We start from the raw sequence: 72,089 nt of genomic DNA, 5'->3' as shown, positions 1-72,089 counted from the left end.
CATCAGGACTCGTGGAATAGATGAATGGTACTTTGAAGTTAAGAGTTGCAAAGATGTGTGCGTCCACAAATTTGAAATGGCCTGACGCATTCCCTTTAGTGTTGATGTCAATGAGAAACACACCCGACAGGAAGTCAGGATTGTCGCTGCATGAAATACTTATGCGTACAGCCATGAGGTTGCCAGCGGTGCCTACAAATGCACTTGTCAACAATACAGATGATATGGTGTTGGACTACTGCAAAGGTCTAGCTGATGTGGTTCGCTCTTTCTCTCAGCAGGTAGAAGCCACCACACTGCCACCAATCCATGACCCAGGGCACAATCTGAGAGCTGGAGACTGGGTTGTAGTCCAGAAACACGAGAAGAGAACTTGTTTGGAGCTTCGTTGGAATGGACCGTTTCAGGTAGTTCTGACAACTACCACAGCTGTGAAGTGTGCTGGAATTCCGAACTGGATTCATGCGAGTCATACGAAGAAAGTGGCATGTCCACTGGATCTTGAGGAAGAAGAGTTGTTGAGAGTACCAACAACAGCAAAACAAGTCTTAGGGCCGGAAAGAGAACAAAGGGGAACTGGGACTGGATCTGAGCCCATTAAGGTTGGTTGAGTCACTCCTGCGAGAGACGAAGGACAAGACCTCCAGGAGGGTGACGGAGAGCCTATCTCAATTGAGGCAAGCAGGAGAGCCTAGTCAGAGGAGGGCTTTCCCAGAAGCAAACGATCTTGAGAGACAAACAGATCAATTGCCAGACCCAGAGGGGAAAGGAGTTGAGGTGAATCAAAGTCATTGTGATCTGACTCCTCCTAAACCAATTTCAGGTCCGTCAAGAGAAAACACTGCATAACAAGGAGAAGGTTAAAATTCAACTCTGAAGAGAGCACTGACAAAAGGTCCACTGAAAGGAGATAAGTGGCCAGAGTCGCAATTAGAAAGGGAAAATGAAGTGGTTGTTGAGATAAAAATCGAGGAAGAACTAGATACAACAAGGAGAGAAGATCTGAGTGAAGGAGAATTGAATGGTGATCGAAAGTTGAAAAGAAAGAGAATAGCAAGTCGGAGATACGCAGGCCCTGAATGGGCATATGCAACTACAAGTGAGTGGCAGCAAGAAGTTTTGTCTTTTTGTTTTGATAGAAAGATTCCAGGTCAGTATTTTGGCACTTGATGGAAGATGATGAATTGAACTGTCGAAACTTTCTGGGAGAAAAAGTTTTGAGAAAAAAACACTGTTGAAAGTAACCGGAGGAGACAATAATAACCTGATTTGACTTTTGAAACCTGATTTTGACAAGCTGCTTACCGATTTTGACAAGGGATCCTGGAAGTGAGATTGAAAGCTGTAAATACCTACTGTAAGAAAAGTTGTCTATTTTTGATTTTTGCTGCAGTTTTCTACATTTTCTTCTGCATTCTGATTCTTTACAGATCATGAGTAACATTTGCCAAGAGGCTATAAATACTAGGCGCTGTAAATATATGAGTATTGGTTTGGTGATTATGTGTGGGATATTGCTTGTGGTGTTGATTGTGGGTATGTCTGTTCTTGATAAGAGTGAAGCCGTGAAGAGTGATACTTCTGCTTTTGAGATGACTACTGCACTAACGACAATAGAAAGGCTTAGGTTAGATGAGAAATATTTGTGTGGGGATACTAATATGCAAGGAGAACTTTCTTCTAATGTCTTTTTATGCTTACTGAGTGTGTATGATGAGACGATGGATGCGAGGAATTATGTGTGTACGCAGATTCCTTCATCAGTTGAGGAAGGAGTTCAATCAATTAATCAATAATTTATAAAGCGCGCTATGTACCCGTGAGTTACCTATCACAGCTTGTTATTAACTCATTGAATAAGTTGTAGTCTGTTACTAACAAGATTTTTTAACTAGGAGTGCATTCAGTACTTTTACTCAAACTATTATATGGTGTTTTCGTTTGTCCCTATAATCGGGTATTGGAGTAGAGTAGCTAGAGATAATGACCTAGTAATAGTTAGAGGTTTCTTTGAACCTACATTGACGTTTGGCACAGCTTTTGCACACAGGACTAATCTGACATGCTTGCTTACATCTTTAGAGAAAAGCTTCTTAGATTACACAGATGACAGGAGAAAGGCATCGAAGGAGAAGTTAGAAAAAGGCTTAGAGGAAAGGACTTACAGGAATGATTATGCTTATAGTGCAATTAAAACGCAAGGTAATTCAGCTTTAGATGCCCAACACGTAGGGAAACTTTGTATGTACAGGCCTAAATCACACACTGACACTTTGTTTGTGGGAACGAGTGAATGTAAGCATGTGTTTTTGTTTCAGTAAATGGACATTCATGTTGAATGGACCGGACCCGGTGATACCCGTAATTTATTATATCTGTGGTCTTAATGCTTATTACCATCTTTCAAGAGCATGGTATGGGACATGTTATTTGGGGATAGTTTTCCCAAAGATTTATCAAATGGATGATTTGAAGAAGTTTCCGAAAGTGACTGAATTACATCATATGAGACAGAGGAGGGAACCCTCTTCTGGTGTAGTGGGAGATATATTTGGAGCATTGATTCCTTCAGTGGGAGACATTCTGAATTCAATAAAGTTTCGAAAGTTGTCTACTATTGTGGATAATATGTTGACACATTTTTCAGAAGCCATACTCCTGATAGATACTGAGTAAGCTGCTGATAGAGCTAGGACTCTTCAGAATCGCCTTGCTTTAGACATTCTTTTAGCGAAGAATGGTGGAGTCTGTAAAATGATTAACTCAAGGCATTGTTGTTCGTATATTCCTGATAACAGAAGAGAAATTAGAGGCTTAATTACTAATCTGACTAATGAAAGTGTTGATTTGAAAGAATTGAAAGAACCAGGTGTTTGGGAAAAGGTTGGCAAAGGTTTTGCTTCAGTGGGAAATTGGCTCAGCAAAATTTGGAATGGGATATTATTGAAAATCTGACAGGGGATATTAATTATTGTGGTTTGCCTAATTGGAATATCGGGATTGTGTACATTATGCGAAAGGATTAAACTGAAGAGGTCAAAGAATGATCAGAGGAGGGAAGAAAAGAAAAAGGAAAATTGTACAGGGAAAATTCAAAAAGGGAACAAAAATATGAGGGGATTAAATTGACAGAAGTTTAGCTGATGCAAAAATGTGTGGGTGGTAGTTAGTGTGATGACACACTTAAGCCCTGATTTATACTTTTTTTGCGCCGCATTACCGTCATTTTTTGACACAAAAGCGGCACAAAAGTACAAAATACAATTGTATTTTGTAAGTTTGTGCTGCTTTTGTGTCAAAAAATGACGGTAATGCATTGCAAAAAAAGTATAAATCAGGGCCTCAGTCATCAGAGGAGGAATTGCTATTCCAGGTGTATTAATAAAATGATTAATAGGTGTTCATGTCTTCTGTATAATGGGTTTGTGTAGAAAAAATAATAACGTAGAAAAATAATGCACACATTTGAAAATGTGATTATGAAGAGTGGCTGCCAATGTTCACAAAGTGTACTTATTAGTAGTTTAATATTGTGAAATGTTGAATATATGTTTGACTAATGTAGTAATATGTCATATTAAAGGTTATGCATTATGTTCTAGTTTTATTAATTGTAGGCCTTAACTTAGCAAAGGTCTTGGCCTACTTGCCAGGCCACATGTCAAAGCTGTATTTCTGAATGTTTAATAAAGGGCTGTCCTAGAGAGTTAAACTGTGATTTTCCATTTTGCATAGTTTAAAGGTGCTCGTAGATGAGAGTCCTTTCTCATGAGAACCGACTGCTGGAAGATGCTGTTCTTGCTAATGTAACATTTTGTGTGTAATGTGTGTGAGTCTGGCTTTCTCAGGAGGAGAACAATGGAGGTACTGACTAGAGTGGAAGCTACAACAATATTGTTACTTGATAAGCCGGATGATGAGGACATTGCAGAACAACTGATCAACAGCATGTGAACGTATTAATAGTAGAATTCATAGATTTGGACTTTTAGTTTTATTGACAAAGTATGAACATGCGATTAACTGACCAATAGGGATTTGGGAAATAGTTCTACTAGTTGTAATTAACAGAACTGCAGTGAGAAGAAAGCAGCACTTAGCCAAGCATTCTACATTTGCCACAGCTCATTCTTTCCTATTTTGCGTCTTGACAAGAGACTTGCTTAACTTGCTTCTGAACTTTGTTGCTGAATCCTGATTGACTGATGTCCTGAGGATGAAGACTGACTCTGATTGCTGATCCACACTGAGGATGGGTATTATGAATTAGTCTGTTGATTATTATGCATAATTGCTTTTTCTTTCTAGGTTCCAACTGCACTGTTTTGATAGAGCCATAGTTAGATGTTTTTCCAAATTTGTGTTACTAAATTGTTTTGCATGAAGCTCAACATGCTGATGCTAATCTGATGTTAGATAAGGATCCTCACTAATGAAATGAGGCTACCAGGGAATAATGCTTGATGAATTTTTCTGCTGAATTTGAATGTATGTAATCACTTTGTCGCAGTTGACTTTACTATTAATTTGCACAATAACCTTAGAATGTGTTGTGGTTCAAGCTTTGATTAGATTACATTTACTCCACTGCTTTGGACTGCCAGTATTGTTTCTGTATGTGTTTCATTTGATTTTGAGATTAATCTACATGACCTTAGCATTGTTAATATAGGGAAATACATATTCTAACTAATACTAAAAGGTGTGGTTATTCATGACTGAAAGGTCATGGTGCATGACAATTACTGACTCTATTGACTATTATTGTTATTGATTGTTGTTGATTATTGATAATGTGTATAGGTTATTGATCATTGGTTTGCATGTTCCAGAATATCTTTATTGCAAGTCAAAAGGTTCATCGACCTATTCACATCCCCTTGTAAGTTTACTTATTGTGGTCAGACACGCTAACACCTGATGCCAATGTCACACAAAGGTTTGAATCTACAAGCCGAACTATATTTAATTGTGAAATTAAAATCTTGAGTTGTGTTTTGATTGGACAGTTGGAAAATAAGATTCCAAAAATACTGAAAGCCTCATACGTAAGTTTCATTAAAGTTTAATTTTGTGTCCTACAACTGGCTTTGTTATTTTTAATCTTCTATTCAGTTTTCTTTAGACTAGCACAGAAGGAACTCTTTCAGTTATCCAGACATGGAAGATGTTGCAGCACGGCTAACTTCCAAAGCCCTCATCAGTTCTTTCTTTAGTTACTATTTTTATTACTCTTTTCTCATACTAAACATAATCTTGGTTTGGAAGCTCAGTTTCTTAACTATATTGTTGTTTGTTTGGCTTGTCATACACATCTACCTCTGGGGACTGTCTTCATGCCATCAAAGATGAGCACGAATACACTTTCTGGCTAGGCACTATAGGAGCTCAGTTGGACCATGCATTAATATTGTAAGCTCGCTTCCTCAAAGCATAACATTTCGATTCCCTACACTTGTTCTGAACATTTGGATTTCCCTTTTAGCAGTTTAACAGATTTGATTTCTGTGTGTGCGTGTGTTTATCCCACTGCGCAATCCACTAATCTTTGTTCTCCACTTTTTCAGTATTAATATTTGTTTGATAATCCGTAGCTCGCAGTAATAATGATAATGGCATTCCATATAGCACACACTATAAACTGAATTGTTATTAATCAACACAGTTTTTTCATTATATTCAGATTGGAAGAAAGAAAGTCCACGTCAGCACAACGAGGACATAAACCTGTGATCTGAGGCCTTTGGCCAGGTAAATGAACATTTAGATAGCTTACAAACATTCAGGTACAAACTTACCAATGTTTCACTCAATGCAGGGCATCAAGCACAGTTGCTGTGCTGCGTAAAATGGAGAAAGCAGAAATACACCATATTTACTAAAGTATAGCCCACTTTTGCTCCCTCTTAGCGCAAGTGCACTGAAAGATCCCTGTTGCCAATGAGGGTACTCTTGCACTATTCTTCAAGGGTGTCTTTGTTATGGACAGAACTGTTTCTGTGCAGGAAGGGATCCAATCCTGCACAAAAAACAAAAATGAAATAACAAGGGGAAAAAAGTTTAATTAATGGTTTGTTGCAGGAGTAACACATTTGAAAAAAGAATTGACAAAGTAGTAGAAGTAGTGTGTAAATAAATGATCTTGCAGATCTGTGACAAAAACTCAAGTAACCCTCAGCTCTAGGTAAACATCAATGTGCCAAGGTCCAGTTAATGTTTGACTCATGGCGGTTGGAGTCACGACATGGACCAAGATGAATGCTTCTCAATACAGCTCCGACAAACCGTGGAGAAAGCACAGCCCTCACTGCTCAATCAAGTAGCATCACTAAGTGGTAAATGGTAGGTGAATGTTCCTTAAGGCGTGAGTATCAGAGGAAACACAACCCAGGCCTAGATTCTGCCTACCCCTTCTTCCTCCATAAAGAAACCAAAACAGAGTGAAGATAAAGCCCAACTGATGGAGATGCTCAGAGGCTAGTTTGGAGTGATCCCTGCTGCCCTCATTCAATACTCAAGCCCACATTCCTCAGCAGGTCTCCCAGTTGTCCCACCAGCTGGACCCAACTGGCATAGTTCTTATTGCGATTTCCTACTACAAAATCCGCTGGCTTGGTACTTCACCCAGAAAGCTCATAGTGTGCCCGGGAAGTGTGAGCAGTGCGATGTAGCCATTACTCAGGAATGGTACTTGGGCAGAGACAGACACCATCAAGTGCAGTGAAAGATTGACTCGAATGAAACACTGCCACTGACCCCAATTGACCTGGAGGACATTTTGGACTTGTATGTAAGCACTTCTCTTTGAATAACAGGGTTAGGGCCCAGGGTACTTGCAGCCTAGAGAGTGGATTTACTCACAACTCCCCTTATGCCTATGGAGGACAAACTAAGCAAGCTTTGTCTACCCACTGACTACTGATGGCCCTACTGAAAGAGACTGCAAGGGAATGCGCAGTGGGCCATTAGCGCTCCTCACATAGCCCTTGACGAATATTAAATCACAGTTTGTCATTGATGATAGTCCTAGCTACAGGACAGTGCAACAACATCATCAACATTTTCTACTATTCCTATTACCGATTTACTATTTATGGATAGCTGGGAAGCTACTACAGCTCTTTTCAGACAATATTCAGCACGAACACCCATGCCTGATAGCACAATAACACCTGTACCCACCCACCACATGTCATTGAGACATGGTCACCTGAGTTACCACAAAGGTCTGAGTTACCAGGGTCTGCAATACTCTCCTCTTTGTGCATCTGGACTAGTACTGAACAACTCAAACAAGAATGAGTAGGAAATGGTATTTCAGCTGATGGACTGCCCCGCATGAACTTTCCTCAGGCCAGGCCCCAATATGCTCCTCTAATCCCAAGAAATGCAGGGCTGCAAATCTCATACATAAGTCTCTCCAATGCATGGTGCTTCCGTCATGGTAAGATGACGAGGGACGGCATGTGGTTCCAAAGCTCACAATAAGTACTAAGGTAGTATGGATAGGATCCATCTATGTCCAAATGGGACTAAGACTGAATCCTTCCTGCACCTAAATAGGATCTTTACAGAACTAAATGCATCACACATAATCATTGGAGGTGACTGGAACCCAGACCCTGACACAGTCATGGACCGTACTGGACCGGTCAATACTCATAATAACAGTAGCAGGGTATGCTATTCTTGTTTGACCATGGTCTACTAGTTATATGGGGGCTCCTATCCCCATGAAAAAGGAGTACATATTTTCCTAAGCAGTATATGGTTCACAATCACTACTACCTCATATCTCAACAGCTTATTCCATTGGTTTTAGACAGCACTGTTCTTGAGGGCTTCATCACAGACCATGCTCCCAACTGCATTGAAGTAGTCCGGAACATTTGGAACCCCAAAAGAAAGCTCTGGTACCTTAACATTGCACAATACAAAATGCCTAAAGAAAAAGTGCAGCTAAAAGCCAACATAATTACTTACTTGATAGAAGGAAGGGTTTGTCCAAACAGTGCAAGTAGTATGGAGAGTGCTTAAAGCCACTTTATGGGGTCAGCTGATGAAATAGGCATCCCTGGCGAACACACAAATAGTGCACCCACTTCATTTACTAGACAAAGAAATTAAGACATAGATGCAAGCAAATACAAGATGGCCTCCAGCCGCACACTGTTTTCTTTTAGAAAAGCTCAAAAATTGACATTAATAGTTGTATACTTGCAAAGCTGAATATGTGTTCTACAAAGTCAAAGTTCACCACTATGAGCACGTAGAAAAGGCTGGAAGGCTCCTAGAACCTCAGCTTAGGCAGGGTGAGACACTGATGGCCACACCAGTGATTGAAGATGAAACCGGCCACTCGATTGATATCAAAGACAATGCAAACACATTTGTACACAACTCTTTGACTTAGAGCCAGGGACTGGTATGGGTGGATTATATGCTTTCTTGACATGTTACAATTAGTAAGATTTTCCTAGGGGGAGAGATCAAAAAACAAAACAGCATAGGCTATTTTCTACCTCCATCACAATGAGACACTTGAGGAAGATGGGTTCCAGGGATGTACAGTACAGTATACCAACCCCATGGGATTGTCCAAGAGGTGTATCAGAAGAGAACAATTACAACTCTCTATAACAGGGCAACAATAGTAGCCCTTCCAAAACCGTGTGGTGGTAGCTACTGACTTTGCAGCAGCTACTGACTGATCTCCCTTTTAAACACAGACATAAAAATCCTGGTGAGTATACTAGCTGCAGGACTGAAAAAAGAATCCTCAGTCTGATCCACTATTCCCATGTGGCCATTCTGCTGTGTGAGTGTTCCACCACCACCTGAGAGCTCGTCATGCTTATCTCTGGACACTGAGAAGATGTTTAACCGTAGGGGGAATATATGTTTCATACGCTACATAAAATGTGACTGGGAGATGATTTTATTTTAATTGTCTGATGGCTCTATGGCTATCCAACTGCAAAGGTAACCTGTGGTGTTTTTCTCTCAGATCCCTTCCTGATACACAGACAAACTCGTCAGGGATGTTCATTATTATTTGCTCCTTCTGCTGGTGATCCAACCACTAGATAATAGGTGTAGCCACGCTGATAGAAAAGTGAAAAATATAACTCTATGCAGATGACATATCTCTAAGGCTTACTCACCTCACTAAATCATTGCTCGTCTTTATTTCCCTCATAACATCTTTCCCAAAGATATTGGGATATAAAATGAACTGGGACAAAAGTGAAGCACTGCCCATGTCCCATGTTACCACTAAGACCCATGCCCTATGTTACCACTACGACCTTAATTGAAGGATACTGAGCGGGATGGAAAAATGAGCAATTCAAATATCTAGGGGTCTGTGTAAACTGTGGATTCAAAAGGATAGTTCCTGGCAACTTGGACTCACTAATTGTCAAGGCCAAGCTCTATCACACAAAATGAAACTAGCTCAAACTGTCATTGTGGGGAGGGTAAAAACTATCCAACTTGTAGTGGCCCCTCTCTTCACATATGTTCTAGGGATTCTTCCCTTGTTGTTAAGGGGCAAAAACCTACAAAGTATTGATAAGGGCATCAAAAACTTTATTTAGGGGCTAGGAAACCATGACTGAAAATTTCTAAGCTGATTGCCCATAGACATAGTAGAGGACTGAGTATAACCTGCATTGAACACTACTGCATTGCTCTATACCTCCCCCAGTTGGGCTACATGTAGCCCAGGCCAAGTGATCTTCCTCTCTGGGTACATTTAGAATGGTTTATCACTCACAGCTGTCGTATAACTCTTGTCATCAGAACCACACTGCTGGATTTGGGCGGCAGCACCACTACTTGTAGGTGACTGAGTTAATCCATGGCGTTTGGTAGCTGTTGGTCTAACCCTTTTGGCTAGCTAGCAGCACCTCACCCAAACTTAGAATGCAAAGGTGATTTGTGGAAACGTCAGACACATGACACTCTGTGACTCCTCAGGTAAGTCGGGATGCAGAACAGTTTTCAATGCATTTATTGAAAGACTGCCATCTATGATGACATACAAGGACTGCAAATATTAGAAAGGTGTGCCAGAGCACAATCAGGATTGTTACCACAAGTGAAAACAAATAATCAACCCCAGCATATAGGAATAAACACGCACATAGGAAACCTACCCAAACACCTAGTTTCTAAGCGAGAGCATAAGGGATTACAAAGAGGGGTTTTGTTGGACTTCTATAATCTGTTGGTACAACAATTACACACTAAGCTCTTCCTATATGGTCCTCCCATATGGTCCACCTTTCTTGATCCAAGTAAAGTCACCAATTAAATAGAAACTTTGCTCTCATTCACAGGGGTAAGAGGGATATCTGATACATATGGAACCTATGCTCTTCTTTGTTGCACCCCGATCATTACTACCTCCTTAACTTACACTCACTCACCACCATTCCCGCATCATATATACACTACCATTCTGTCAATGACTGTTGCAATACCCCTCCCCACTTACCAAGGAATTTAATGTTGCTCAATGTTCTTCATACCAGAATAATTACAAGGGTAGAAGTCTATTGACCATGGCATAAGTTACTTATCTTTTTCCCCAAGACACAGCATGGACTGATCTTCTCCATAGCCTCTCCCTCCTCTTCCCTTCCAAGTTGGTTGCACTCATACTACAAAGGGAGACATCCCCGGTGGACTACTGGGACTAACCCACATCTCAAAATCAGGGCTGAAGACTCCCAAGCACTAGTTCTCTGTCCCATCCCACTGTCTCATATTTTCTAATATTGTTTTCCTTATATGAAGCTCAAATCTACCTGTCTTTTTTATATACATCTGCTTACTGGTTACTACAATAGCTATAGTAAGACGTGTTACACGCAAGACTCTACAGCTGTAAGTACAGTTGCATAAAGAAGGGTTTTCTAAAGTGTTCTCATTTCTTCCTATTATTTGGTTCTACAGGAGGGTTGAGACTCATTATGCAATTTTATTCTTATATATTCTTTCTATATGCCTAAGGTGACTGTATATCCTTTTAGCTCTGATAATTGAGAGGAAACTAATTGTAAAGCATGTTCCTTCATTTCTCATGACAGTTAATGCTTATATGTGTGTTTGTTATTGTATCATCTGGTCTTCTTGTTAGTAATGAAGTCATCAGTATTTTTACTGCAGGTATGCCCATACTGTATTGTTGCTTAAAATTAATATAATAAAAAAAAATGTTTTGATCATGGTTGACCATCATTCTAGCAGAAACTCTATGGGGATCCATTCACTTAAATAAGATGGATAGCCTTCCTGGATGCTATCAAGGTTGTCCAATAAAATGATTGGGTACTTTCAGGGTGAGGTGGAATATAAAGGGAGATATGCTGAACATAGTTTATGTGTCAGCTAGAGGAGATAACATTTTGTGTTGGGCAGTCCAGAATGATTTCTGATATATACTAGGACCTGAATGCACAACTTCAAGTGCAGGTACAAAAGATCAATGAATGGTCTCAATATGTAAAACGAGTTTTATGATGTCTTCAAGGATGACTTAGGGTGTTAAATAATTATACTCAGAATACAACTCATAGGAGAAGTTTTATCTGTGGTTTCAGGTATAGGTAGCTTTTACTCAGTGTGCAGGATATTGTAGGTGAAGAGTTGTAGAAGTTGTGTAGGGCAGGAGTCATAGAACCTGTAAAGGCAACAAAGTGGCTAGCATCCATAAGCGGTAGCTCACAAGTGTTGTGGGAAGATAAGCTTGTGTGTAATCATAAGAACATTAAATAAGGTTGTTGTAGTTGACAGGTTTCCTCTCCTGAACATTACAAAATTATTGGCAGTATTGTTGGGCGCTAAGGTATTTTCAAATGTAGCCTTAGCATCCACCTACTACCATGTACTGTTGGACCCTGATTCCCAAGAGCTGACCTGGTTCATAATGTGATACAGGTTCATAAGTTTGAAAGGATGCCTTTGGATTAGCTTCAGCATCCTCTATTTTTCAGTCATGATGTCAGTGCTAGTTGGTAATACTGATGTTTTATAATATCAGGATGATGTGATGTTTTTAGTAAGAACAAAAAGGGAGCATGATGAGAGAGTAAGAACAGTATTGGGGATGTTTGCTGAGCATGGACTAACAGTAAGAGGAGATATGTGCAAATCTGTTTGTGAGGTAATTAATTACCTAGAGCGTATGGTCACCGATAAAGGGGTTGTACCCAAAAAAGAACTGGTAGACACTTTTATGAAGCTTACAGTACCTAAACATAAGAATGAGGTGCATTTGTTTCTAGGAATGTTGGAGTTCTATAGCAAATTCATAGACAACTTAGCTAACAGGACATTTAATATTAGAAGCCTTTTGAAGAGTAAAATTACTTGTGTGATGAAATGTGCGATGCAGAGTTTCAGGATGTCAAGGAGTACTTGGCTAAAGCTCCGAGTCTAAAGGCTCTTACCCCAGGTCACAAATTAGCTCTCTCTACCAATGATAATGTCAAAGGGTTAGGTGTGGTTTTAACTCAAGCAGGTGTAGAGGGAGATTAAAGTATTGCTTTTGTTTCCAATTCTTGAAATGGTCCAGAGTTGAACTACTCTATAATAGAAAAAGAAGCTCTGGCAATTCATTTGAATGTGAATAAGTTTAGACATTTTCTGTGGAGTAATTTATTTACGCCCTCATTATGAGTCTTGCGGTCCATGGATCGACAGACTCACAGATGGCGGCCGGACTTACGTGGTAATGGCGGTCCACCCTCCACATTATGACCCTCCCGCCACCGCCAGGCTGCGGCCACCAGGCAGCCTGGCTGTCTCGGCGTTTCAAATCTGACAGGACAGCACTGCAAGTAGCGCTGCCCTGGGGTTTATGAGTCCTATTCTGCCAGTCTTTTCTTGCCAGTTTACACCGCCAGGAAAAGGTTTGCGGAAAGGGTTACTCGGGCTCCCCTGGGGGCCCCTGCACTGCCCATGCACTTGGCAAGGGCAGTGCAAGGGACCACATGTACAGCCCCATCCTGCATTTAACTGCCTGAATTATCGGCAGTGAAATGTCTGACGGGTGCTGCTGCACCTGCCGCACCCCTACATTGGTGCCAGCTCCATTAGGAGCCAGAGTCAATGTAAAGCGCCAGTGGGAAAATCATAATAGGGCCTGCAGGGGCTTCACCGCACTGGCGGTAAAGTGGGGGAATGAGTTTGCCCACCAAACTCATAATGACCCCCTTAGTTTTGGGACTTATCATAATCCTCTCAGGGAGATTTTAACAAAAAATATATATTGAGGCATTTTCAAGCATAAACTGCACATGGTTAATAAACTCACAAGAGTACACCTTTAAAGTGGTTTACATACCTGGTGCTAAAAACAAGGCAGCTGACTGTGTATTCAAATTGGCGGGTGATCTATCCAAAGATGATGAGGAGTTAGAACACAGCAATCACTGTCCAGAAGATTGGGCTCAGGAGAGTATGTGTGTTAATAGAGAAGATCTAATGGGTGGAATAAAACAGAAGAACAAGGACAGCATTTCAGACCTTTTTGGATGATGAGGAAAGAACTGGCATATGTGGATGAATTGTTGTTTGGAAGGATCAGATTAATTCCACCAAGGTCTTTGCGAGAAAAACTCATTAATAAGGCTCCTGAGAGGCTTTTGTTATATGTAAAATAAGTGAGAGACTGAGTCAAGACATTTGGGGGCCTATCATGGATATACAGGTGCAAGGTTAATTAAAGACTGTATGGACTGTAAAAATAGTGTTACAGTGTCACACACCATTAATCCTCCCATGCATTGCTATAAGTTGCAGGAAGGACCATGGGAAGAGGTGGCCATGAACACAAAGCAGCAGTTTGTATCTGAAGATGGCTCCCGGGTGTTGGCTTCCTTCTTGCTGATGGCCCACAGGAACAGATTTGCTGCTCTGGAGAAGCTCGAAGTGGGATTACCATGTTTCTTCAACCTGGAGAGGTTGCATCTCTGACGGATCATCTCTGCAGGCTGGTCTGGGTCTGCAGGCAGCTGGAAGTCAGATGTTTTTCTGTGTTCCAAAAGCTTGCAGTAAGCAGCCCCATTTTCCTCAGCTCTTCAACTAAGGCTCCTAGACTTCAGGATGGCTATTAGTACTTCAGGGCCTGGTTCAGCAAAAGTCTTGTGCAGTGTCCAGTGCAAGTTCAGTTATGACTGTGCAAGTAGTCATCCTGGAAAAAAAGTTTTTTCAGCTTGTTTTGTCAGCAACTGACCTTTGGAATCCACTTTCTTGTCCTCTGTACAAGAGGGAGCAGATCCAGTCCTTCAGGACTCCTCTCAGGTTACACCAAGAAGGGGTCAGTCCTCTTCTGTTCTTCTGTAGGTCCCAAATGTGTTTGAAGGAGGGTTCCATTGGGTGCCACATTTATGGTTTACACTATCCTGTGAGTGGGGTGACTTGTGAGTCTTCCAAAAAGAATGGTGTAAAAACTCCCTACATACTTTTTCAGCAGTTCCTATTTGTCCCCCTGCAAACAATCCCACAGTATGCCTTATTCCTAAACTCCAAGAAAGGGGAACTCTTCTTGCCTTGTACATTTCCTCTGTGTCCACCAAGAGGTGTTCACGATTCTATTCAGCCTTCTCCCAGTACAGATTTTCATGCTTGAAAATCTCCAGAGACCAGTGACATGGACCCCTCTGTCTCAAAAGGGACTATCCCTATACACACAGATGAGGGCCACAAATTCTCAACCAGGAGGTTTACCAGTTCGGGGAGACTCACCAGACAGGAGTAGTTGGCAACGCATCAACCGGACAATATGATACTGTAGACCCTGACCATATGAACTGGGTACTTGAAGCATGTCTGTACTGGGGTAGAGGAAGGCCTTTGTACACTGGGAGGGTAAATCACTTGCAGATCAGGTGGGGGACTGGACGGGGTAGTATTTCTTGACGTGGACCAATATGACACCGCTCCTATCTGTTGTTGTATGTGTTAATGTACTACTTTATTCATTAACACTGTAATAAGATATGCTTTCTACTTTTGAACCAGCTGAATGTACACAAGGACTTGTTAGCCCGGACTGTTGGATCTGTCCTGTTATACTGGAAACCAATGAAGAAAGATTACAAAACAAAGAAAATCTCCAGAGGAGCAAAGTTGGAAGCTGTATTCTGGCAGGTAGCACCATAATCTGATACGTTAGCGGCAAGGATCTGCTGAACTCTTCTTCCAGGTAGCAAATTTTTAACTGGACTAACCTGATTCTCCTGCACACTATGGTAGTGCCTTGGCCAGATAGCCTTTAGTGGTTAGTCCTGGTCCTCTGGAGAGTGAAGATTTTTAAAGTCCCAAATGTTCTAACATTTTTGAGTGGCTCCTTCTGTTCACCTCTCAAGGTCAACGGACTTAAAGGATGAAACCTAAAGTCTAGGACCCACTCCAGTAGAGACAACCAGCATTTTCCAGTCAGGGTCCACTTGCCACTGGTCACTCCAGGAAAAGGCTACTTGCTCCTCTCTCTTCCCCTGTAGCTACACTAGAGGTCAGCCAAACGAACCTTGGAGTTGATGTTGAATGATATTTATTCGATTGGAGCAAATCCACCCCTTCAAGTTGTCCCATAGGTCACAGACAGCATGCTTCTTTCTCTTCCGTTAATCCACATGTCTAGAAGTGTTCTGAGAAGCTCAGTGGACCAGGCTACCTCTAGTCAATTTATTAGTCACTGTGAGGGTATAGGGAGGTATGTTGCACACCAAGATGTGTGTCTAGGGTAATGAGCTCTCCCCTCCCTCTCAACCACACCAAACTTCCACTCTACTGAAACTTGAACCAAAAGGTTTAAAGTGTATCTTGGGATCAAAAGTTCCCTCTTTCCGACTTCACTAACCTATAAAGGTGCACACAGTCCTTGGTCCCTTTCAAATTAGTGAAGTTCCTGGATCTTTTTCAGTTCTTGAGTTAAGCTGTGTCACTAATGCCACTCAGGCAATCCTGCCATTCCCCAGCTCTGGGAACAGTACTTCACACCTTATAAAATGGGAGTACTGATAGGGCCAGATGCAGAGACAATAATGCTAATCAGCCTTCTAGAACTTCAGGCAGAAAATATATAACTTTCTAAAAGTTAATGTTCCTGTATATTTATCAAAAATCCAACTTCACCGTTAAATTGGAACTTTAATAAATATTAAACAATAGTGGTTGAATTAACTTTATTGCTGGTTCTACGCCAAAGATAGAAACATAGTAATTTAATCGTACTTTAATGTTTTATGGGATAAGCCACAACCTTATACATAAAATAGCTTTTGATGGGTAGTGTTTCACTTTTAACCGCTTGGCACCCTGCCTTGCGGGTTGCATAGCATACTTAGGGACCTACTGACGGGTAACTTATTTAGGTATTCATTCCGACTTTGGTGGGGAAGACCGCCGACCGCTGTGCTGGCGGCCGCCAAAAGACCTCCATCACAGCGGTCCTCAGACCACCATATTACGACTGCTGGTGGCTTTTTGCTATTTTCCAGGTGAAAAACCTCCAGCAGTCATACTGGCAGTCGGTGGTGTAGTGGCTCTTGCACTGCCAACACCGCCACACCAACAAGATACCACCCGCTGTATTTCAATTTGAAAAACGGCGTGGTGGTGTTATGTTGGCGGGGTACTGGCGCGGTGCAAGTGCCAGGTCCTGTTCCCTCCCAGATGACCACCTCGATTACCAGGTAAGGTGACCATCAGAAAGGGTAGGGGGGTGTTGTGTGTGTCCGCAAGTGTACATGTGAGTGTGTGTATGGATTCGGGGGTGTTGTGTGCGTGTGTGTGTGTGTGAGTGTAAGGATGTTGTGAGTGTGAGTGAGTGTCAGGGTGTGATTGTGGGTTTGTGTGTGTCAGTGTTTGGAAGTGTGTGCGTTTGGGTGCGTCTGTGTATGCGTGGGTAAGTACGGGGTGCTTAACTACAGTGAGCGGGAGGGTAGGTGAGATGAGAATGTTTTCAGTGAGGTGGGGTTAGGGGGCTCTTGGATGTAGGGGTGGTGGGGGAGTCGTCTACCGATGACAGAAATGCAGATTCCTGTCGCCTGTAGCCTTTCCACCAGGGTTTTCATGGCATTACCACCGCCACGAAAACCCTGGCTGAAAGGGGACTCATAATATTGCCGGCGGTCTTAGGTGGACCGCTGAATCGGAGATCCTGATCTCCGGCCTGGCGGTCCAACCGCCTGGACGATAGGAAAAGGAAAGTGGCGGTTTGGCACAGGCCAAACCACCACACTCGTAATATGGAGGTCCACACCGCTGGCCCATCAGCGGTGGAACCAACACCGCGAGTCTGGTGGTCTGAAGACTGCCAGACTCGTAATGAGGGCCTTAATGTTTAATAGGTGAAAAGATGTATTTTGAGAGATCCATCTGCAGGTTTAAAATGTGCGGTGGTCAGGTTACATATGTAGGCCTGAAGCCATGGTTTCTTTTTCAGCTTAATGAATATAACAATATACGCTGCAGTCCACAGGGGGACATTTAAGTTCAAATCGTTGGTGTAGTTTCTGCATCATGTACAAGGGGTTACGGGAAAGTTACTATTGGGGGACTAGCTAATTGTATCATGTTTTATGGGGCAGAGTACATGCACTAGGGAATAGACAGCAATGTCCAAGTGTGCAGCATTGGTACGCAAAAAATTGATGTAACCACACAAAGAGAGGTATTTTTACGCAGTGCAGCCTGGTCCTGTATAATAAAGAAGCTGTTTTCCTGTTTTCAGTCCATACTGTCTGTTGTTCTCTTGCGGTCTTTCTAGCCTATGCTACAGTGCAAACAATTGTGGCACTAGTACATCCTTGCATGAGTTTTGCACTAACACAAAAAGGTGTGTTTGCAAAATGAACGCGAAGACAATATGTATTACAGTTGGGGGGCACAACTGCTCTTGGAAATGTGGCCTCAGCAGTTTAGGGAAAATGGTCATCCACATACACAGCATTGAAAAGTAGCTCCAGCTAAGAGTGAGAGTTCCTAAATCCAGAGAAAAGGGCGTACAAAGAAAACACAAAGGGGTATTGACTGGATCAGTGGAGTCTATCTGAGTCTGTATCATTACTGTAGCTCCTAGCACAGGGGTAGGTGGTATAAAAATAAAAAAAAAATATATATATATATTACCATTAAGTGCAAGTAAAAAAAACAAAAGGTTTTTACCATTAAGTGTCAATCGGCCAGCTGCTAACATTTAAACAAAATTAATAAGTAAAGACTTCCAAAGGGCTCATGAGACACAACGCTACAAGCACCATCATACACCCGGGCATTGCCTTATATGCCTTGATTGGAAGGTGCATCATAAAGACGTACCCTCAGCATGCTTTGGACTCACACTGAGGCACATGACTCATATTTAGAAATGTTTACTGAGGCAACAACATACTGATGGATGGAAATGCTTCAGACTATGGGCCAGATGTAGGAAAATCCAATTTTGCGACTTTCAAATTGCGAGTCTGATCGACTCTCAATTTGCAAGTCACAAAATTGGATGCAGAAAGGTGTCTCAGACACCTCCTGGGACTTGCTATGGGGTCGCAAAGACCCACCTCATCAACATTCATGAAGTGGGTCGCATTTTGCGACCCCATAACGAGTCCCTGCACTCACAGAGATGGTGGCCTGCTGTAGTCAGCAGACCTCCATGTCTGTGACTGCTTTATAAATAAAGCAGTTTTTTTTTCATTTTGCAGCCCGAAAAGTAAACCGAAACCATTTGTTTTTGTTTTTTTCAGACTATGGACCACTGCCTGCTCTGAAAAAATATTTTTTTCGACATTCACAAACGGGAAGGGGTCCCATGGGGACCCCTTACCTTTTGCGAATGAGTTACCACCAGTGTGACACTGGTGGTAACTGCGAGTTGGTTTGCGACCGCATTCGCAGTCACAAAGCAACTCTGAATTGCGATGCAGTCGTAAATAGAAAGGGAACATCCCTTCCTACTTGCGAGTCATATTCCCAAATTGAGAGTCGGTACCAACTCGCAATTTGGGAATGAGCATCGCGTTCGGCCATTTGCATGCCGCAAACTGCGATTTTTGCAGTTTGCGACATGTAAACGGCTTACTACATCTGGCCCTATGTTCCTTAAATGCTGGAATTTCATATTGGTAGCATTCCATTCCTTTCTTTCAAGCTTCTCTGTTATTGCATGGTGGACTCTTACTTGTGACAGGCATGATAAAACTTACACTGCTGTGGAAGACATCAATTAGGTGCCTCATTGCCCTGCATTGTTCCAACTCACTAAAATACATATAACAGACGCATGCCTGCCTATATTCGTTGTCGCAAAACAATCACAGCTTACTGCCTACTTCAGGTAGGTGGTAAACCAGTCACAAACAGGAAGGGCTACACAGGGAAGCCCTTGCCATTTGTGAATGGTAGTGACATTTTTTTTAAGAGCAGGCAGTGGTTCCACAGACCACTGACTACTCTGACAAAATGAAAAGAAAACATTTTGGGGGTCATTACAACCCTGGCGGACGGTGTTAAAGCTGCGGTAAGACCGCAAACAGGCCAGCCGAAAAAAAACGGGAATTATGACCGTGGCGGAAACCGCCAACAAAGACAGCCACTTTAACACTCCGACCGACACGGCGGTACAGACAAGCAGCGCGGCGGTCACCGCCAACAAACAGTCGGGAGACAAAGTACCGCCCACACATCACAAGCTACCAATCCGTCACCTTTTCCGAGGTGGATTCACCGTGGATAAAAACACGGCGGAAACAGCCATTTCAATGGGAAAATGCTCACCTCTACACTCCACGAGGAAGGAGGGCACAATGGAGCCGGAACTCCAAATACTCCCTGCTATAGCCTTCCTGCTACTCTACGATCATCAGCAACGCCGCCGCTGAAGACAACGGTGAGTACTGCACCTACGACATAGGGGAGGCAAAAGTCAGGGACACACAAACGCAACACCCCCACCCCGACCCTCACCCACTACAACACATACACCAATGCATATCCAAACATCACAGTAACAACCCCCCAGGAAGAATGCAAAGACAAAAGGAAATTAGTTCAACCATTGTAATGTATCAAAATACAGTAAGCTAATATTTACAGCTATAGATACACATTCAACAAAATATACATCACGATTAGTAGTGCAGGTATGCACCATTCAATGTCCGTGGACCACTGGGCCCAAAATGCATGGGCGAGGCCCACACACAATACCTGACCAGAAACGGAGAGAACACTGCTGGGGCATCAGATCGAAATACAACAGGCACCTCAGGGGGAAGGGAAGGGGGGGCACCTCAGCCGGATGACAGCACCACGCCAGATCCACAATGGGGCTCCATGCCCATTGATGTATCCTGGGGAGTGCAAAGCCACAGTCTCTCAAGTCTGTACAGTGGGTGGGTTGCCCACTGTACCATCCTGGGGAGTGTAAAGCAACAGTCTCTCAAGTCTCTACAGTGGGTGGGTTGCCCACTGTACCATCCTGGGGAGTGCAAAGCCACAGTCTCACAAGTCTCTACAGTGGGTGGGTTGCCCACTGTACCATCCTGGGGAGTGCAAAGCCACAGTCTCTCAAGACTCTGCAGTGGGTGGGTAGCCCACTGTACCATCCTGGGGAGAGCAAAGCCACAGTCTCACAAGTCTCTACAGTGGGTGGGTTGCCCACTGCTTTATCCTGGGGAGTGCAAAGCCACAGTCTCACAAGTCTCTACAGTGTGTGGGTTGCCCACTGTACCATCCTGGGGAGTGCAAAGCCACAGTCTCACAAGTCTCTACAGTGGGTGGGTTTCCCACTGTACTATCCTGGGGAGTGCAAAGCCACAGTCTCTCAAGTCTCTACAGTGGGAGGGTTGCCCACTGTACCATCCTGAGGAGTGCAAAGCCACAGTATCACAAGTCTTTTTAGTGGGTGGTTTGCCCACTGTACCATCCTGGGGAGTGCAAAGCCACAGTCTCTCAAGTGGATGACAGTCTCCACTGGTTCTGGAGGGGGACTGGTGCCCAGAGTGCTTCATCTTGTTAACGACTGAGGTAGTGGATGCTGTTCTCCACTGGTTCTGGAGGGGGACTGGTGCCCAGAGTGCTTCATCCTGTTAAGGACTGAGGTAGTGGATGCTGTTCTCCACTGGTTCTGGAGGGGGCTTTGTGCCCAGAGTGCTTCATCCTGTTAAGGACTGAGGTAGTGGATGCTGTTCTCCACTGGTTCTGGAGGGGGCTTTGTGCCCAGAGTGCTTCATCCTGTTAAGGACTGAGGTAGTGGATGCTGTTTGCCACTGGTTCTGGAGGGGGACTGGGGCCCAGAGTGCCTCACTCTCCCCGTGACGGTCCCAGTTACGTCACTGCCCCTGCTGCACATGGGCTACCGGTGCTTGACTTGGCGGTGCTTGCCCTGTTCAGCGGTGCTTGCCATGGCGGTCTTTGCCCTGTTCAGCGGTGCTTGCCCTGTTCAGCGGTGCTTGCCATGGCGGTCTTTGCCCTGTTCAGTGGTCTTTGCCCTGTTCAGCGGTGCTTGACTTTGCAGTTTCTGACATGTTCAGCGGTGCTTGCCATGGCGGTCTTTGCCCTGTTCAGTGGTGCTTGACTTTGCAGTTTCTGACCTGTTCAGCGGTGCTTGCCATGGCGGTATTTGCCCTGTTCAGCGGTGCTTGCCATGGCGGTCTTTGCCCTGTTCAGTGGTGCTTGACTTTGCTGTCTCTGACCTGTGCAGCGGTGCTTGCCCTGTTTAGCGGTGCTTGACTTTGCTGTCTCTGACCTGTGCAGCGGTGCTTGCCATGGCTGTCCCTCATTGCCCAGCGGGGCTGTGGCTGCCGGGGCCCTCCGATGGGGCTGCCCTCCTGGGCACTGACTCTGGCGGTGGTCTCCTGACCACTGACAATGGGACTGCCCTCCTGGGCACTGACTCTGGCGGTGGTCTCCTGACCAGTGATGATGGGACTTCCCTCCTGGGCACTGACTCTGGTGGTGGCCTCCTGGGCAGCGGGAATGATGGCGGCCTTCTCCGCCGTGCTGCTCTTCCCAGACTTTGGTGCTTTCTTCTGCCCCATCCCCACCTTGGGAGGAGTCACAGCTGAGTTGACACTCCCTCCGGGACCCTTGTGAGCGGCTTTGCCGGCTGGAGTCTTCCCCCTATCCCATCGGGCACTGTCCAACTTCTGGTGCTTCACTGGGGGGATTGGCTGTGCTTTGGCTCTGTGTCACACTGGCTGCCCTGGTGCCCGGTGCACTCCACATACCTCTAACAGGCACCACTGATACCGGAGATTTTTTGGCTGAGGTGCTAGTACGGGACCTATGAATTGGAGGGAGGGGGTGGTGGGAAAGAGGTCAACGTTGCTCAGGAAAAGTTTCTGACGAACACTGGGACGGGTAGCTGGAGGGGGTCTGGGAGTGGAGAAAGAGGAGGTGGTTGTAGGAGGTGTAACTTTTGATGATTTGGGTGCAGGTGCATGTTCTGGAGGCTGTCGTGAGGTGGATGAATGTTGGGTGTGTGTGTGCCTGCGTTTGTGTACTTTGGGAGGGGGCGTCACAGACACACTGGGAGAGGACACAGGGGACGTGTAAATGGTAGTGGGGGTGGTGAGTGCAGGTGAGCGGGGTGTGGTGGTGGGTGTGCTGGTGCGAGTCCTAGTGGCTGTAGTGGTAGTGCATGCAGGTGAGAGTGTAGACGACACTGGGAGGGAGGAGGGAGACGACGAGGACTGGGACACAGTGGAGGCAGTGGATGTTGCTGTGTCTGTATGTGGGTGATGCTTGTGTGAGTGCCTGTGGGATGTGTGGTCCCTATTTTTGCCTGATCTTCCCTTGGGTGTTGACGTGTGTGCAGGCTGGTCTGATGATGTGCTTAGGATAGGCAGAGGTACAGGGGATTGGGTCTGGGTGGAGGAAGTTGGAGGGGGGATGCTAGACACAGGGACAATGGCTCCCATCAGTGCTGAGGCCAGAGATTGCAGGGTTCGATGATGGGCAGCCTGACCAGAATGAATGCCCTCCAGGAATGCATTAGTGTGTTGCAACTCCCTTTCTACACCCTGAATGGCATTCACAATGGTAGACTGCCCAACAGTGAGTGACCTGAGGAGGTCAATGGCCTCCTCACTGAGGGCAGCAGAGGTGACAGGGGCAGGGGCTGAGGTGCCTGACGCGAAGGTGATGCCCACCCTCCTGGGTGAGCGGGCACGGGGCGAAGGCTGAGGCGCTGCTGGGAGGGCGGTGCTGGTAGGGGGGGTGGCGGCTGTACCTGTAGAAGTGGGGGGCACAGATGTTGCCGCCACCACAAGGGAGCTCCCATCGGAGGACGAGTCCGTGTCGCTGGTTGCTGATCCGGTGACCGCCGTGAAGCTCCCCTCGCCCTCCGTCCCAATGGTGTATTTAGAGTCCGTGGTGTGGCCCTCCATGGCCATGTGGGATGCAGCTCCCTCGTGCTCCGGTGCCACTGTACCTCCGCCTGATGATGCTGATGCACAGAAGAACAGGGAGAGCACAAAAAGGGGGGGGGGGACGACAGAAGAAAGACAGGTTGAGTGCAAGGCTTACCGCTACCGTTGGCGGACAATACAGACACAGCAGCCCCCTGCACTTCGCCGCGCTGTTGGGCTCTACTGATGCAGTTCCTGGGATATGGCCTACATGGCTATGGTGGACATCTGCACACATAGATGACACAGGGGCATGTATACCTGTACTTGGCACTCTACAGAGGTGGGGTGGAGTGGCACATGGCCTGCATTACGGAGGGGCCTAGCCTACGGAACTCGCCCTGGCCTAGGGAAACCCACAGCTCTCCTCCCCCACCCAGACCCCTCCACTGCGCGCAAAGTCAGCTGAATGAGAGTGTACTCACCCCCTTGTGTCTGCTCTGATGCCCTCAAGCGCACATCCAACTCAGGGTAGGCCACCGCCAGGATCCGGAACATCAGGAGGGTCATGGTGCGACGGGTACCCCTCCCACGTTGGGAGGCCATCCCCAGCTGAACCTCCGCCGTCTTTTTGCTCCAGCGGCGAATGTCCTCCAATCTTTTACGGCAGTGAGTGCTCTGTCTCTGGTGGACCCCCAGGGTCCGGACGCCCTTGGCGATGGCACGCCAAATATCCTTCTTCTGGTGGGCGCTGACCTACATGACATGTACAGGGGAAGAAGATAAGTCATTACCAACTGCACCGTCGAAGTGAGTGGCCCACATCCCTACCCTTGCCATGTGGCACATGCATTCACAGTCCTTCATGCTCGCAGAACTCTGCCCCCTTCCTTCTTACAACCAGCCATCTCCATCCAGGCATAGCCCATACAACTTGCACCCTATGTACTCACCTGTTGGTCTGGAGGACCGTAGAGTAGCGTGTACTGGTGAGGACCCCGTCCAGGAGCTTCTCCAACTCCTGTGCAGTGAAGGCATGGGCCCTTTCCCGAGACGCACGTGCCATTGTCTCTTCCAGACCGAGGTCACAGCCGCACTTGCAGTATAGGTTCTCTCCTGTCGGAGATCAGGTATCGAGTGATTCAACAAATAGAAAATGGCGGTCACGTCCGCGGAGGTGCGTATCATCACCGCCAGCGCACTTCGTCATTGGCTCCTGCGAACCATAAGGTCCAATGTTAACCAATGCAGCATTGCGCAGCTGACTTCGACCGCCTACCGCGATGGTGCAGCCGCCATTTCAGGGGCCCACATGGCTTCATTTTCAACTGCGTCACACATACCTAGGCCTGGACTCAACACACATACAGACAACTTTTTGGATTATGTTTCGTGTTCTGTGTAGCTGTGGGTACATACCTCTGAGTTGCTTGACTCTGTGGTCGCTTTTGTCCTTCCTAGGCACCGTCAGCTGGGACATGTGAGGAGATGGCGGAATCCTCCGGTGTACCGACCGCTGGTGGACCTGTTGACAATGGAGGAGCGACATTTAATCATCACCTACAGGTTTGACCGTGCCACAATCCAGGAACTGTGTACCCAGTTGGAGCCAGACCTGATGTCAGCAATCCGCCATCCCACAGGAATCCCCCTCAAGTGCAGGTGCTATCAGTGCTCCATTTCCTAGCAAGTGGGTCTTTTCAAACAACAGTGGACATGGCATCAGGGATGTCCCAGCCTATGTTTTCCAACGTGTTGTCCAGAGTGTTGTCTGCCCTGCTGAAACACATGAGGAGCTACATAGTTTTCCCTCAGGTGGAGGATTTGGCTACTGTTAAAGGTGACTTCTATGCCCTTGGACATATGCCCAACATCATAGGTGCCATTGATGGGACCCATGTAGCTCTGGTCCCCCCCACAGGAGTGAACAGGTGTACAGGAACCGGAAGAATTATCATTCGATGAATGTACAGATGGTATGTTTGGCAGACCAGTACATCTCCCAGGTAAATGCTATGTTCCCTGGCTCTGTGCATGACGCCTACATCCTGCGGAATAGCAGCATCCCTTATGTGATGGGTCAACTCCAGAGGCACCGGGTGTGGCTATTAGGGGACTCTGGTTACCCCAACCTTTCATGGCTACTGACCCCAGTGAGGAATCCGAGGACAAGGGCAGAGGAACGCTACAATGAGGCCCATGGGCGGACTAGGAGGGTGATTGAACGCACCTTTGGCCTCCTGAAGGCCAGGTTCATGTGCCTCCATATGACAGGTGGTTCCCTATTCTAATCACCAAGGAAGGTGTGCCAGATCATCATCGCCTGCTGTATGCTTCACAATCTTGCTTTGCGACGCCAGGTGCCGGATGGTCCAGATGACGGTGTTGTGGCAGCTGTGGAGCCTGTGGACAGTGATGAGGAGGAAGTAGAGGAAGAAGACATTGACAACAGGGACTCAGTCATACAGCAATATTTCCAGTGACACACAGGTGAGAACACATTCCTTCCTACTACAAGTACTTTCACACTTCTACCTTTATCCTGTCTGTCAATTTCAAGCAGTATTTGGTAACTGAGTTGTACATTTCCATTACGGTTTCACAGGTGTGGTTACCAACGTGTGTCATCTGCTTACATCCTTCGTGGACTTGTGATGTGTGACATAGGTATGTTGAAATTACATTTGAAAACGCATTTTGTCACTGTCATAGCTAATACACATTTTCAAAATCACAGACTGACTCCAGATTGTTTTGTGCTTCAAGGGTGTTTATTGAAGTGCTAATTATTGGAGGGGGTGGTAAAATGGTGATGGGTGATGATGGAGTAATGTCCATGGCAGAGGCCAGTCTATTAGTCTCACAGGTGCATTGCCCACATGGGCATAGGAAGTGGAGCTGGGGCAGTTCCAATATGGACAGGGTTACAAAGTGGGACAGTGGGATGACAATCAGGGTGGTCTCATTTCTTGGCGGGGTCTTGCCATTGTGCTCTGTCCTGTTCCTGGATCTCAGGGACTGCTTGCGGGGTGGTTCTCCATCTGCAGGGGGTGGGGTGCTGGTGTGGTGGTCCTGTGGCGACGCGTCCTGTCCACTTGCGCCGGCGGAGGTGGTGGGCAGTTCATCGTCCATGCTAGTGTCAGGGGCCCCTTGGAGTGCCACGGTGTCCCTCATGGTGTACTGTATGTCCTTCAGCACCCCTAAGATGGTGCCAAGGGCGGAGCTGATGGTTCTGAGTTCCTCCCTGAACCCCAAATACTGTTCCTCCTGCAGGCGTTGGGTCACCTGAAACTTGGCCAGGACCGTAGCCATCGTCTCCTGGGAGTGGTGGTATGCTCCCATGATGGAGGAGAGGGCCTCATGGAGAGTGGGTTCCCTTGGCCTGTCCGCCCCCTGTCACACAGCAGCCCTCCTAGTTCCCTTGTGTTCCTGGGCCTCTGTCCCCTGGACCGTGTGCCCACTACCACTGCTCCCAGGTCCCTGTTGTTGTTGGGGTGGTGGGTTATCCTGGGATCCCTGTAGTGGTGGACACACAGCTGATTGACGTGTCCTGGGGACGGTGGTATGGGCCCGCTGGGTGGGTGCTGTACTGGTGTTACCAGAGGGTGGAAGGTCAGTGTTGGGCTGTGCCTGTGCGAGGGGAACCGACTGTCTGGAGGCCCACGATGGTCCGGGCTGGTCATCTGGATCCAGTTGGCCAGAGCTGCTGTCATCACTGTGGGCCTCTTCTGTGGGTGGAGTAGAGATGTCTGGACTCTCCTGTCTGGTGACGTTAGGTAGTGGTCCTGCAGGGGTGTAAAAACATGATTATTGCATCTGTGTGTGTCATGTTGTGCAATGGGTGGGTGAGCGTGTACCCCAGTGCTAGCATTCCTGTGTGGGGGCTTGAGTGATGATGGTTAGGGGGTGTTATGGGTATGTGCAGTGGGCATGCTTTAGTGAGGGGTGACCATGCTTTGTTGTGTCATGCAGGGCTTGGGGTTGGGATGGGTGGTTTGTTTTAGTAGTACATATGTGAGGAGTTGGAGTGATAGGGGAGGGGGTGAGGGTGGGGGGTGTGATAGCATGCAGGTAGGGTGGGGGATATGATACTTAAGATTTGACTTACCAGTGTCCATTCCTCCACCGACTCCTCCGAGGACCTCAGGATGCATAATGGTCAAGACCTGCTCCTCCCATGTTGTTAGTTGTGGGGGAGGAGGTGGGGGTCCGCCGCCAGTCCACTGAACCGCGATGCTGTGCCTGGAGACCACGGAACGCACCTTCCTCCGTAGGTCGTTCCACCTCTTCCTGATGTCCCCCCAATTTCTTGGGTGCTTTCCCACTGCGTTGACCCTGTCGACTATTCTTCGCCATAGCTCCATCTTCCTAGCTATGGAGGTGTGCTGCACCTGGGATCCAAATAGCTGTGGCTCTACCCGTATGATTTCCTCCACCACGACCCTGAGCTCCTCCTCCGAAAACCTGGGGTGTCTTTGCCGTGCCATGGGGTGGTGTAGGTGATGTGTGGGGTGGTGTATGTGGTGATGAGTGTGGTGATGCGTAGTGGTGTGGGGTGTTTTGTGCGTGGATGTTGTGTGGGTGATGGTGTTGTGTGCCTCTGTGTGGTGCGGTTGTCTAGGCTGTGCACTCTCTCTCGCCTTCGTCTATAATTTTGGGTCGTAGGGGTTTGAGGGTGATGTGGGTGTGTGTTTTATATAGTATTGATTGTGTGGGAGTGGTGTTTGTATGTGTATCAGGTGTGTGTATTTGGAATTGTCCAATGTGGCGGTGTTTTGGAGATGTGTGTGTATTTTGAGCGCAGCGTTGTGTACCGCCAATGGAATACCGCGGTTGAAAGACCGCTGCATGGATTCGTGGGTCATGATAGCATGGGCGAGTTTCTGTTGGCGTGACGGTGGAGGATTTGTTTTCGCCAGTTTATCACTGACCTTTGGTGTGGCGGACCCGTGTGGGTGTCTGAATTTCGTTAGATTCCGAGATGTGGGTCATAATAGCTGTGGCGGAATTCCGCGGCCGCGGCGGTGTATTGGTGGTCTTCTGCACGGTGGTAAGCAGCTTTTACCGCCAATGTTGTAATGACCACCTTCATGTTGTATTTTGAAATGCATCATGTTTTCCTTTAAGAAAACTGGGCTGCTTTAAAAAAAAAAAAAGTTGCTTTATTTAATGCAAACAAAGACATGGTGGTCTGCTGTCCCCAGCAGGACACCATCCTTGTGTTATTGCCCATTCCCAGCGGGTTGCTAATTGTGAACTGTCTCATGGATATTGATGAGGCAGGTCAGTTGAGAACCCCACCATGACACATTAGTAAATTTCATTTTGTGACTCGCATTTTGCGAGTTGCTAACATTTGCAAATTGAGAGTTGCAAAAGGAAATGGTCATACATCTGACCCAAAGTTATTTCTCCTTGTTGTGCCTCCCCTGGAGATGTGCAGGCTTTTGACGCATTCCGAGTTTTACAAAATCTCGTAAATCTGGGGAATGTGTCAAATGACATGGGTGTTATGTGGGAACACCCTTTGTAACCCCCATGGCGTGCCTCCCTATCACAGTGTGAGGCACCGCAGAAACTTGCACTCCACTATCTCACTCCATAACTACAAGGACATGTAAAGTCACACAGGGTGGCTTTACATGGCCTGATAGGTATGGATCTGCAGTGCGTTCCACCAGACCATCATAAAAGCGCTGTTACTATAGTGCAGAGGAGCTTATAAATAAGCCCTTTCCTTCTAAGGGCTTCATTTACCACTTTTTGGGCTCAGGGCAGCACAGCACGTGCTGTGCTGCGCTGCCCTGCGTCAAAAAGAAAGGGAAGGAATGCACTGTATTCACAACATATGGCACATTCCTGTCCTTTCTGCCTGTGCCAGTGCACAAATTAATGCCTAGAGCCAACACAGGCACCCTTGCACCATGGTGCAACAGTCTCTGCATTGCTGGCATGATTGTTTTTGTTCTGGAAGGGATACCTTCCTGCACAAAAACAATAAATGGAGTCGTTTTTCTCTTGCTACGTGTGCAGCAGAATGCAGCATATATAGAAAGAGGAAAAAACAAGGAGAGATAATGTTATGCCTCCCCTTCGGAGGCGTAGGCTTTCGACACATTTTCTGTTTTACAGCATGTTGTAAATCTGTGAATGTTTCAAATGCCATGGGTGTTACATTGGGGCGCCCAGTGTAAAACCAATGACAGAACTCCCTATTGCAGCATAAGGAAACACAGCAACTAGCGCTCCGTTGCCTCACTCCATATCTATAACCCCATGAAAAGCCATGCAGGGCGGCTTTAGCTGGCCTTGGAGATATGGCTTTACAGTGTGTGGCACTTGACCATCATTAAAAGTGACGTTCCAGCACCACACAGGAGCCTGTAAATTAGCGCCATAGTGTTCAAGTAGAGTGCTTTGAAATGGCCACTTCGCTTCTAACAACTAAAGCTTAGTGAAGCAAACCCCGCTGTCAGTTTTGCAGTTTATGCTGATAGGTGGTAAAATGTTTATCTTTTGCAGTTGCTGAGTAACGTATGGCTCTCAGGGGGAAAGGGCCACATCGTGTCTATGATATTGAGCAGGGCATAATTGGAAAAGCTTTTCAAGCTTCAGCATTAGTGCAGTAAGTCAAGATAATGTGCAATAATTCAATCAGTCAGTCAAAATAGTATTTTTTGATCCAAGGCATAATAAAGACATAACATTGTATGCACAATATAACTTCAAACTTTTTCAAATTATCACAGACTGACGAAGAAGCAGTTTTTTCCATCAGTAAAATGACAGTACGAATTAATGACACAAATGTCACATCTAGCAGCCAAACAGCTCAAAAACATTACCTCACAGCAGCACATTTACATATATTCTCACAGTACTCATAAAATATCCAAGATCAATATTACAATTGAAAATGTATCATCCACCTAGCTTATCCCTTAGGAACTTGCTGACAGTGAACCTCCTGTCATTGGAGTTTAGCAGCAATAGATTTGCACATGCAAGTCTACAGCTGCTCTGCCTCAGTGAAATCATCAATAGATGGAGAAATGTACTTGTAGTGGAAGTATATTTTATAAAATAAGTAAAAGTAAAATATAAATCTGAATGGACACTAAGGGCCTTATTCCGAGTCTGTGTAATTTTCAATGGTTACGGTATTTACTACGTGCAGTATTACCACATCATTCCATGAGGCACAGCATGCAGATCCAAAAAGAAGGGCGTATTGCCTACTGTTGATACATTGCTCTGATGAAGGTTGCACACACAATTTTGATAGAATTGGATGGTGTAAGTCCACCGAAACGTGCGTCAGCTATGACAACAGCAACAGCTGTAACCACTAATTAAATCAGAGATGGTGCTTTGATTTCAATACCAGGAAGAGGCCGGATTTGATATATATGATTTACATCCACTATATTCTGAACATTTTGTATAACGATGTGGACATGCATTATGGACACCTATTCCTGAATGAAATGGAATTGAACCTTTAGAATAGTTTGGAGACTGTATGATGACATGGATTAAGGCTCAGTTTTGAACAACGAGAAATTTGGAATGTATTTGTGTTTGGCATATGAAATGTATATTAGTCATTATATGATATGTTATATGTGAAAGAAATATGTGTTTGTTTATATGTTTGTGATTAATTGTGTTTGTTTGTCTTGATGTTATATTGGTCTTATTCCTTGGTGTTTGATCTTGATCTATATGTATTTTTATATGTTGTCTTATAGTATTATATGTTGGAGATTTGCAATACAGTAGGGAATTGTGGAGCATCAGTTCTTCTAAAAATTGTTTTGTAATATCAGTATGTACATTTTGTAGAAATAAATTATTGATGTATGGACATTGGGTTGAGTTACAACATCAAATATGTATATGAAATAAATAGGAGAGATTTGTGTTTTCTACTTAATGGCTACAGAATGTCAATACAAGAGTGTAGAACGAATGTGGGCTCACATCGATGCACAAGGGGCTGGATTTTACAATTATCTGTGCTGCTTGTGGCTCATTTCTGAAGTTAAAGCACCACAATCAGTAAAATGCTGTGTAAAAATGTTATATGTTAGGCCCAAGGTATCTACAAGATGAAACTTGATGCTGGCCACATCCCCTACAAGACAATCATTGTGTATGTGACATATGACTCTAAACATACATTCCACAACCACAACATACAGCACGAATGGATGTGTAAGAGTGTTTGGACAACAACGTCACCTGGGAGTACAATGAACAAAAACTCATAGGCGTGAATTTTGTATACTGAACCTCACAAGATTATGACACCACTCATTTTATCAGGGGTCACATGAGCATCAGGCTGCAGGCAGATGTGCCACAGTGGCTAAAATTCCAACACAGGGCTCACACGATGAAAGCTTTAAAATCACACCTACCTGTCCAATACATGGGAACCATAGTCACCTTGTGTGGTGGGTACAATGGATGGGAGATGCATTGAGATGTAGCTTTGTTGTAGCTGCCAATGTGACAGCTCATTTGGAAGTGGGAATAAACATGTCAAGAAAGGGATGTGGATGCAGGATGGAACACACAGGCAAACACAAATTTGCCACTGTACACTCATGCAAAGGCCCAGATCCCCAAGCATATGGCACATACCGTTAAGGAGTACCTAAAACTTTATTAAATATGTATGAAAGAAAACTTAAATTATGTCACACACCTATACTAACCTAACCTATCCTAACTATACATTACCCACAACTGCCCCTAACTACCCTATGCTAAACTTACTTACCACATGTAACTAAACAATCTAAACATCAACCTCCCACCCCCCTTATATGACGGGACACGTGTAGGACAACATATACTAACCTAAACAGATACTAACTAATACTAAACAAATATATATTTTTTGGTATTTTTTATTTGTTATTTTTTTTTCAAGAATACACATAAACACCAACATCAACCACCACCAACCGGCCCACAAACTAACATGTAATAATATAACTTCCCCCACCCCACCTACTTATCCTATCTAAACTAATAGCCTACTCTAACCTGTCACTAATCTCCCTAAACCCACTAAAAAACAGTATTAGAAAAAAGGAGGGAGGGGATGGAATTAGGGGTGAGGCAAAACTGTACTCAGATGTTTGCCCTCCTCAGAGTTTTTTTAATTGATTTAAGTCTTCAGCTGTTGTGGGCCACCTCACACTGGAGACTGTCCGTTCTCCTTATGACCCTTAAGCAAGTCCTGATGTAGGTGTCGCAATGCGGCGATGTCCATACCAGCTGCTGTGGTGGTTTGTGTCACTGTGGTTGTAGCAACTGCAGGTGCTGGTGCCGTGGTTGGGGGTGGTGGCATAGATGGTGCAGCAGTTTTTGTGCCTTGTGCTCCAGATGTTGAGGGTACAGTAGGTGTGGCAGAGAAATCTTTGTCCACTGTGCCTGCAGTCAGGGTGGTGGCGGCACCTGTTGTGGCCAATGCCGAACCCCCTTGGCTAAAAGCCCGCCATGCTCCTGTGGCTCTTTCACAACAATAGTGTCTTTCCATCATTCGAGGATGTGCCTGTGTCGCACTGCCCTCCCCTGAAACGCTCAAATTTGTTCAACATTCATATTGGCAGCTGTAAAAAAAGGACAGGCAAACATTAGCGTCATCATTGTGTGATGCATGTACAGATGATAATCTGACACTTCCTCACAAATTGCACATGCAGTCCAAAACACAGTAAAGATGATAGATTGTCCCTGAGGAATGACATGCCAACGCAGCCTACCCATCAGCACAGCAATTCACAACAAGTTGTCTACCAAATTAACTGATGTGTGCATATATGTAGTGCAATGTGTCACATTGCAAATGCAGCAAGTACTCAGCATGTGCCAAGCCAACTAATCCCTATCATCTGGATCAACTTCAAGGCACACAAGACCTGTGATTTGTATATGGAATCGGCAGGATGGTATGCAGTTGTTAATCATAAGGGGTCAGTATAGTTTGGCACACATGCATGCTTGAATTACATATCTGTCATCTACACTGTGCCATTCACACCTAGCTACATATATTTTCTCCCCCAAACCCTGTGCCTCAGGGGGATGGGCATGCAATACATATTTTCAACCGTCAAGGACAACCACTAAGCTTTGACCATCTGTACATGGATTTAGTGAGTGGAACACATGTAAGGAGGCCTGCCAACTAGGAGTGAGTCAACCATTGGTCATTCACATTTACATTCATGTTTCCATTTGTGGACAACCATCAATATCAGTTCACACTGACACATTTCATATATCACCCACATTGATGCAAGCACACATCTGGCCTTGACCTGCATGCACGCCTATAACATAACACTTAAGTTGTACGTAAATGGAGTACAACATGTGGGGCCAGATGCTGGGGGACAGTCACCCATACAGTCCTACATGTAAATTACATTGCAGGGATGCAAAATTTTGTGTGTTAAAATGATGCATGACTGTTTTGTGTGAAATACGGCATGAATTGCTGACTAAATTGACACTGGACCACCTCCAAATCAAAATTGGGCCTATATGTGGCTCTAGATCACCTTGTTCACCTGCCCATGCCTATTGCACAGCACTAGACTCCCAAGATATGACACTCTGCCAGTGAATGTCTAACTCTTCCATGGAACACTATGTCAAGTGCCAGCTCATCATATCTTGCAATGAGTCCAACACACAAGAGTCAATCACACAACAGCTGCAATCACAACACAGGAAAAACATTTTCACACTTACTGAAATCGTCTGGGTCCTCCAATCAAGCCACTTCACCAATGGTATAGGGGGCTGGTCTACCTGTAAAACATGGAAGGGAGATATACATTCAATGTCTGATCACTGTACATATGTAGGAGCAACATATCACAGTGTGTGACATTTTATATGATAGAGCTGCTCATCAGGCATGTAGACACTCCAACAGACATACCACCTCAAACTTGCATTGACACTGTCACTCCAGTGAATGATTGACACACATATGCACACATGCACTGGCCCTAACAATCATGTGGTGCTAAACCCGACTACACACTTTTGTGGCTAATACATTTCAAATGGTACTTCATTTCATCATTTGTTATTGGTTGACAATTGCAATGCCACGTTCCTGGTGCACTGCAATACCAGTGAATCAGGTATTGGGGCTTGTGCATCAAGGGGCAAAGAGTAACTGTGTGATGGACATGTGGGTTGATTTGCATTCAGGAATGATCGTGCTTTCAATGGTCCATAATAGGTGTGTCAGTGTTCTATGTAGGTTACATATGCCCCATTGGCAGTGTCCCCTAAGCCGTATGTGTCCCCTGTGACAACATGATGGCAGGGATCCTGTGTGTGAAATTATGACAATGTATCGCTAACCATGGATTGGCCACTTTACTGTTCCAAAACTGCAAAATAATGTATGCTGACAGTGTCTTAGTTGATCATCGTTGACAGAATGCATGGGCGCAGGTGGAGTCATTGCACCTGAAATGTGTCACTCAGGGCCATGTATACCTATTTCAGGTATTATGAATCACACATTGCGAGACTCAGCAACTAGCAAGTTGGATGATCAGAGGTAGAACACTCGAAATGGCACTGTTTGAAAATATAAAGGCCCATATTTATACTTTTTGACGCTAAACTGCGCTAACGCAGTTTAGCGTCAAAAAGTTTTGCGCCGTCTATCGCCATTCTGAAGCGCCATGCGGGCGCCGTATTTATGGAATGGCGTTAGACGGCGCAATCAGACCGGCGCTGCCTGGTTTGCGTGGGAAAAAACCACGTAGACCAGACAGCGCCGGCGTAGGGGGAAAATGGCGTATGGGCGTCTTAAAATGGGGCAAGTCAGGTTACGTCGAAAAAATCGTCTTAACCCGACTTGCGCCATTTTTTAACGACGCCCATCCCCCATCAACATGACTCCTATCATTGTAAAGATAGGAGTCATGCCCCCTTGCCCAATGGCCATGCCCAGGGGACTTCTGTCCCCTGGGCATGGTCATTGGGCATAGTGGCATGTAGGGGGGCACAAATCAGGCCCCCCTATGCCCAAAAAAATTATTAAAAAAAAAAAAAAAAATACTTACCTGAACTTACCTGAATGTCCCTGGGGTGGGTCCCTCCAGCCTTGGGTGTCCTCCTGGGGTGGGCAAGGGTGGCAGGGGGGGTCCCTGGGGGCAGGGGAGGGCACTGTGGGCTCATTTTGAGCCCACTTGTCCCTTAACGCCATGCCTGACCCAGGCGTTAAAAAGCGGCGCAAATGCGCCGTTTTTAGCCACGCCCACTCCCGGGCGTCTCTTTTGCCCGGGAGTATAAATACCACGTAAAGGCCTGGGAGTCATTTTTTAGACGGGAACGCCTCCCTTGCATATCATTAACGCAAGGAAGGGGTTCACGCTAAAAAATGACGCACATTCCGGGAACTTTGGCGCTATTCGCCTCTAACGCCATAGTATAAATATGGCGTTAGTTGGCGTTAGTTTAGCGTCGAATTTGCGTCGAAAAAAACGACGCAAATTCGGCGCAAACGGAGTATAAATACGGCCCAAAATGGGGTAGCAAATGACCTACCTCTTCAATCATGATGAGGTAGCTCTCATTTTGCAAACCACTTGGGAATGGCAGCACTCACAGGAAGGCTGGACTGCTGAGCTCAGCAGACCACCATGTCTGTGACTGCTTTCTTAATGAAATGTTAACATTTGTTGAAATGCAGAAATATTTCAGCAGGGGTGTACAGAAAGTATTTTAACAAACTATTTCATCAGTGGTCCCCTGCGCAACTTCATGCTCAGAAATAGTTTGTGGCCATGCATTCAAAAAGAGGAGGGATTCCATGCTGACCCTTTCCCTTTTTAAAATGGGTTGGCACCAATTTGGAACAGATGGTAACTGCAATAGCTCAGTCCTGGCAATTGTGACCAAGAAAAAAATGTAATAGGCGCCTGCGACTCAATAATAGGATTTGAACGCCTAATCCTAAGTGCCACTAGAAGACCCTGTTTTGAAATTGTGCAATTTGATAGCAGAATGGAACATTTGGGTTTGTCCATCTGAATGAATATTTGTCCTGACGTAAACACTAGAATTCAGTGAACTTAGATATTAGTGAAGGTTATAAAGAGCTTGGCACATATGGCCCTGAATACTGTTTGGACATGGCTCAATGAAACCGTGGACTGCATTGTCACCATGTATTACCACGTGTAATACATCACATTACTGGTACATTTACAGTTTGTTCAACGTGCATTCCACATGGCCACAAACATTGCATGCAGCATGTCACAACATCTGCTACTGTCACTCAGGAGCACTGAACTGTACACATTTGTCAATGTGATACTCACCAACAGGGCCACCAATCACCACACCCAGGTGGTCCAGCAGGTCCTGCTCTCGGGCCACCAGGTCAGCCCAGCGATGCTTGAGCTGGTACTCGTTCCAGGTGGTGTTGAATATCCTTTTCATGTGGAACAGCACCTTTGACCAGTGCAGCCGTCTTGCCTCCGTGTGATACCCCTGTATCACACAGCCCACAGCCTCCAACATCATGGGAAGGAAGAGGCACACCAGTCACACAAATTACCCAAGCTCCTCCTCACCCATGCGCCCCAGCCTTGCCCTTCCCGACATGATATAAAAACACAATGTTTGACAGTAAATAGGGAAACAAGGAAATGGATGTAGAAAAAAAATAAACTTACAAAACTCAATTAAAAACCCAATCTACCCCATCTAATCCTATCCACAAACAGACCCCCAACAGTACAAATACAATTCTAACAAGAATAAAAGACACAACAACACTTACACAGGTACAAAATACAGTTAGTGAACACCAAAAGACAAAAGATAGACCACACAGGAGACAAAATACAAAATCCACAGAAGAGTAAACCAACACACAGCCACACAGTCTAATCATAGACTGCAAAGTGAAAGTGAAAGTACACCCACTGCACCATTTCTGTAAACAGGATAGCCTATTACCTCACTTCCTGTCTCATTTGTGCCCCGTTCTCTGTCTTGCGTGTAATTTATTGACGCTTACATAGTTTGCGTCAAAATTTTTGACTCATAGGCGTCAAAATCCCATGCATTCATGGAACAATTCATTTTCAATGGATATCCGCATGCCTGAAGTGCGCTGGTGGAATTAACACTAGGATCCCATTGATGTAATTTGAGCGTTTGCGTCATTTTTTGATGCATTTGCGTAAACATTTCTAACTCAAACTGTGTTTGCGTCATTTTTCATATTTTAACATGCATGCAGCCTATACCTAGACAAAGATAGGATGGTATGACCTGCAGTGTGTGTTCTAGTGTTTGGCCACATGTGGTAGACCATGCTACTGCGGCCCACATTACTAATATCGTTGTGCAGAATTAGCTTTTTTAACTGACCAACAGCAGCGCAAACTTTGGAAATTAAAATGTAATTTTTCAGTATGCACAGATGTTGCATCAAGAGAGGACAGCAAGGCAACGCTACAAAAATATGAATCATGGCCTTTGTGTTTTGTGTGTGACTTGACTGTTAAAACTATTTGTGTGCTTCTGTTGGAACGGCATGCAATACATTATGTGTGATGTTTATGTATGAATGTGTTACAAATGGGTATCAACATCAGATGCCAATCAATGAGGTATAATAGTCATTATATGTGTCTGTAATATATGTTGACTCTTTTGCTTTATGTAGGTGTTTGACTTTGGGGACAACACATTTCCCACGACAAACAATACACAGGGGAGATCGAGGATGGCTGATGAGGGCTATGTCGGATATGTTACCCCTCACATGTCATTAATTGTTGGCTACCACTTCATGGTCACTTGTGTGTATACTACCCATGAGTCAGGCATTTGAACATGTTTGGTAGGTACAGTGTTTGCGACACAGAGCCTCAATTCCAATCATAAAATTGTTATGTACACCACAGTTTGACTAATGTAAATGACCTATGTTCCTCATGTGGCTGTGGTGGACCAGCAGCCCAGGGTGCATGTGTTCACATATTTTCAAAGGTTTATTGCACAAAAGTGTCCAGTTCAAGTGTTTGGCCATGTGCACCCTGTGTCAGTATTGGCCTACATGGTGTAACGGTTACGTGCAGGTCTAGGCAGGAGTCTGTGGAGGCAACACTTGAGTTCACAGAGTATCTTTCAAAGCAGATTTCAAAGAAGATTTGACCTAAAGTCAAAGATCAGCTAAAGGCATACAAGGGGATAGGGCAGCTATGGTACAGCAGAAAATACAAAAGAGTGAAGACAGAGCAACCTTGGTGGTGACATATATGTTACGGATCAGTAATGGACAAACACACAGGTCTCATCACTATGTTTGTACACAGGGTAGGGCTCTGAACTTCCCACAGCAACAGGGAACATCAGTGCCTCTTTCAGATTAATCTCACAACTATTCACCACGCAAGCCCCATCGAAAGGTGGCGGCTGAAGTGAATCTGTGTCTGGACCGTCAGGGCACAAACATGGATTGTCCTTACATACAAATTACCAGCCCTTGTTTGTTGAGCTGGAAGCACAGAACCAAATCCAGGAATACAGCTATAGCACACTGTCACTGTTTGGCACTAATGAATACATGCAAAACAACACAAAGGATGGGAGCTGGAGTAGCTCCCTGGAAAACATGTGCCAGTACAAATTTAAACTATTTTAAAGAGTTGAGGACTGATCGTACACTTACCAGACACAATACCCCAGGAGGAAACGGAGGGCATGGAAACCAACTATGAGGCAAATGCAGGCACAGGGAACAGGCTCTGGTTGATGCAAACACTGGAACCAGTCTGGCTAACAGGAAGCAGGCTCTGTTAGGAACAAACATGAACAAGGTAGAAAAACAGGGAGCAGAGCCTGACTGGAACAAGCAGGAACAACACTGTCCAACAAGGGCTCTGGTACACAAGTGAATTGTACTGAAATGCACAACAAGGAGCTTCCTGGAATGGCAGCTTCTAAGCAGTTCCAGGCAGCAGCAAGGCCAGGGCAGAGTCAAATGGCTGGGCTGCATGAGAACATTCACAGGTGTGCGCAGCTTCAGTCTCTCACAAGTCCTGGAGGAGAGAATCCAGTATAAGGGGCCAACCGGGCTTTTCCCATGGGAAGCAAAGGACAGAAGATTACAGATCTTACCGACTACCATGCAGTGCATTATGGGACATGAAGTCCATGCAGGCTGATGTAGTTGCACTATGGCATGCCATACTGAAAAGGGAAGCACACAGGAGTCAGAATGGGAGTCTGGGTGAGTGCAGATGATGATTCCTAGGGTACAGATAGTCAATTTAAAGCGCCCCCTAGAGAAGGGAGGGCAGAGCCTAACACATGACAGTGGCAGGACTTCTTACCTGGGATGGACTGCGCAGGGCATGTCTTGTGAGCATTGCTTGTCATACTTGGGACACTCGTGCTATGCATTTTCAGGATTGATCCACCACTTGTCAACCAAACTCCCTCACAGGTGTGCAGCTTCAGTTTCTCACAAGTCCTGGAGGTGAGAATGCAGTATAAGGGGCCAACCAGACTTTTTCCATGGGAAGCAATGGACAGACGATTACAGGTCTTACCGACTACCAGGCAATGCATTGTGGGACATGAAGTCCATTCAGGCTGATGTAGTTGAACTATGGCATGCCATACTGAAAAGGGAAGCACACAGAAGTCAGAATGGGAGTCTGGGTGAGTGAAGAGATTGATGATTGCCAGGGTACGGATAATCCATTTACAGTGCCCCCAAGAGAAGGGAGGGCAGAGACTTAACACATGGCAGTGGCAGGACTTCTTACCTGGGATGGACTGCGCAGGGCATGTCTTGTGAGCATTGCTTGTCATACTTGGGACAATCCTGCTATCCATTTTCAGGATTGATGCAGCAATTGTCACCAAAGCTCCCTCACAGGTGTGTGCAGCTTCAGTCTCTTTAACAAGTCCTGGAGGTGAGAATGCAGTATGAGGGGCCAACCAGACTTTTCCCTTGGGAAGCAATGGACAGAAGATTACAGGTCTTACTGACTACCAGGCAGTGCATTATGGGGCATGAAGTCCATGCAGGCTGATGTAGTTGAACTATGGCATGCCATACTGAAAAGGGAAGCACACAAGGGTCAGAATGGGAGTCTGGGTGAGTGTAGATGATGATTCCCAGGGTGCAGATAGTTAATTTACAGCACCCCCTAGAGAAGGGAGGGCAGAGACTTAACACATGGCAGTGGCAGGACTTCTTATCTGGGATGAAATGCGCAGGGCATGTGTTGTGACCATTGCTTGTCATACCTGGGACACTCGTGCTATCTATTTTTAGGATTGATGCACCTCTTGTCACACATGCTCCTTGCAGAGATAGCTGATGTCACACTTACTGATGTCAAGGGTCTGGTCATACATTCCTGTCACCAATGCTATTTCACATCCACTGCCTTATGTATGATGTGCTTATTTACCTTATGATTGATTATGTCATAGTTGTGTGTCATATGCTGCAATAGACCATGTTGGCAACATGGATGTCTCTCTTAGCTGTGGTCCTCTGAATTTGCCCTTCAAATGTGAAATAGAAAAATTGTTTTTCAACCAAACTGTGTGTGATGTTTACTGTACAATCATACCGATCAAATGAGATGTGGCATCAGAAGTAGTCCGATTTTTCTTTATGACATGCTCCCTGGGGTAATACTCTGATTCCTAAAGAACATGTGATGCATAAATAATTACCCAGAGCAGGATTGAGTGATAAAGTGAGGTTTTTAATTCCATATTGTAACAATGTGTTGATAGTGAATATTGTTGAAAAACGTTTTGAAATATCTGTTGTCAGTGACGCATTCCTGCAGCCATGTTTGGATGTTCCCCCTTATTTTCCCGGGCAGCATCCACCTCCTCCTCCTCTTCAGGCAGTTCTTATTCAGGTACAGGTTCATATAGGGGGATATTCCTCCTAACACAAATGTTGTGTCAGATGGCACAAGTCGAAATGATCTTGCAGACCATTTCTGGGGAATATAGGAGGCTGCCTCCGGTGATGTCCAGGCACCTGAATCTGGACTTCAGGATGCCAAAGGTCTGTTCAACAATGGTGCGTGTCCTCTGATGTGCTTCAATATAGGCACGCTCTGCTGCTGTAATTGGGTTGGTGAATGGGGTCATGATCCATGGCTGGATCCCTTAACCCATATCAGCTGAAAGAGAAAATAAGGGTAAGCATTTTGTTGTTGCTTGCATCAGGAATGTCATGTAGCATGGCAGTTGATATCTTGTCTCGTCTGTGACTCATATGTGTTTGTGGTATTATGTGAGATCCTGCGCTTCTCTGAGGTTTTTTATGCAGAGGGTTGTTTGACTTGACAACTTGTGTTTGGCTCATTGACCTGGGATCTATGATTTTGTTTCTAAACTGTTGGTCAGTATGTATGTACAATGCGTTGTGTAGTGTCCAACATGTTTAAGTGTGCTTTCACTGGAGGGGACATGATACTTCCACACACACAATAGATTCTGATGTGGTGGTAACATGGTTTCACTACATGGCCTGGACGTCCCATCCAATTAGACACATGTTATTGCAGATGAAATGCAACAGGGAGGCCCTTTGATTAGTCTGGGTGACAATGCACAACACATCTCCATAAGTTGGCAGCACTGAGGTGCTCAGTATTGACAATGCACAATTGTCCCATGTGTTACTATGTTCTATGCAAACCTTTGTAGTTCTCTCTGCTGGTGGCTCATGTGCAAGCGTACACCTACACTACTGAACTTGCTCCAGGTGAGCTGGCTAACTGGGTTGTGGAGGTGGATGTATGTGTGCAGGAAGGGCCATCTCCCTGTACATCTGTTATGTAGATGGATAATTGTCCCTTTCAGTATGTGCAGCAGTGTGCACTTTGCATTAGTGTCACATCAACATGTTTTCATAGCACAGTCCACTCCTTATTGCTAGAAGGCAACACGTCATACCAGGAGTGATGTGAAATGTTGGTACTGCCTCAGTATTTCCATGTCACCTACATGTGAGTCAGCATCATTGTGCTATGTGTCTCATGGTGTTTGACCTGCAGCAACACACATTGCACACCCCTTACACAGTACATATTGTTTGGGGGGGGGTGTTGGATTGACTATGTGGCCTTATGTGATATCAAATGGTTAATCTTCCAAGTTGTACTGCCAGTGCAGGCCATGTCATTGTCACTCCGTGGTTTTAAATTGGTCCCTTGTGGCTCTAGAGTGTCATCTATTGTTATTAGAACCCGTCATTTGTCCATAGGTGTGTATCCCTTTGGGTCAGGATATCAAACATAACTACCTGGGGCACACCTCAGTGTCTTCCTGGCCACGTGTCAATGTAGTGGAGTATGTCTTTTGTGTCCTACAGGGTTGCTGTGCTGTGTGTACATTACCAGGTTTCTTGACTTACCGACAAAAAGACCATTGCCATATCGTCCATCCTGGAAGTGCCAATTGATGGTGCTGTGGCAGAAGATGAAGGAATTATGTACACTCCCAGGATACTTTGCCAAGATGGTGGTGAACAATCCCTGGTGTTCAACAATGGCCTGCACATTTATGGAGTGGGTGTGCTTTCTGTTGCAGTTTAGGTGCTCGGTTGCAGCAGGTGGTACAATCCAGACATGTGTGCAGTCAATGGCATCAAGCACATGCGGGAAGCCATGTATTTGGCAAAACCCCTGTTTGGTCTCCTGCTGCTTCTGCTGTGTGTTGGGGAAGCTGATGGGGTGGGTGTGAGGGAGATGATGGCATCAAGAACCTTCGGAAGGAAGGCGGAGAATGAGGGCTGTGATACCCCAGCAACCAGGGCACCCGTAGTTTGGAATGAGCCTCTTGCCAACATATGCAGGACAGTTAGCAGCTTGGTCTCCGTAGAATAATGTGGGGTGTCTGCAGGCTGGCTGATAACAGTGGCTCAATTTGGCGCAACAGCTGCTGTATGGCTTGCCAGTGGAGTCTCTACCTCTGGATGATATCCTGTTCCCTGAGGCCCAGGAGGGTTGTCCTGGTCCTGAAGAGCCTCTCCTGCCTTCTGTTTTGCCTTTGGGGTACACGTTGGTGTGGTGGTAGCTGCTGCTGTTGGTCCTGTGCTCTGCATCATCTGGCATGCTGCATGAGTAGCGTCCTTCTTGAGCAATGATGTTGCTTGTATGAGTTTTCCTTAAGTAGTGGTGTGTTTGTCCCATTTTAATTCCTGCTCTGACCCAGGTGTTAAATGTTGACTCAAATCGGCTTTGCGTCATTTTTCAGGTCTGCTTCCCATCCGTGCGTCATTTTTTCCCAGTTGGATAAATATGGCGCACGGGTGTTTGAGTAATTTTTTGGACACCTACCTTGCATCTCATTGACCCAAGGCAGTTTCACGCATCCAGAAAATGACGTGAACTCTGAAATTTTGAGGCTAGATGGGTGTAGCGTCAAAATATAAATATGGTGTTAAGTTTGCGCCAGATTAGCGTAAAAAGAAAATTACACTAATCCGGCGCAAAGGGAGTATAAATGTGGGCCAAAATGATTAAAGAAAAAAGGCACAAGGCTGTGTCCTTCCTTAGGTAGAGTGGCCCAGCAACAAATGGGAGATGTCAGGCGCTCCGAATAAAGTTTACTATATTTGGAGGACATCAACTACACAAGGGGCAGGAGAGCAATGAAGGAGATGGTGGTAGGAATGGAGGTGCAGCAGTGGAGTATTGCAGGAGGAGGAGAAAAGCAGCTAACAAAGGGAGAAAGTAAAACAACGGGCTAGATGTATACAAGGGAGAGAGCAACATGGGACACATGGGTGAGGGGAGAAGCCAAGAGAGAAGCACACAGGAGAGAGAGCAATACAGAGTGTGGATATTTGGTGGATAAGGCACAAAAGGGAAAGAGCTGGAAAATACATGCACTTTCATGGTATGATGAAAGAAAAAAAAGAAAAGAAGTTGCTCCTTAAAAGTGAGCTTGGAAAGACTACAAGTCAGCCAATTAAAAAGATGATAAAGAGGATATACTGCATGGGAGGAACATGCATGAGAACAGGCAAACCATTTAATAGGGAACTAACTAATGGTTATGAGAATGAAGCCAATCAATGGTAATAAATGGAGTAGCTGTAAGCCCACTGTAAATTCTTGGTAAGCCCATAATTGTACTTGTAACTGGATTTATATGGCACATCCTACCCCTGAAGAGGCATTGAAGTGCTTTACAGCAAGTTGCACACTACTTTTGATCCCAAGGTTAGTGATTAGTACATTGGGTATTGTGCTTAGTAGTGTGCTTTCAAGGAAATGTGCATGCATTTGCTTTGTGATATATTACTAACAGGTAGATGTGGTTATTAATGGGGGCTATGTGGTTTCAGGTGAATAGTTGGTGAGAGAGATTGGCTGGTGAAGATTCTGTAATGTTAGATTGCAGGGATAGGGTTTCAAAGAGGACAAGTTGTGATCTATGAAATGAGGTATCAGACAATTGTACAGTTACAGTAACAAGCATTGAAGCCGACAGGCATAGGACTAACAAGAGGCTATACTCAGAAATAGAAGGCATGCAGATGTTGGAAGGTAATAATAGGGTCACTCTGAAATAAGATAAGAGAGGAATTAAGAGGAAGTAGGTCAAGGTAAATTTTTCATGCAGGGTGTATGAGTATAGTGAGAGAAGGCATTCCAAGTCAGCAAGCAGTAGGGGAATGTAGTCTGTAGAGTAAAAAAACATTATACATGGGGCATATTTACAAGCCGCTAGCAGCACCGGAGCATCACTTTTTGTGATGCTCCGGTGGGGCTGTGCCTTGCGCCATATTTACAAGGCAACTTTAAGTCACTTTTTGTGGCTTAATGCTGCCTTGTAAATATGGGCCTCCAACGCAGTTTTCTGTGGCAGAGGGGCGCGCAATGGGTGTTGCTGTGGGCAAACCCACACACACCCATTGCTTTTTATCACTGCCCCAGACTTACAAGGAAACGTAAATCTGAGGCAGCACCAAAACCTAACACCAACCAAGGGATGGTGTTAGCATGGCGCAACAAGGAGAAATACTTTTATTTTTCCTCACTTTCGAAAGAGCAAAAGGCCATTAATGATTGTTTATGTGCAAGAGGGTATTCCTTCCTGCTATTAAACAATCATTAAATAATGATGATCTGCTACTTGTAAGTGTGCTGCATTATCCAGCACAAATAGAAGTGCCAAATCACCATTATTGCTAAACAATCGTCCCCTGCAATGCAGTCACCTTTGCACTATGGTGAAAGGGTCCCTGTGTTTTTTTAAAGTATGCAGCGATGTGCTGCCAATTTTACCGCAACGTCGTTCTGCACCACTTCCTTGTAAATATGCACCATAGTGTTCCATGTCAGGGGCTGACACCCTCCCCATCCACGTACCCAGTTGCCCAATTATGTGTCCTATTGCCCATCCTTGTGTTCTGTTGCTCCTCTCACTGCCTCCTGCTGCTCCAGTACACGTGTCCTGCTTATAATCTCAATATGTCTTGTTACCCCCTCCATGTGACCAGGTGTCCCTCTCTCTAGTTTGGTCCTGTTACTGCTTTCGCTACCTAAGTTATCCCCCTCTCCTCTTCTCTTAGCCCCCAAGCACTGTTGCCCCTCTACCTGGGCCATATGACCCCACTCCTGGTGTCATGTCTCCATCTACCTGCACTGTGTGACCCCCTGTGTGACCCCACTCCTGGTTCCATGTCTCTCTTTGGTCATGCCATGTTGCCCAATCCTGGTATCGTGCTCTGATGCCCCTGCTTATCTGCTCTCCTGTTCTCTCTTCCAGGGATCCACATTTCCACACTTGGTCTGTCTCAGGTCACTCAATTAACAAATATTCAGCTCAGAACAATTTATTAAAGATACATATATGGGGGTAAAACCCTGGTCATGTCAAAAAATTCCTTTCAGGTCAAAGTACAGCTGGAACAAAACTACACACACACACACACACACACACACACACACACTTTTGAGGAAACTAAATAATTGTATTTCGATTTATTGGTTCCATCGTAAGATTTTGATTTAACAGAGCTATAATAATATGTAAGACCAGCAGTAAAATTCACAAATGACCAATATCTTTTTGAACAATGAAGGTAAATACTCGGTGATGCTACAGGTAAAACAACCCCAAAAAAGGACTTACCTACCTATCAAAGCACTTCTGATTTAAAAAAAACACAAAATAACTTTCTACAACAGGCGAGGGCCAGGATCTTCACATTAGAAGCATTAGCATTTATTCAGAGATATTTTAAGGTATGGGCAAAGTGGGCAATTGCCCAGGGCCCCCTCTTTCCAAGGGGTCCCCCTAGAAAGTGAACGTTCTCTCTATTTAACTATGTGTATTCAATTCTCTATGTAAACCACTCTAACTCTCCGCTTACCTCTTTCTCTGTCTTTGCCTCACTACCCCATGTCATCTTAAGGATTGGGGTCCCAAGCAAAATACATTTCAACTATTTTGTGTGACACTTTTAAGATTCAACACATAATTTGGTAGATCTTGGCTTCAAGAGGGCTTGAGTTGACAAAAATTGGGTTCTAAAATAAAAATCTGTCCCCTACAGGGGACCTAAAACTATTTTTTGCAAGCGGCTCAAAAATTCCCTGAGATGTCACAAAAGAAATCCAACCGCCAAGCTGACGTCATCAAACCACCGAACATCTATTTATTTGTAAAGATGCACAACTTTGTGAATGGAAACTTTTTTTCTCTACAGAGATGGCTCCTTTAAGGGCTTATTGGTTCCCAACTGTTGGTGATGTCCATTGTGGCAGCCTAGACTCATGCTGCCACAGATCTGTCTATGTGCATGTACACTCCTACGAAAGTTCCATATCCCTACATTTAGAAGTCCTTCTCTTTGGTTCTTTCACCCACAGATATGTTCTTGCATGAGGTAGCCATCATTAACAGTCACCTCAGTCAAAACCTTGACAAATAGCACAGTACCATATTCAGCCAAGCTTTGATCTCAGCTAATAAAGAGAAGGAAGAGTAAATCCAGACATTTTAGTCTGCCCATCGGGAGAGCCCGTATGTATGATCTTGAAACTAAAAAGTTACAAATGAACTTTAAAAGCACTTTTAAGAGCTTTTTTTGGCAAGGCTCATGCTATTTTTGCATTGATTGCTAGGAGACTAAAGAATGATTGAATTTCCACAAATATTTCAGCTTCATGGAATTTGCCCTATTCTAAGAGCAAAACTCACATACTTTAGATTTCCTTGCAGTTCATAGGTCTCTGGGGTCTGACTTGCTCCTATAATAGTCTTTGTTTTCATTATTTTCTGCTTTGTTGTGATGTTGTGGGTTCCTTTTAGCAACTAGGTTGGTCACCCCTATTTTAGCTCTAGGCCCATAGCTTGTGCCCTTTCACATACATACACATTTTATTCATTACATTATATTTTATTATATTTCTGCCCTACCAAGTGGTGCCACACCAATCCTGGACCCTTGCAAGTGAGGCCTAAGTTACTTCTTCAGTCAAACCCACACATCGTCTTTGGAACCGGGGATTGGAACTGGCTCATCCTTATTACTGCGTGGAGTGGGCCTGGTGCATCACCTATTGAAGCAGCTCAGTACCCTCAGAATCGACATACCCGCTGCTACAGGAGCAGAACTGATGTATCACATTCGGAACCAGTGCATCGCCCTCAAAATCAACACATCACTGACTTTGCATGGTAAAAACTATCACAGGATGGGAACCAAAGTATCACCTTGGCTGTTCCCTGCATCTTCCTCTTAGTCGATGCATCCCAAGGAACTTTTGTTCAGCAGGCCCGCAATTCATTGTGGTGTGCCTGGACTCTTGATTGCGTCCCAGTCCGGTGCAACCAGATGTCTCCCATTAGTACATCTTGCTTCTAAACGCTTTTCTACTATTCTGTAGAAATTCATAACTCAGGTTCTAATTATTGGATTTTTGTCTTTTTGGTCTTGTTTTATTTATTAAATTAAGGTCTATTTCTCCATCCAGGTGTGATATGTTTTTGGATGGAGTTTTCACTGTTTTACTGTTTGAAGTGTTGCACAAATACTTTTCACATTGTCTCATAAGTTAAGCCTTACCGCTCTGCGCCAAGCTACCAGAGGTGAGCATAGGTTAATCTAGGGTCTGTTTGTGACATACCCTGACTAGGATTGAGGTTTATGCTCGGACAGGGTGCATACCTATGCCAACCATAAGCCCAGTTTCCAACAGTCACCTTTTCCAAGGACAGAACATTTGTCTGCAAACAAATATATTGCATGGTTACTTTTTATCTACTATTGCCAGATATTTTCATTTCCTGTGTTACTACACTTAAATAGATTAATTATTTTCAAACAATCAACAATGTGTGGTACCAGAATAATATGGCCTAAATAGCCTGTAACACAAATATAGCGTAATTGAGACCATTTATAAAAATATTGCCCACTGGAGTTAAACATAGAAGGTCTACAACCAAGGGGCCAATATTATTTCAAATGATGTTTAGAACACAGTATTCATGCCAATTGTTTTTAGCAGTGGCATTTTGACAAATAACCACAACTAACTCTTCATATCTCTGTTAGGGTAGGAGGTTGATTTAATGCATGTAAAATGTTTAAGTCATTGTCATTTTCATACTGTTATTGTTTTTCGTTTTTGCATACACTAAAGCATAAACAATTCATGAACAAAGACATTTGCAGCCCAATGTGGCAGCTTATCCTCCACAAAGGTAGGGAATAATATGGTGGAAAAAGCTATGCCTCAGTTTTAAATATTTTGAGAACCATGATACACTGTAAACACAGAAGAGCACAAAAATGTAAGTATGGAATTCAGAAAATACAGACATTTGCAAAGTGAGCATCATGCATCGGGATACCCAGGGGATGGTACGCTGACTATACACCTGCTGAATCCCTTACCCAGTGCTCAGACAAAGAGCATCAAGACAGTGGTCAGCCTGTTGGCCCAAAGGAAGTGTCATATAAGAACATCCGTTCTACTCAAGTTGACCCTGAGCTTCCACTGACCTTCATGGATTAAGATTGGTTTTAAATTTTAGTTTCCAAGAGGATGCACAAATCCAGCAGCGTTGGACAACAAATCACCTCCTTAGTGCCTGAGACATTGATAACGTGGCAAGAATAAGTGTGCATGCATCTTTTGTTTGACTTAGGAGAGGGTTGGAAGGTGGAAGCCAAAGCTCCCTGATGGTGCATGGGGTGACCAATGCCACAATGTTATGTGAGTGGGGAAATTATATGGTGTTACATGGGTTGAAAGATGCCCTACTCTTATATAGTTCGAAAGATGCCCTGGTCTGAGGCAGAAAGAAGCACTGGTCTTAAGTTGATAGATGTCCAGGCCTAATATGGGCTGAAAGATCCCTTGATTTTAGAATGAGAGATGTTCTGTCTACAGCCATTTGAAAGATATTTTATGTTTCATCTTTTGGAAGATCCCTTGTCCTATGTGGTTGAAAGATGCCCTGGTAATCTGCGGGTTGAACTATGCCTATATAATCACTAAAGGTGTGGGGTAATAGGGAACCGAAAGTAAGACTGGGTCAGTCTTAAATCGGTGTTGGTTAGGTGGCTTTGGATCCTAACGCGGGGGAATCATTGTTGGAGAATATCCAGACAGGGGGGGTGCTGTGTAGTCCCACAGGGGAAGGGGGAGTCTACCTTACGGACTAGGTGGTCTCACACACATAATAGTGTCATGCTTCATCATATGACCACCTAGCCCCACCCAAGCAAGATGATACTGCTTGGGCGGACTCAACCTCTTGGTTAAAAGAACCGGAGGGAGTACTGAAATTAAACTTACTGGATAGTTACTTAGATCCAGCTGAGGTGAGTAATAAAATTACCAAGCATGTAACTGATAGTTGCTGCTAGTTTTAATATAGGTGCATGCTGGTAAGACTAAAAGCAAGGGGAAAAGGCTCATTAGAGAGTAATGTCTCCTGGAGTCTAAAATAAAAAATGGATGACCAACATGTTTCTGCCCTCACTAGGTGCTGGTAGGTCAGGGGCATTCGTCAGGGTCGGAGCACACGCAATAAGTGGGGTGCTCAAAGTGGATAATGAATGGCCTACCTGAACGGGTAGTTCAAGGTGGGGTAGGTCTGTGATAGAAGATAGATAAACCACAATTATTCAGAACATATTTAGAGTGAGAAAAACCGTGGCAAACCACTGCAAAGCACACAGCACAAGGTGAAAATATGTAAAAATAATGAAAAAGGCAATCACACACGCATGCAGATGTGACTTACCAAGGGGTAGGGGGCGATTTGCCTCTGGTCTGGCTAATGCCGGGGAGGGGTTTTCCCTTTTAGTCACACTCTGAGGAGATTAGGCGTTTAAGTAGGGAAGAATGGGGAGAAGATAAAAAATTTGTAGAGAAAGGGCAGAACATAAGGGCGCAAGGAAGACCTAGATAGGGAAGTAAGGAAAGACAGGGAAAGCAAAAACAGGGACATAGGGAAGGGAAAAGGGGAAAAAAAGAGGGGGGGGGCTAGGGTTGGCGGTTGGTGACAGAGAAAGGAAGAAAGAAAAAAGGAAAGAAGGAGAAAAGAAGAAAACGAGGGAAAAAGGAAACAGAGAGAAGAGAAGAAGGAGAAAAACTGGAAAAAAGGAAAAAAAGGGGGGGAAAGGAACAAGGTAGGAGCTAGGCAGAATGAGGGAAAGAAGGGTGAAAGAAAATATCCAAGGGGCCAGGGAGGCCAACACTTACCACTCCAAAGGGAATACCATGGGGGGCACCTACATGCCGGAGCCAGGCCGCTCTGGTACTGACTGAAGGGTTGATCTGCAATTTTATGTCGATCAACAACCAATAGGCGAGAGGCTGGGGGCCTGGGGGCGGGGTCCGGAGTAGGGATTGTCAGGTGTATCGGGCGTGTTGCCTAGAAGACTCCCGGTGCTCGAGGAGTAGTTCTGCCACGCCCATAGACCGGCCGCACCCCCGTGCGGGGTGCGCCGGTGCTTCAATGCGGAATCCACCCGCGGGACCTCTGACAAAACGAGGCCCGCGGGTGACGTGCTGGAAGATGCGATGAGGATGCGTCGCGGCTGGCAGGCGCGGCGAGCGTCCTGCCGAGATGCGTCGCGGGAGGCGCGGCGCGTCATCTACGCCCGCGGGACTCTGGGAACTGGAGTCCCGTGGAGCGTGCCTGGTAGTCCATGTAGGACGCCCAGGCCGAGTGAGGAGAAGAGAGGAGGGGCGGGCGGGGGGAGCCGGGGGAACAGAGAGGGAAAGGCGGAGGGGGGGGTTGGGGGGGAGGAAAAAAGGCGAAAGAAAAAAGGAGAAAACGGATACAAGAGGAAAGACTAAAAAGGGGGGGGGGGTTTGGGGTGTGGTTGTGGGAAGGGGAAAAAAGGTGAAGCCAGGGGATAAAGAGGGAAAGGAGGAGGGGGGGGGGAAAAAGGGGGAAAGAGAAAAGAAAGACAGGAAAAGGGATCAAAAGGGATGGAAAGGAAGGCTAAAAAAAGGGGGGGGGGAAGGGTAGGAAACAAAGCGGAGAGAAAAGAGGGTAAAAAAACATGAAAAGAGGGCGAGTGGGAAAGAGAGGAAAAGAAAGAAAAAAGACAAAGGAAAGTTGAGGAAGGAACGCAAGGGTCGGGGAGAGAAGACAGCCGGGATTTATGCGGAAAGGGGAGGGTATCAGAGAAGGAGAGCGACGAGAAGGGGAGAAAAAAGAAAAGGAAGAAGGAACGGGGAAAGAGGAGGGAAAAGAAGACGGTGGACGGGAGAATAGAGGGGTAAGTGCAGGAGAGAAAAGTAACAAGATGTGAGAGAGAGAGAGAAAATGAGCGACAATAGCTCTGATGGCAGGAGAGAGGGGGGACTAATCTGGTTAATAGGGGTACTCCCCTGGTCAAAAGTAAAAAATAAAAATAAAAATAAAAATAAATATAAAAATAAACACAAGCGAGAGGGTAGTGGAACCCATAGTAGGGCATTGTAAGGCCCCAGGGGGGGATCTCATGTGGCGAGGGAATCGTAAAGATATCTAGTCATCAACCTAAAGATGACCACTGGATATTGTCATTCATTCCTCTAGTGTCTGTTTGCAGCCTCCATATCCACCTCTGTTCATATAGTAGTAGTCTATGCTTGGCATTGATTGTTGTTGATTTCAATTGGTCCAACACCACCCATTGCATGTGGTCAGGATGGTGATTGTTGGAGATATAATGCTCAGTGAGTCTTGTGGCATCTCTTTTACAACGGATGGTACTCCTATGTTCGACGATGCGTGTGCCCACTTTTCTCGTTGTCATCCCAATGTATCTCTTGTCACAGGGGCATGTAATCATATATACCACGTTTTTGCTGTTGCAATTCGTTAATTGTCTCAGTTCCCAGGGCGTCCGTAGTCCTAAATCAAGTGTAAGGGTTTTCTTGGTGAGTGCGCACACGCTGCAGTTGCCGCATGGAAAGTGTCCTTTGGGAGGAGGAAGGTCCCAAAGAGTCCTTTGTCTACTGGTGGTAGGATTTACCCGTGGGCGTGTATGTATGATCATATCCCGAATACTTTTTGCTTTTTTGTAGGCATTCATTGGGATCTGAAAGGGGAGGCCCCCAGAAGTGAGGATTTTCCAGTTTTCATTTAGTATCTTTTTGATCATATTAGACGCTGGGTTAAATGTAGTCACACAGATCAATGGTTCTCCCTTACTGGCTCTGCTGCTAGGATGTAGTAGAGTGTCCCTGGGGCTCACACGAGCACGTTTGTCGGCTCTTCTCAATAGATGGTCCGGGTATCCTCTTACTTGGAGTTTCTTAGTGAGCTGCTGCGCATGTTTTTTATAATCCGTTAGTTCGGTACAGTTCCGCCGAAGACGGAGAAATTGGCCCACTGGCAGGTTTTCCTTGAGGGAGCGTGGATGGAAGCTCTGAAACTGAAGGAGAGTGTTTCGATCAGTAGGTTTGTAGAATACTTCTGTTGCCAGTGAGCCATTTCTTTCTGTGATTAATAAGTCAAGGAAGGAGACCGCTGGGTCGCCCAGTGTGGCCGTGAATCTCAGAAAGGGATTCAGGGTATTCAGCCAAGTGACAAAAATATTTGCTTCTTCCCTTGTGCCTCTCCAGATGACCAGGATGTCATCGATGTATCTCTTCCATAGCCTGATCTGATTGACATATGGGTTCTCTTCAGTGAGGACCATTTCTTTCTCGAAGTGATCCACATATAGGCATGCCAGGCTTGGAGCGAAGGTGCTACCCATAGAGGTGCCCTGGATCTGTAAGAAAAAGTTCTTATCGAACTCAAAGAAGTTTCTAGTAAGGGCCAGATGTGCTAAGACCGGGATGCGGGCGGTCTATGGGCGTGGCAGAACTACTCCTCGAGCACCGGGAGTCTTCTAGGCAACACGCCCGATACACCTGACAATCCCTACTCCGGACCCCGCCCCCAGGCCCCCAGCCTCTCGCCTATTGGTTGTTGATCGACATAAAATTGCAGATCAACCCTTCAGTCAGTACCAGAGCGGCCTGGCTCCGGCATGTAGGTACCCCCCATGGTATTCCCTTTGGAGTGGTAAGTGTTGGCCTCCCTGGCCCCTTGGATATTTTCTTTCACCCTTCTTTCCCTCATTCTGCCTAGCTCCTACCTTGTTCCTTTCCCCCCCTTTTTTTCCTTTTTTCCAGTTTTTCTCCTTCTTCTCTTCTCTCTGTGTCCTTTTTCCCTCGTTTTCTTCTTTTCTCCTTCTTTCCTTTTTTCTTTCTTCCTTTCTCTGTCACCAACCGCCAACCCTAGCCCCCCCCCCTCTTTTTTTCCCCTTTTCCCTTCCCTATGTCCCTGTTTTTGCTTTCCCTGTCTTTCCTTACTTCCCTATCTAGGTCTTCCTTGCGCCCTTATGTTCTGCCCTTTCTCTACACATTTTTTATCTTCTCCCCATTCTTCCCTACTTAAACGCCTAATCTCCTCAGAGTGTGACTAAAAGGGAAAACCCCTCCCCGGCATTAGCCAGACCAGAGGCAAATCGCCCCCTACCCCTTGGTAAGTCACATCTGCATGCGTGTGTGATTGCCTTTTTCATTATTTTTACATATTTTCACCTTGTGCTGTGTGCTTTGCAGTGGTTTGCCACGGTTTTTCTCACTCTAAATATGTTCTGAATAATTGTGGTTTATCTATCTTCTATCACAGACCTACCCCACCGTGAACTACCCGTTCAGGTAGGCCATTCATTATCCACTTTGAGCACCCCACTTATTGCGTGTGCTCCGACCCTGACGAATGCCCCTGACCTACCAGCACCTAGTGAGGGCAGAAACATGTTGATCATCCATTTTTTATTTTAGACTCCAGGAGACATTACTCTCCAACGAGCCTTTTCCCCTTGCTTTTAGTCTTACCAGCATGCACCTATATTAAAACTAGCAGCAACTATCAGTGACATGCTTGGTAATTTTATTACTCACCTCAGCTGGATCTAAGTAACTATCCAGTAAGTTTAATTTCAGTACTCCCTCCGGTTCTTTTAACCAAGAGGTTGAGTCCGCCCAAGCAGTATCATCTTGCTTGGGTGGGGCTAGGTGGTCATATGATGAAGCATGACACTATTATGTGTGTGAGACCACCTAGTCCGTAAGGGAGACTCCCCCTTCCCCTGTGGGACTACACAGCACCCCCCCTGTCTGGATATTCTCCAACAATGATTCCCCCGCGTTAGGATCCAAAGCCACCTAACCAACACCGATTTAAGACTGACCCAGTCTTACTTTCGGTTCCCTACTACCCCACACCTTTAGTGATTATATAGATTTCTTTAGGGAGGCGGTGTGGGCTAGCAACACTCCCAGTGCTCTCCTTTTGTGTATTTGTAGTGAGCACAGCAGCTAGCTGTGAGAGCCTTGTTACATATTTCTCCATACCTGTGACATACGCACAGGATTCTTGGATACCCTTACTTCCCTTCCCCTATCATGGCTGAAGGGCTTGCCTTCAGCGAGGAGGAGCTCCAAGCCATCCTCGCTGCACCCTCACTTTTAGGAGATGCTTCTCTTTCCAAGACAATAGCTCAATTAGGGGACTGGGACACTCTGATTGAACTTAAGAGGACACAAGTGAAAACAATATTACACGGGGCTGTCCTAACCGAATACTTAAGAAAAAACGCAGCACCAAATGGTTTGATTATCACCACCGAACCACGTATCTTCCTAGAGGACAAAGAATTTAGGAAGGACTGGTCACTGATAGCCTGGAAATGCACACGTGATTGGCTAATCCTAATCATCAAGACAGCCACCAGACTATCAGAGGCTCTAGTGCTTCAAATTAAAACGGCAGAAAGTAACCTAAAGACTGGACTTACAGTCACAGCATTCAAGAAGAAACTAGAAGAAACTAACAAGACAATCGGCGAGTTCAAAGACTACTTGACTCACCAGAAAATTACCAAATTCCAGAAAGATCTGGACAGGTTCTCCCTGGAGAAAGTACATCCCTACTCCAGGGAAGACTTTACAGCCCAATCCTCTTTGCCCTCCGACACATCGTCCGAAGGCTACTCGAGCTCAGACTCCGACGCCAGCCGCACACAACTTACACGGCCAAGGCGGGGCAGGAGGGGGAATACCCGGAACAACTGGCCCTCTCCATTCACAGGCCACCCACCCCCCCATCCCCACCCACCTCCGTTGATCAACATGCCCCCCTGGGTTTGGCCCTCCCCCTATGGGCCACCAAACCAATTCCAAGCCCCGTTGTATCCCCAGCCACAAACGACCTGGTCCTATCCCAACGTTCCTTTTTTTGGGAGAGGCCCCGGACGGGGAAGGGGCAGGAAAAAAGGAGTAAGTTGGAACCTAAAGGAGGGATTAACAGACGACGAATCCCCCAGTACAAGCAGAGTATAAGTAAGGGATCCACCACCGTTGTTAACCTGAGCCCAAAAGTATTAAATACCAACGAGCTCCAAGCCCTAGAGAAAGGTCTGGGTTTTGTCCCTACCCCAAAACTTGATATCTTCAAACTAAGGATAGAACTAGCAGAGTTCTTTCGCAAGATCAGACTGAGAACCTTTTTTCTTATGAACCCCGAATCAAATATAGAACAAGAAAGGAACACCGGGCTACGCCCCAAATCCAAGTTCACCCCCTCCCCTCACTTGATGCCACCAGAAGTCTTGGCATTTGAGAAATCAGTGAGTAGGAGGATCGACAACTTACAGAATACACAAAGGGAGATCTTCCACAATATCAGTACCGAAGAACTCTCAGCCCTCCAGAACCTTAGCAATGACTCCTCCATTACTATTAAACCAGCCGATAAGGGCGGGGCCATAGTGATAATGCCCACAGTGATGTACAATACTGAATGTCTACGCCTGCTGAACAACAATCATCACTATAAGAAACTATCGAGGGACCCGACAGAAGAGGTCAGGGAAGAAATCACTTTCCTGATTGACAAGGGTATGAACAACGGGTGGATCACTAAACATGAGGCCGCCTTCCTTAACCAATCTGACCCTAAAACTCCATACTTCTACATCTTGCCCAAAATTCACAAAAATAAACACCCACCCCCGGGAAGACCAATAGTCTCCGGGATTGGCTCCATATTAGAACCATTGTCCCAATTTTGCGACTGGTTCCTCCAACCACTCGTGAAACAAATTCCCACATACCTCAAAGACACAACAGATGTGCTCTCCCTTCTAGATACCCTGGAATTTGATAAAGACAAAGAACATCTCATAACACTAGATGTGGAATCATTATATACCAACATTCCACAGGAGGCAACTCTGGAAGTGATCAGTGACCTACTAAATAGGGGTATCTGGAACTACATTACCCCCCCCAGAATTTATCCTGGACTTAGCTCATCTGGCCCTTACTAGAAACTTCTTTGAGTTCGATAAGAACTTTTTCTTACAGATCCAGGGCACCTCTATGGGTAGCACCTTCGCTCCAAGCCTGGCATGCCTATATGTGGATCACTTCGAGAAAGAAATGGTCCTCACTGAAGAGAACCCATATGTCAATCAGATCAGGCTATGGAAGAGATACATCGATGACATCCTGGTCATCTGGAGAGGCACAAGGGAAGAAGCAAATATTTTTGTCACTTGTCTGAATACCCTGAATCCCTTTCTGAGATTCACAGCCACACTGGGTGACCCAGCGGTCTCCTTCCTTGACTTATTAATCACAGAAAGAAATGGCTCACTGGCAACAGAAGTATTCTACAAACCTACTGATCGAAACACTCTCCTTCAGTTTCAGAGCTTCCATCCACGCTCCCTCAAGGAAAACCTGCCAGTGGGCCAATTTCTCCGTCTTCGGCGGAACTGTACCGAACTAACGGATTATAAAAAACATGCGCAGCAGCTCACTAAGAAACTCCAAGCAAGAGGATACCCGGACCATCTATTGAGAAGAGCCGACAAACGTGCTCGTGTGAGCCCCAGGGACACTCTACTACATCCTAGCAGCAGAGCCAGTAAGGGAGAACCATTGATCTGTGTGACTACATTTAACCCAGCGTCTAATATGATCAAAAAGATACTAAATGAAAACTGGAAAATCCTCACTTCTGGGGGCCTCCCCTTTCAGATCCCAATGAATGCCTACAAAAAAGCAAAAAGTATTCGGGATATGATCATACATACACGCCCACGGGTAAATCCTACCACCAGTAGACAAAGGACTCTTTGGGACCTTCCTCCTCCCAAAGGACACTTTCCATGCGGCAACTGCAGCGTGTGCGCACTCACCAAGAAAACCCTTACACTTGATTTAGGACTACGGACGCCCTGGGAACTGAGACAATTAACGAATTGCAACAGCAAAAACGTGGTATATATGATTACATGCCCCTGTGACAAGAGATACATTGGGATGACAACGAGAAAAGTGGGCACACGCATCGTCGAACATAGGAGTACCATCCGTTGTAAAAGAGATGCCACAAGACTCACTGAGCATTATATCTCCAACAATCACCATCCGGACCACATGCAATGGGTGGTGTTGGACCAATTGAAATCAACAACAATCAATGCCAAGCATAGACTACTACTATATGAACAGAGGTGGATATGGAGGCTGTAAACAGACACTAGAGGATTGAATGACAATATCCAGTGGTCATCTTTAGGTTGATGACTAGATATCTTTACGATTCCCTCGCCATATGAGATCCCCCCCTGGGGCCTTACAATGCCCTACTATGGGTTCCACTACCCTCTCGCTTGTGTTTATTTTTATATTTATTTTTATTTTTATTTTTATTTTTTACTTTTGACCAGGGGAGTACCCCTATTAACCAGATTAGTCCCCCCTCTCTCCTGCCATCAGAGCTATTGTCGCTCATTTTCTCTCTCTCTCTCACATCTTGTTACTTTTCTCTCCTGCACTTACCCCTCTATTCTCCCGTCCACCGTCTTCTTTTCCCTCCTCTTTCCCCGTTCCTTCTTCCTTTTCTTTTTTCTCCCCTTCTCGTCGCTCTCCTTCTCTGATACCCTCCCCTTTCCGCATACATCCCGGCTGTCTTCTCTCCCCGACCCTTGCGTTCCTTCCTCAACTTTCCTTTGTCTTTTTTCTTTCTTTTCCTCTCTTTCCCACTCGCCCTCTTTTCATGTTTTTTTACCCTCTTTTCTCTCCGCTTTGTTTCCTCCCCTTCCCCCCCCTTTTTTTAGCCTTCCTTTCCATCCCTTTTGATCCCTTTTCCTGTCTTTCTTTTCTCTTTCCCCCTTTTTTCCCCCCCCTCCTCCTTTCCCTCTTTATCCCCTGGCTTCACCTTTTTTCCCCTTCCCACAACCACACCCCCAAACCCCCCCCCTTTTTAGTCTTTCCTCTTGTATCCGTTTTCTCCTTTTTTCTTTCGCCTTTTTTCCTCCCCCCCCAACCCCCCCCCTCCTCCTTTCCCTCTCTGTTCCCCCGGCTCCCCCCGCCTGCCCCCGCCCCTCCTCTCTTCTCCTCACTCGGCCTGGGCGTCCTACATGGACTACCAGGCGCGCTCCACGGGACTCCAGTTCCCAGAGTCCCGCGGGCGTAGATGACGCGCCGCGCCTCCCGCGACGCATCTCGGCAGGACGCTCGCCGCGTCTGCCAGCCGCGACGCATCCTCAGCGCATCTTCCAGCACGTCACCCGCGGGCCTCGTTTTCTCAGAGGTCCCGCGGGTGGATTCTGCATTGAAGCAACGGCGCACCCCGCACGGGGGTGCGGCCGGTCTATGGGCGTGGCAGAACTACTCCTCGAGCACCGGGAGTCTTCTAGGCAACACGCCCGATACACCTGACAATCCCTACTCCGGACCCCGCCCCCAGGCCCCCAGCCTCTCGCCTATTGGTTGTTGATCGACATAAAATTGCAGATCAACCCTTCAGTCAGTACCAGAGCGGCCTGGCTCCGGCATGTAGGTACCCCCCATGGTATTCCCTTTGGAGTGGTAAGTGTTGGCCTCCCTGGCCCCTTGGATATTTTCTTTCACCCTTCTTTCCCTCATTCTGCCTAGCTCCTACCTTGTTCCTTTCCCCCCCTTTTTTTTCCTTTTTTCCAGTTTTTCTCCTTCTTCTCTTCTCTCTGTGTCATTTTTCCCTCGTTTTCTTCTTTTCTCCTTCTTTCCTTTTTTCTTTCTTCCTTTCTCTGTCACCAACCGCCAACCCTAGCCCCCCCCCTCTTTTTTTCCCCTTTTCCCTTCCCTATGTCCCTGTTTTTGCTTTCCCTGTCTTTCCTTACTTCCCTATCTAGGTCTTCCTTGCGCCCTTATGTTCTGCCCTTTCTCTACACATTTTTTATCTTCTCCCCATTCTTCCCTACTTAAACGCCTAATCTCCTCAGAGTGTGACTAAAAGGGAAAACCCCTCCCCGGCATTAGCCAGACCAGAGGCAAATCGCCCCCTACCCCTTGGTAAGTCACATCTGCATGCGTGTGTGATTGCCTTTTTCATTATTTTTACATATTTTCACCTTGTGCTGTGTGCTTTGCAGTGGTTTGCCACGGTTTTTCTCACTCTAAATATGTTCTGAATAATTGTGGTTTATCTATCTTCTATCACAGACCTACCCCACCGTGAACTACCCGTTCAGGTAGGCCATTCATTATCCACTTTGAGCACCCCACTTATTGCGTGTGCTCCGACCCTGACGAATGCCCCTGACCTACCAGCACCTAGTGAGGGCAGAAACATGTTGGTCATCCATTTTTTATTTTAGACTCCAGGAGACATTACTCTCCAACGAGCCTTTTCCCCTTGCTTTTAGTCTTACCAGCATGCACCTATATTAAAACTAGCAGCAACTATCAGTGACATGCTTGGTAATTTTATTACTCACCTCAGCTGGATCTAAGTAACTATCCAGTAAGTTTAATTTCAGTACTCCCTCCGGTTCTGTTAACCAAGAGGTTGAGTCCGCCCAAGCAGTATCATCTTGCTTGGGTGGGGCTAGGTGGTCATATGATGAAGCATGACACTATTATGTGTGTGAGACCACCTAGTCTGTAAGGGAGACTCCCCCTTCCCCTGTGGGACTACACAGCACCCCCCCTGTCTGGATATTCTCCAACAATGATTCCCCCGCATTAGGATCCAAAGCCACCTAACCAACACCGATTTAAGACTGACCCAGTCTTACTTTCGGTTCCCTACTACCCCACACCTTTAGTGATTATATAGATTTCTTTAGGGAGGCGGTGTGGGCTAGCAACACTCCCAGTGCTCTCCTTTTGTGTATTTGGGTTGAACTATGCCTTCATTGTCTGTAGGTTGACAGATGTCCTGGTTGTTCTTGGGTTGAAAACGGCACTGGTCTTAGGTTAAAAGATGCCCTGCTTTGGGCTGAACAATGCTCTGGTCTTAGGCTGAAAGATACCCTGGTCTAAGTGAGGTAAAAAGACATTCGGGCCTTATGTGTGTTGAAAGATGCCCTGGTTATAGAATGAGAGGTCTTGTTTTTTGCCATATGAAGGATACCTTATGGTGCATCATTTGAAAAGTGCCCCTGTCCAAGGTGGTTTGAAAGATACTCGGGTAATCTGTTGGTTGAAAGATGTCCTGGTTGTCTGTAGGTTGAAAGATGCCCTTGTCTTATTTGGGTTGAATGATGCCAGGACTTAAGTTGAAAGATGCCCTGGTCTAAATGAGGTTAAAAGATATTCTCACTTTATGTGCCCTGATTGTTCATGGGTTGAAAGATGCTGTGGAATGAGAGGTCTTGTCTTCAGCCATATGAAGGGTACCTTATTTTGCGTCATTTGGAAGATTCCCCTGTCCAATGTGGTTTGAAAAATGTTCTGGTAATCTGTTGGATAAAAGATATCCTGGTTGTTTGTAGGCTGAAAGATGCCCTTAACTTACCTGGGTTGAATGATGCCTGGGTCTTAAGTTGAAAGATGGCCTGGCCTAAATCAGGTTGAAAGATATTCTGGATTTATGTGCCTTGATTGTTCATGGATTGACAGATGATCTGGTGTTAAGTTGAAAGATGTCTCGTCTTACTTAATTTGAAAGATGCTCTCAGCTTCCAACAGTTAAAACATGTGCTTGGCCTTTTTGGGTTGAAAGATGCCATGTTTTCCTTTGGGTTGAATGATTCCCTGGTGTTATTTGAACTGAAAAATACAATTGCTTCAGGTTGAAAGACAATCTGATTATTCATGGGTTGAAAGATGCCATGGTCTTAGGTTGAAAAATGCAATGTTCTTATGTTAAAAGATGCTCTGGTCTTTGATAGAGAGATACCCTGGTTTTAGGCTGAAAGAAGCTCTGGTCTTAGGTTAAAAGATGCCATGGCCCTGCGTTGAAAGATGCCATTATCTTAGGTTGAAAGATCCCAAGATCTTAGGTTGAAAGATCCTATGATCTTAGGTTGAAAGATGCACCGATCTTCTGTGAATTTAAAGATTCCCTGGTCTTAGGTTGGAAAATACTCTCTCCTTGGGTTGAAAGATATCCTGGTATTAGGTTGAATGATGTTTGGTCTTACTTACTTTGTAAGATGTTCGTACCTTCCATCAGTTTAAAGATATCTTTGGCCTATGTCGGTTGAAAAATGCCCGGGTGCTATACTGGTTAAAAGATGCCCTGGTCTTAGGTTGAAAGATACCCTGATTGTTCATAGGTTGAAAGATGTCCTGGTCTTGGGTTGAATGATGCCATGCTCTTAGGCTGAAAGAAGCTGTGATCTTAAGTTGAAAGATGCCCTGGTGGCATGTGGGTTGAAAGATGCCCTAGTCTTAGGTTGAAAGACATCCTGATTGTTTATGGCTTGAAAAATGTAATGATCTTAGGTTGAAAGAGGCCTTGATCTTAGGTTGAAAAATGCCCTGGTCTTAGGTTACAAGTTGCCAAGGACTTAGGTTGAAAGATGCTATTGTCTTAGGTGAAAGACACCATAGTCTTAGGTTGAAAGACACCATGGTCTTAAGTTGAAACATACCCTAGTCTTCTGTTGAAATATGCTTTGGTCTTACATGGGATGCAAGATGCCCACGACTTAAAGACATTCGGGCATATTTACAAGCCCCGTAGCGCCACCAGAGCACCAGTTTTTGTGATGCTCCTGTGGCGCTATGCATTACGCATATTTACTGGGTGGTGCTAAGCCACATTTTGTGGCTTAATGTCTCCTTATGAATATGCCCCTCTGACGCAGTTTTCTGAGGCAGAGGGGCTTGCAATGGGTGTTGCTGTGGGTGTTCTACCACAGCACCCATTGCTTGTGATAATTCCCCATATTTACAAGAATATGTAAATATGTGGAAGCGCCAAAAACTAATGCCACCCCAGGGGGTGGCATTCTGCAGCACACATAGAAAGAACAAAACCAACATAAATGATTGTTTATGTGCAGGAAGGGATACCTTCCTGCGTATAAACACTCAATCCCCTCAACTTAGACACCCTTGCACTATGGTGCACGGGTGCCTGCGTTGATGCTGGCAGCTAAATTTAGTGCCTGCGCAGGGAGAAACGCAAAGGTGCACCGTATTCTTGTAAATAAGGTACATCCCTGTGTTTCAAAACTGGCACAACGCAGCTCTGCTGATTTGGGCGCAGCACCGTGCTGTGCCAGTTTGTTGTAAATCTGGCCCTTCGTTCTAATACGTATTTAAAGATGCTCTGGTCTTGAGTGAATTGATGGCATGCTCTGGGCTTACACAGGTTAAAAGTTGTTGTTGTCTTTGATGGGTTGAAAGATGCTGAGATATATGGTTGAAAGATGTCTGATCTTATTTTAACATTTAAATTTGCCCTGGCTTTATGTTGGGTGCCTTGGTCTTTCTTGGGTTTAGAGATGCCCCTGTCTGTGACAGTTAAAACATGCCTGAGTTTTTCTTTAGTTCTTTGGGCTGGATGACATATTGCTACAGACTCACTGGGTTGTAACTTGGCCTGTATGTAAAAGTTAGGTTGTGTGAAATACTCACCAATGTGACTTGTGTTTTGTGAGTAACTGGCAATGTTTTGGATAATGTTGAGATAACCAATGATGTGTGCTGCATTGGCTATTTGTTCTTATATTTGTATGTGATGTATGGTGAAGACATAACTCCAATAATATTTTGGGATTTTTCTTTGATTTGTGGTTTTAGAAGTATGTGTCTTACGATTGTTCATTTCTTTTTGCTTTGATTATGAAGAGAGGTGAGTTACATCACATAATTGGAGTTGAACACTCACTGTGTGGTGCTGTATAAGAGTGTGATGGTGTTAGCGTGCCTGACCTTAATAAGTAAACTTACAAGGGTAAGCAAATAGGTCGATGAATCTTTTGACTCGCAATTAGGAAGTTCTTACCATAGCTCCAGTACATAATTAATAATCAATACATGATATCGACAATTATTAGTAATCAATAAAATCAATAATCTATGGAGTCAGTAATTGTCACACATCATGGCTTTCAGTCATGAATAACCACACCTTTAGTGAAAGTTTAGAATGTTTATTTCCCTATATTAACAAAGCTAAGGTCATGTAGATTAATCTCTAAATCAAGTGAAACACATATTGAAACAACAGTGGTTGTCCAAAGCAGCGGAAGAAAAGCAATCTAATCAAAGCTTGAACTACAACACATTCAAGAGTTACAGTGCAAATCAATAGCAAAGTCAGCTGCTTCAACGTAATGAAGTACATGAAATTCAGCAGAGAAGTTCATCAAGCATTAGTCCCTGTTATCATAACTCTATTAGTGAAAATCCTTAACTAACATCAGATTAGCATCAGCATGTTGGGCTTCATGCAAAACAATTTAGTAACACAAATTTGGAAAAACCTCTAACTGTGGCTCTATCGAAACAGTGCAGTTGGTACCTAGAAAGAAAAAGCAGATATGGATGGTAATCACTATTCGGAATACCTATCCTCAGGGTGGATCAGCAAGCAGAATCAGTCTTTGTCCCCAGGACATCCGCCCATAAGCAAGGCATTAGGCTCTCAGTCAGGAAAATGTGGGCAAAGTCATTAAGCATTAAAGATAAGAACGTCTCTAGTAAAGACGCACAAGAAGATAATAACCTTTCGGTCAGGAAGAATAAGGGCAATGGCTATTTTCTCTCAGATTGAGTGGCTCGCTTCTCTGTTTGCGGCGTTGTTATATTAAAGTCACCTAAACTATCCCCTAATTCTTTATTGGTCAGTTAATCGAATGTTCACGCTCTGTCCAATAAAACTATTATACCAAATCTATGAATTATAATATTTCTCCGTTCTCATACTGTTGTATGGTTCGTCTTCATTGTTCTTGTTCTGAGAAAGTCAGTCTCACATAAATTCCGAATAAATTGGTGCATTAGCAAGAACATCATCTTTTAGCAGTCGGCTCACACGAAAAGCTTCCGTTATGAGCACATTTAAACAATACAATAGACATCTCACAGTTTAATTCATTTGCTCAGCATTTTTTATTAAACGTTAAGAAATACAGCTTTTCATGAGGCCTGGCAAAATAGGCCAAGACACTTGCTAAGTTGAGGCCTACAATTAATAAGGATAAAGCATACTTCATAACCCTTAATATGACATATTACTGCATTAGTCTAACATTTATTCAATATTTCATAAGTATTAATCACTGTTTAGTACATTTGATTAACATTGGTGGCCATTCTTCGTGATCACATTTTCAAATGCATTTATTATCTTTCTACATTATTCGATTTTCTACATAAACTAAATATTCAAAATACATAAACTCATTAATAATTATTATTAAAACACCTGCGCTAGCAATGGTGTGGTGAGCTATCAAATCATTGCACATTGTGATCATGTGTGGTTTTTATGTCCCATGAGTTGGTGGCAGTTTGTAGAAAAGGGTGGTGTATAGAGTAGGGGTGGGCAAAATATTCCATTCCACTGGCAGAATTGGTGGACCCTCATTCTAGTCCAGGTAAGGGAGATACACAGCTCAGATAACCCTGCTCACTCCCTTTGTAGGTTGGTACAAGTAGTCAGGCTTATCTCAGGGGCCATGTGTAAAGTATTTGTACCAACACACACAGTAACATAGTGAAACACCACAAAAGGACTCCACACCAGTTTAGAAAATAGCCAATATTTATCTAAATCAAACAAGATTAAAACAACAAAAATAATCCAACATACACAAGCACAGTTATGAACTTTTAAAGTAAAAAAAGAGGCTTAATCCATAGAAATCAATGGATGCGTTGTATTAGCACAAAGTACCTGGCACAAATGAGCGTACATCGGAAAAGTAAGCGATGCGTTGATTCCTTACTCGCAAGTGAGGTTGTGTGTTGATTCTTTCTTTGCCAGGCAAGCGATGCGGAAGTTTCCGGACCAGCAGCCTCGGGTCCACGCGGTGATGTTAAAGATTTTGATGCTCATGGACGATGCATGGAAAATCCAGACGCACTGCAGCAATGCATCTGTGCTGAGCTGACGATGCGTCAATTTCACCAGCGATGCATTGACTTCTCTGCCACTCGGCTCTGGTGCGTGGATTTTCTCATTGGTTCTGCCAGCTGGTCCGTCTAGGGGCCCAGGGACTGGATGTGGCACCACTTGGCAAGTCAGGGAGGTCTCAGCAAGAGAGCCCAGGTGCTAGCAGATGAAGTCTTTGATGTCCCTGAGACTTCTTTATAGGAGGCAAGCTCAGTCCAAGCTCATGGAGAATCTTCACAAGCAGGATACACAGAAAACTCCAGTCTTTGTCCTCCCAGCAAATCACACACAAAGGGCAGTACTCCTCCTCCAGCTCTTCTCCTTGGCAGAGGTTTCTCTTGATTGAAAAGTGTTCTAAAAGTCTGGGATTTTGGGTCCACTACTTATACTCATTTCTGCCTTTGAAGTAGACAAACTTCAAAGCTAAGTCTCTGTTGTTCACAAGATACTGCCTTGCCCAGGCCTGGCCCCAAACATACACTAGGGGTTTGGAGAATGCATTGTGTGAGGACAAGCACACCCCTTCCTTGTGCAGGTGTCATCTCCTCCCTCCCCACTCTAGCCCAGGAGACTCATCAGGATATGTAGGATACACCTCAGCTCCCTTTGTGTCACTGCCTAGAGGAAATTCACAAACAGCCCAACTGTCAGTCTGACCCAGGCATGGATTCGACAGGCAGACAGAGGCACAGAATGATTAAGTGAGAAAATACCACTTTCTAAAAGTGGCATTTTCAAATAGACAGTTCAAAAGCCAACTCTACAGAAAGATGTATTTTTGAAATGTGAGTTACGAGACCCTAAATTCCATATCACTATCTGCTCCCAATGGAAACCTGCACTTCTGTTCCCGTGTTAACCTATGAGAGAGATAGGCCTTGCAAAACTGAAAAATGAATTTGGAAGTGTCTCACTATCAGGACATGTAAAACACACCAGTACATGCCCTTCCTTTTAAATACTCTGCACCCTGTTCCTGCGGCTACCTACTGCCTATCTTAGGGGTGGCTCACATGTATTAATAGGGAAGGTTTGGGCCTGGCAAATGGGTACACTTACCAGGTGGAATGGGCAGTGCAAAGCTGCACACACACAGACACTGCAATGGAAGGCCTGAGGCATGTCTACAGGGCTACTCATGTGGGTGGCACAATCAATGCTGCAGGCCCACCAGTAGCATTTGATTTACAGGCCCAGGACACCTCTATCGCAGTTTACCAGGGACTTACTAGTAAATCAAATATACCAATCAGGGAAAACAAATCATAATCACAATTTGTGGCACCACTTGGCAAGTCAGGGAGGTCTCAGCAAGAGAGCCCAGGTGCTCTCAAGGAGAACTTGCACTTTACCACTGGTCAGCAGTGGTAAAGGGCCCAAAGTACCTGAAACCAGCAAAAACAAAGTCCACCACTCAGTCAAAAATACAGATAACAGAGGCAAAGGCACAGGGGAAACCACACCAAGTATGCCAGGTCTAAACATACTTGTAATGTGGAGTTCCAGCCAAATCCCACCAATTGGCATGAGTTTTTTTTCCCATGTGCATACCAAAATGGTAAGTTGGTGTGCATGAGCAAGATTTGGCATCCCCTAGTGCAATTTCTCGCTGCTGGGATGCCATTTGGCTAGATTTTTCCAACACGGGCAGTCATGGGCGGCTGTGACCGTTCATGGTCAGAAGGCTGCCGCTCAAGTAGAAAACCTAATCGAGCAGCAGCAAAATCAACTCGAGAAACTGTGCCCTCTTTTTGTAACTCCGCAAAGTTCCACTGAGTCAAATTCAGCAAGCTCAGAGCAGTGTGAGGATTGTCTGGAGAGCTCAGCTAGGGCACTCCCACCCAGACTGGAAGCCTGTGCATGCTCTCTCCAGCCCGGCAAAACAGTGCTAGGCTGGAGAGAGCCCACTGCTCATGTGTGTTTGGCCGGGCGAAACAGCCAGCCAAACATACATACACTCTCCCCTCAGTGCATGTCACAGCCTGTGGCCCGCCCCTTTTACCAAAAAAAGATAATAAACTATGTTTATTATCATTTTTTGGTAAAAGGTTTGCAGCTACTGCTGCTGAAAGGCAGAGGTGGGTGACACTCCTCCGCCCTAGAGGAGGAAGCGCCTCTACCTCTCTTAGTATCAAACTAGTTAAGAGTGGCATCGGAATTGGAACAAATCAAGATCCAAAGAAACCAAAAGTCCTGGTGCACACTTGATCCTATGCTTGACGAAAGACATTGCATCCTCTTTTTGTGCGGCAATAGACCACGAACAATGAGGCATAATTTTAAAATGGTTAGCAGTAAAATGACAAAATTCGACACTGAAGGCTTTTCATTCTGCGAACGAAATACGTGTCAATCAAGTTTCTCCCCTGACATTGTCAGTAAAATACCGGAAACTAGAACTGATGGACAGGTTGATAAATGAGTATTCTTACTTCACTGACGAGTGATCTCGTTGTCCTGTTGACCACTCTGAGATACTTCTGAATCACACTTGATGAATCATCATCATGTTTGTTTCAGATATAATCCACAAACCAGTGATAAGATATTATATTCAATTCTACAAAATAAATTAGAAATAATAAAATATATTCATTTGAATCTACACGTTTTGCTCTCCACAATTGGAGCATGGCTGTCGTGCTAATAAACAACTAATGATTCTTGCATGTTTTAACAAAGTTAATGCAACTACAAAACTCGTAGTTCTGCCAAACTAAATCACAGTGCGATATTTGTTTGAGAATGTATTTGATTACCATACTGACACCAGCACTGCTTAACCGCTTTAAGTTAGACCTTACTTTCTTCCTACATTATTGCTTTTAATTAACGCTTCATGCAATGTGTTTATCTATTATCTAGGTATTGTTATGATTCGTTGATGTGACACACTCTGTTTCTATAGCGCCACGTTCACTGTCACCCACAGCACCTAGACGCTGTAAGGTAAAGATTATTATAAGTCACTCGTCTGCTACCAGCAAAACCATCTCAATATCAGATTTTTGTTTTTGTTTCACTGCTAAGGTCTGTGCCAAAATAAGCACATCTCTTCAATGATTCTGTGAGCATAGATATGTGCCATACACAACCAAAAGGCGCCCATATACTACTCCGGTAAACGTGGGTGTTTTTCCTCCTAGCTTCATTGTGTTCATTGGAAACAAATCACCAGCCGGCCTGCATTTTCTGCTCTCTCGTTCTGTGCGTCAGCAAGAAGAAGGATTGTGAATCCTACCGATTAGGATTCAATTTCCTGATAAGCAGCGTCATGATCAATCACGCAGCAGCCATCATCACCACTGTCAGCATTATTGCAAGCGAGCATCTCCTTCCCAGAGGTATCCAGACGATCTGTTCCAACTTTCATCTGTCAATGACAGATGCGTCAGCTTGAGCACTAACCTGTCAATATGGGATGCCAACAGGCACTTGAAACAGCCACACGCAGTGCCAGGGCCCCAGTGGGCAATTAAAGAATAGCACAGCCACGTTGTATAACAGGCCTTAAATTAGGAAACTTGAAATTTGGGAAAATACAAACTGCATTACACTGAAAAAATAAAAACTAAAGCTTCCTGTCAAATAAACGTTTTATTTAGCTTTTATGCATACAAATCATATTACTTTTGTGATGAGTTGCACTCGGTTGTAGCCTTCGGAAAATGTTAATGCCTGTAAGAATTTAAGAAAGTAGAAATGTATGTATGTGAAACATTGCCATACACTGTCAGCATAATAAAGGTATGGAGAATAATGTTTCCTCAATTGTACAGTGTGTAGTCTATCACTGTATAGTGGTTCTGGTATTCCAGTAAACTATAATACTGTAGGTCGAGGGTGCTGCAATTGTCACAGGAATCACCCGATTCACGGAATGGTTTTGATTGTATCATAGACAGACGAGTACCCTAAACAGTCTCCAGTTGATTCAGAATGGAGCTGTCCCTCTGATTTTGGGCCCAATTGGAATTGCTACTACATACCGATTCATTATTAGGAAGGGGTGTGTCAAGGGCGTCCCTTCCTAATACCGAATCGCAGAGGTATGTATGATTGTTTTGTGACCGTGAATGCAGTTGGAGAACAATCACAGTTACCACCAATTTTAAATTGATGGTAACCCATTCGCAAAGGGGAAGGGATCTCTAAGGGACCCCTTCCCCTTTGTGAATGCATGCAAAAACATTTTTTAGGAGCAAGCAGTGGTCCTAGATTATGGAACACCCTGCCCACCCATATCATGGGTTCTTTCTTCTCATGAGGCTGTTCGGGAGAACTTGAAAACCTGGCTCTTCTCTTGAACCAACCAATACTCTTGCTGTCCATCAGCTGATGGGCTTTCTAGTTAAATAGCACTTTGACCCCTGCTGATATAATGCGCTTTATAAGTTTCAAATTTAAATTTCATAAAAATACTTTTTGTGAACCTCTTCGTTAATGAATTTAGTGGCACATTTGTCACAAGTAAAATATTCTAAAGCTTCTATTGCAATAGTCAGCAAAACATGGCCACCAAATTCAATTTGACTGTTTAGATGTTGTTTACCTTTGCTGAAGAGAATGAGGACCACATTTTTCATTTTGCACGGTTCTCCCCTGCGTGCCCCAGCAGGATTCAGTCTCTCATGAGTCCTTTACTGTGATCACATGTGCCCACGCCTGCTTTCTTCTGCTCCTATTCTTTTTCAGCCATGTCTTGGGGTTGGCACTGATGACGCAGAAAAAGAAGGACTAACAAATATTCATATATCATATAATCAAAATCGTATGAGGTAGTGTGATTTTAGCAAAGAAAAATAATGTGCGTGGGAAAGTGTGCCCACGGGGTTGTTCGCCATTAATATAAACAAGCTTAATTAATCATGAAGAATTGAAAATGTAGTAATCCGTCATAATTGCAAATGTATTCTATGATTTTCTTGTCAAAACTGTTATATGCTTAGCTTCAATTTAGCAGAGGCTTTGGCCTAGTTGCCTGGTCTCAAACTTAACTGCTGGTTTTCACTTGTATTAACAAAGACATTATTTTACTTTAAGGTTGTATTTTTCCAGTAGAAATGACTAATACACTTATCTCAAGGTTTTGTGCTAGGCTAGTTTCATCCCTTTTGAAGCATGGTCAGTTTCTGCAGGTGCAGACAATAAAGACTCTGATACAGAAATAATTGGCAAACTTTGTTGCAACTTGTGTTCCAAGGCTCCAAGGATGCCTTGTGCATAAATGAATACTAGGAGAAAGACACTATTCATTGGTCAAAAGGAAGCCACCCTATGAACCCTCCAATGGAAGACCCTGAAAAATTTGGAATGTTTTTTACTTAAACCCACCGGACAAAGAGAAGTCAGCCATTTTCTTTGATGCCATTTTGAAGCCTGATTCAAGAAGCCATTTTGAACGACCCTCTGATGCCTTTTCTCTGTCGCAGAGAAAGAGACTTTAAGAATTCTCACCCTAGAGACTTTAACTTTAATCTTGCCCCCGTCTTTCCCATGCAGTAACTTTTGCCCCATTGTCCTTGTTGTAGCAAGGAAAACTTGCTTTAACTTTGCCCCTTTGAAATCTGCCCCATGCTGATCGAACCGATACCTGAAGGACGAAGACTTTTCTTGAATGCTGATTGTATTTGGTAATTATGAAAGGATAATTGTATTATGCATTGTGTTTTCCTTCCTAGGTACCAACTGCTTATTTTGATAGGGCCCAAGCTAGCAATTTTTCTAAATTTGTTTTTACTAAATTCGTTTTGCATGAAGTCCCACATGCCAATGCTAATTAGA

This window comes from Pleurodeles waltl, chromosome 9 (genome assembly GCF_031143425.1).
Source record: "Pleurodeles waltl isolate 20211129_DDA chromosome 9, aPleWal1.hap1.20221129, whole genome shotgun sequence".
Classification (NCBI taxonomy): domain Eukaryota; kingdom Metazoa; phylum Chordata; class Amphibia; order Caudata; family Salamandridae; genus Pleurodeles; species Pleurodeles waltl.
The sequence above is the reverse complement of the archived record's forward strand: the minus strand, read 5'-3'. Positions refer to the sequence as shown.